Source organism: Oncorhynchus mykiss, chromosome 15 (genome assembly GCF_013265735.2).
Source record: "Oncorhynchus mykiss isolate Arlee chromosome 15, USDA_OmykA_1.1, whole genome shotgun sequence".
Classification (NCBI taxonomy): Eukaryota; Metazoa; Chordata; class Actinopteri; order Salmoniformes; family Salmonidae; genus Oncorhynchus; species Oncorhynchus mykiss.
Genome location: NC_048579.1, coordinates 48,215,424 through 48,286,494, shown reverse-complemented (window position 1 = coordinate 48,286,494; position 71,071 = coordinate 48,215,424). Strand labels below are relative to the sequence as shown.

Sequence of the window (71,071 nt, the reverse complement as noted above, 5' to 3'; positions counted from 1 at the left end):
ACTTGTTAAAGGAAAAAAAGGATTCTGCCAGTCTGTGGTGAGTAATCATAGTCCTGATGTCCAGAAGTTATTTTTGGTCATAAGAGACGTTAGCGGCAAAATTATGTACAAAATACTTTTTACATTTTTTTTTACAAACAACGCAAAGAAGCGAACAAAAAAATGTGGGGGCATGGGGACATTAAAACGTTCGCCCTCTTATCTGCACTGCTATTTTAGTTATCAGTTAATCTGACTATTCTCACCATTAATGAATGTTTTTCTGTATAGTTGTCTAATGTTGGTGCGGCATACAGTATTATTCTCTTTCGATGTTATTCCTGAAATATAATGGGTTTCTTGAGAGTATTTTTACCAAACGCTGATATATAAGTCCAAAGTGCAGGAATACAGGTGAAATCAGTCATTGACACAGATCTGGTGGCATAGCAGAAATATTGGAATGCTGTGAACCAAGAGGTTATGAGTTCAAATCCCATGTGAGGACATGTTGAATAATAATTACTGTGTAAAAAACATACACAATTAAGTCATATGTAAAATGAAACACTATGTTAAAAGCACTATGTGTATCATAATACTTATTTTAGTTTTTACATGTGAAATTTCATATATGAAATTGTGTTTTTTCCATAAGGGAAAGTAAAAAATGTGGGTGAAATCATCAATGAACAGTAGGCTATAGGGGAAAAATCCTTAGAATGGAACTTTTACTCTCCTTCTGTCTAAGTCCCTTGAAATGTTTTTCTTGGCCCTGGAATCAATCACAGAGTTCAGAAAGAAAGAAAGATTTCATCACCAATCAGGCGTCATACTCTTATGAGTGTGCCTATGTGTCAATTAGTGCTACTAATCAGAGTTAAACAGACTTCCATGTCTACATCCAGACAGAGTAGAATCAAATTAATGCACCCAGCATGTTAATTACCCTGTGACAAGGGACTGTAACCTCTGACCCTTCTGATATGGAATTATGTAGACACTCACGTCAGTGTGAGAGATATATAACGGTGTGCTAGATACAATAGCCAACCAGATATCCATGACTGCTGCTACATGTTCTATTAAAGGGTAATAATCTCTGTTGGTGGCTGTGGTGTTGTTTAATATGCTGGGACTATTAAGAGAGAAGTGATCTGACAGAGGTGAAAACACATTTCTGTTAGCTGTATGGTATAATTACACTGTGGGAGTATATCACAGGTGAAATGCTACTGATGTGACTCACATTAGAATGAATGGGCCGCTTTGCTCTGCTCCATCCAAACTATTTGTTCATAACAAAGGTTTGTAGCATTAGTAAAGATATGATCAATACGCTTGGATGATATAGTTCCTGTAGTCTTTGTAAACACTCTGGTGGATTGATAATTGCTATATCCAGCTATTTGAGTAATAGGCTACACTATCAACAGTATTGATGGAATTAGCGCAAACACTCCATAGAGATAAATATATTATCAACCTACCAGAGTTTTTATAAAATGTACAGGAACTACATCATCCAACTGATATTGATCATATCTTCACTAATACTGCAAAACTTTGTTCTAAAGCGGTATCCACTACCATTGGAAGTAGTTTTTATTTTTTATTTTTTTATTTCACCTTTATTTAACCAGGTAGGCAAGTTGAGAACAAGTTCTTATTTACAACTGCAACCTGGCCAAGATAAAGCAAAGCAGTTCGACACATACAACGACACAGAGTTACACATGGAGTAAAACAAACATACAGTCAATAATACAGTAGAAACAAGTCTATATACGATGTGAGCAAATGAGGTGAGATAAGGGAGGTAAAGGCAACAAAAAAAAGCCATGGTGGCAAAGTAAATACAATATAGCAAGTAAAACACTGGAATGGTAGATTTGCAGTGGAAGAATGTGCAAAGTAGAAATAAAAATAATGGGGTGCAAAGGAGCAAAATAAATAAATAAAATAAATACAGTAGGGAAAGAAGTAGTTGTTTGGGCTAAATTATAGGTGGGCTATGTACAGGTGCAGTAATCTGTGAGCTGCTCTGACAGCTGGTGCTTAAAGCTAGTGAGGGAAATAAGTGTTTCCAGTTTCAGAGATTTTTGTAGTTCGTTCCAGTCATTAGCAGCTGAGAACTGGAAGGAGAGGCGGCCAAAGAAATAATTGGTTTTGGGGGTGACCAGAGAGATATACCTGCTGGAGTGCGTGCTACAGGTGGGTGATGCTATGGTGACCAGCGAGCTGAGATAAGGGGGGACTTTACCTAGCAGGGTCTTGTAGATGACATGGAGCCAGTGGGTTTGGCGACGAGTATGAAGCGAGGGCCAGCCAACGAGAGCGTACAGGTCGCAATGGTGGGTAGTATATGGGGCTTTGGTGACAAAACGGATGGCACTGTGATAGACTACATCCAATTTGTTGAGTAGGGTATTGGACGCTATTTTGTAAATTACATCGCCGAAGGATTGGTAGGATGGTCAGTTTTACAAGGGTATGTTTGGCAGCATGAGTGAAGGATGCTTTGTTGCGAAATAGGAAGCCAATTCTAGATTTAACTTTGGATTGGAGATGTTTGATGTGGGTCTGGAAGGAGAGTTTACAGTCTAACCAGACACCTAGGTATTTGTAGTTGTCCACGTATTCTAAGTGAGAGCCGTCCAGAGTAGTGATGTTGGACAGGCAGGCAGGTGCAGGCAGCGATCGGTTGAAGAGCATGCATTTAGTTTTACTTGTATTTAAGAGCAATTGGAGGCCACGGAAGGAGATTTGTATGGCATTGAAGCTTGCCTGGAGGGTTGTTAACACAGTGTCCAAAGAAGGGCCAGAAGTATACAGAATGGTGTCGTCTGTGTAGAGGTGGATCAGAGACTCAACAGCAGCAAGAGCAACATCATTGATGTATACAGAGAAGAGAGTCAGTCCAAGAATTGAACCATGTGGCACCCCCATAGAGACTGCCAGGAGTCCGGACAGCAGACCCTCCGATTTGACACACTGAACTCTATCATTGAAGTAGTTGGTGAACCAGGCGAGGCAATCATTTGAGAAACCAAGGCTGTCGAGTCTGCCGATGAGGATGTGGGGATTGACAGAGTTGAATGCCTTAGCCAGATCAATAAATACGGCTGCACAGTAATGTTTTTTTATTGATGGCGGTTAAGATATAATTTAGGACCTTGAGCGTGGCTGAGGTGCACCCATGACCAGCTCTGAAACCAGATTGCATAGCAGAGAAGGTATGGTGAGATTCGAAATGGTCGGTAATCTGTTTGTTGACTTGGCTTTCGAAGACCTTAGAAAGGCAGGGTAGGATAGATATAGGTCTGTAGCTGTTTGTAGTGACCATAATATAGTGGCTATATCCAGAAAAGCCAAGGTTCCAAAGGCTGAGCCTAAAATATTGTATAAGAGATCATAAAAAAAAGGTTTTATAATGATTCCTATGTTGAAGATTTGGTAGCCTGATGTGTGCAATGAGGAGCATCCAGACGATGCATTTATGAAATTGTTACTTCCAGTTATCAATAAGCATGCACCTATTAGGAAACTGACTTAAATCTGTCAAGGCCCTCTGGATTGATAAGGAATTTAAAAACGAAATGGTTTTGAGAGAAATCAAGCAGAGTGGCAAATTCATCTGGCTGCACATCTGATTGGAAGACATATTGTAAAATTGAGAAATTATGTGACTAAACTAAAATTCTATTATGAAACTAATATAAATGATATAAAGTATGATGGACAAAAGCTTTGGAGTACTTTAAATGAAATTATGGGCAGAAAGACTAAATCAACTTCATCTGTATTGAATCAGAACGCTTATTCATCACAAAACCTTTTGATATTGCCACATTTGTTATGACTATTTCATTGGAAAAGTGGGACAACTTAGGCATGAAATGTGAACAACAAACTGTGGTCATCATATTAATGCATAACATACCTAATAATTAAATACATTTTTTATTTTATTTTGTAAAGTTAGTGTGGAGAGTTGGATAAATAATTGCTGTCCATCAATCATGACAAACCACCTGGTAATGACAACCTATATGGAAAGCTACTGAGTGTGACAGTGGACTGTATTGCCACTCCTATTTGCCACATATTTCATCTGAGCCTGGGGAAAAGTTTGTCCACAGACCTTTAGGGAAGCTAAAGTCATTCTGCTACCCAAAAATGTGTAAAGCTCCCTTTGCTGGCTTTAACAGCCAACCAGTCAACTTGCCAGTTCTTAGCAAACTTGTGTTGTGTTGTGTTTGACCAGATACAATGCTATCTCTGTGAACAATTGAACAACTGACTTTCAGCATGCTTATATGGAAGGTCACTCAACATGTAAGGGAATACCCCCCTGATTTGGACAAAAACAAATGGCGGTATATTGGCATTGGACAAACCATATACACGATGGTCAATACCACCCAATTTGGCGTTGATTCATGCAAAGTATATTGCAAATGCCATATGGCAATTGCCAATTGTAACACTTCAAAATTCCAATAGGGGGCGTGTGCGTTCCACCGGGGCATTTCATATTGCAAATGGCACCCAAGTCAACATCCAAAAGCCAAATTTTGAAAAATGAAATTTTAAAAAAAAAACTTAAAACCCCTTAAAAAAGTGCTTTCTGGACCTTTTTTCGAAATTCTTTCGAGTTTTTTGTCAATTACACATGTGTAAGTACTGTATGAGTATACTTTTGTCATCATATATATATATTTTTTAAGTACATGCGCATAAGGCATATGTTTTGTCCATTTGCAATATGATTTCATAGGAAGTCAAAAGTCAAAAGTCAAAAATGTCAAAATTTGGTAAAAAACTTCACACATCCTTAAAAAAGTGCTTTCTGGACCTTTTTTCAAAATTCTTTCGATTTTTGTGTCAATTACACATGTATAAGAACTTTATCAACATACTTTAGTCATACTTTATTATCATATATATATTTTTTTTTTTACTTGTGCATAAGGCATATGTTTTCTCCATTTGGAATATGATTTCATAGGAAGTCAAAAGTCAAAAGTCAAAAATGTCAAAATTTGGTAAAAAACTTCATACATCCTTAAAAAAGTGCTTTCTTGACCTTTTTTCAAAATTCTTTCGATTTTTGTGTCAATAACACATGTATAAGAACTTTATCAACATACTTTAGTCATGCTTTATTATCATATTTTTTTTACTTGTGCATAAGGCATATGTTTTCTCCATTTGCAATATGATGTCATAGGAAGTCAAAAGTCAAAGTCAAAAGTAACGATTTTCCTCCGTGCAACTGATGATCTAAAATGTGCAACAACATTTTTTTGATTTTTTTTGTTTATGTTTCCTTACTTTTTCAAAGTCACTGTGCATTTGCAATATGTTTTAATGGGCAGATACCATCACGAATTTGTCATGCTCAAAATTCAAACTTTACTTTGCTCAAACTATACCTTGGTCAACTTGTATTACATATTTCTTTTTGTTTTACTTGTGCATAAGGCATATGTTTTCTCCATTTGCAATATGATGTCATAGGAAGTCAAAAGTCAAAGTCAAAAGTAAATATTTTCCTCCGTGCACCTGGTGATCTGAAATGTGCACCTGGTGACCTGGAATGTGCACCTGGTGATCTAAAATATGCAACTGGTAACCCCAAAAAAAATTTTTGGGATGTTTTTTTGTTTATGTTTCCTTACTTTTTCAAAGTCACTGTGCATTTGCAATATGTTTTAATGGGCAGGTACCATCACGAATTTGTCATGCTCAAAATTCAAACTTTACTTTGCTCAAACTATACCTTGGTCAACTTGTATTACATATTTCTTTTTGTTTTACTTGTGCATAAGGCATATGTTTTCTCCATTTGCAATATGATGTCATAGGAAGTCAAAAGTCAAAGTCAAAAGTAAATATTTTCCTCCGTGCACCTGGTGATCTGAAATGTGCACCTGGTGACCTGAAATGTGCACCTGGTGATCTAAAATATGCAACTGGTAACCCCCCCAAAAAAATTTGGGATGTTTTTTTGTTTATGTTTCCTTACTTTTTCAAAGTCACTGTGCATTTGCAATATGTTTTAATGGGCAGGTACCATCACGAATTTGTCATGCTCAAAATTCAAGCTTGTGATCTAAAATATGCAGCTGGTTACCCAACATTTTTTGGGATGTTTTTTTGTTTATGTTTCCTTACTTTTTCAAAGTCTCTGTGCATTTGCAATATGTTTTAATGGGCAGGTACCATCACGAATTTGTCATGCTCAAAATTTTTTAGATGTATTTTTTTTTGTTTCTTACTTTTTCAAAGTCACTGTGCATTTCGAATATGTTTTAATGGGCAGGTACCATCACGAATTTGTTTATCGAATTTGTTTATGTTTCCTTACTTTTTCAAAGTCACTGTGCATTTGCAATATGTTTCAATGGGCAGGTACCATCACGAATTTGTCATGCTCAAAAAATTTTAGATGTATTTTTTTTTGTTTCTTACTTTTTCAAAGTCACTGTGCATTTGGAATATGTTTTAATGGGCAGGTACCATCACGAATTTGTTTATCGAATTTGTTTATGTTTCCTTACTTTTTCAAAGTCACTGTGCATTTGCAATATGTTTCAATGGGCAGGTACCATCACGAATTTGTCATGCTCAAAATTTTTTAGATGTATTTTTTTTTGTTTCCTTACTTTTTCAAAGTCACTGTGCATTTGGAATATGTTTTAATGGGCAGGTACCATCACGAATTTGTTTATCGAATTTGTTTATGTTTCCTTACTTTTTCAAAGTCACTGTGCATTTGCAATATGTTTCAATGGGCAGGTACCATCACAAATTTGTTTATCGAATTTGTTTATGTTTCCTTACTTTTTCAAAGTCACTGTGCATTTGCAATATGTTTCAATGGGCAGGTACCATCACGAATTTGTCATGCTCAAAATTTTTTAGATGTATTTTTTTTTGTTTCTTACTTTTTCAAAGTCACTGTGCATTTGGAATATGTTTTAATGGGCAGGTACCATCACGAATTTGTTTATCGAATTTGTTTATGTTTCCTTACTTTTTCAAAGTCACTGTGCATTTGCAATATGTTTCAATGGGCAGGTACCATCACGAATTTGTCATGCTCAAAATTTTTTAGATGTATTTTTTTTTGTTTCCTTACTTTTTCAAAGTCACTGTGCATTTGGAATACGTTTTAATGGGCAGGTACCATCACGAATTTGTTTATCGAATTTGTTTATGTTTCCTTACTTTTTCAAAGTCACTGTGCATTTGCAATATGTTTCAATGGGCAGGTACCATCACGAATTTGTTTATCGAATTTGTTTATGTTTCCTTACTTTTTCAAAGTCACTGTGCATTTGCAATATGTTTCAATGGGCAGGTACCATCACGAATTTGTCATGCTCAAAATTTTTTAGATGTATTTTTTTTTGTTTCCTTACTTTTTCAAAGTCACTGTGCATTTGGAATATGTTTTAATGGGCAGGTACCATCACGAATTTGTTTATCGAATTTGTTTATGTTTCCTTACTTTTTCAAAGTCACTGTGCATTTGCAATATGTTTCAATGGGCAGGTACCATCACGAATTTGTTTATCGAATTTGTTTATGTTTCCTTACTTTTTCAAAGTCACTGTGCATTTGCAATATGTTTCAATGGGCAGGTACCATCACGAATTTGTCATGCTCAAAATTTTTTAGATGTATTTTTTTTTGTTTCTTACTTTTTCAAAGTCACTGTGCATTTGGAATATGTTTTAATGGGCAGGTACCATCACGAATTTGTTTATCGAATTTGTTTATGTTTCCTTACTTTTTCAAAGTCACTGTGCATTTGCAATATGTTTCAATGGGCAGGTACCATCACGAATTTGTCATGCTCAAAAAATTTTAGATGTATTTTTTTTTGTTTCTTACTTTTTCAAAGTCACTGTGCATTTGGAATATGTTTTAATGGGCAGGTACCATCACGAATTTGTTTATCGAATTTGTTTATGTTTCCTTACTTTTTCAAAGTCACTGTGCATTTGCAATATGTTTTAATGGGCAGGTACCATCACGAATTTGTTTATCGAATTTGTTTATGTTTCCTTACTTTTTGAAAGTCACTGTGCATTTGCAATATGTTTCAATGGGCAGGTACCATCACGAATTTGTCATGCTCAAAATTTTTTAGATGTATTTTTTTTTGTTTCTTACTTTTTCAAAGTCACTGTGCATTTGGAATATGTTTTAATGGGCAGGTACCATCACGAATTTGTTTATCGAATTTGTTTATGTTTCCTTACTTTTTCAAAGTCACTGTGCATTTGCAATATGTTTCAATGGGCAGGTACCATCACGAATTTGTCATGCTATAAAAATCTTGCAGGAATGTGAAATTGACTGGCCCGATGAACTCGGGATGGCTTTGCAGTGATTCTGGGTCATCTCAATCGCTCGTTTGGGTTGATTTCAGAATGTCGCTTTTGGTGATGTTTTTTCACTATAGGATCATATTGCAAATGTACAAGAGTCAAGTGGACAAGAGTCCATCAGTCAATTAGATATCATTCTGACCACCAAACTGATACAAACTGACACCAAACCCACTTTTTCCAACTCGTTTAGTAGCCAACTATTACATACTTCAGAGCTGGCCCAAAATTCACAACGCCTTCGGTTCAAACCATAAAAAAACCATAAAACACGTAGTTACGTTCTAGCTGCGGGTCCATTTCTTATGTTATGTGTTGGCCTAGCTGAGGCGACCCCGAATCCCAAGTTTCGGCTCGATAGGTCATTTGGTGTCCGAGAAAAACCCTAATTGGTGCTGAAAATCCACTATTTTCCATGACTTGCTACGGGGTCCTTGAATGAGCTATCGGACAGAAACGTTGGGGTCTGTCTATATGGGCCGAGACGTGCAATTTTTTTTCCTTTGATTTTTTTTGGGAAAAATGACTGATTTACAGTTCATGGGGGTTGCCTAATCACACATATGAAGTTTTGGAAAGATCAGACTTTTTTAACCCTTCGAAACAGCCCCTGAGACACCAATTATGGCACTTCCGGTTGGCACAGGAAGTTATAAATCAACACATATCCTCATTGGGGTATGCTGTTACAGAATCCTGAGTTTTAAGTCCTTACGTTAAGAATTGACTGATCTACACAGGGTTGAATGCACTATGTCTATCAAACTGCATGCAGTGTATGGGTAAACACTTTTAGGGGCATTTTAACCACTTCCGGTTGGTCCAGGAAGCTTAGAATCAACACAGGTAGACCTCATAGTGGCCTGATGGACTGGTACCGAAGACAGGTTCATACGGCATTCATAACCCACATAGGCCTCAGGTTGAAATTAGGGGTGCAGGCAATGTATTCCTATGGGGAGAGATGACACTGTAATCTGTGAGATCAAAAAACACTGTTTTACTGTGAAGGGTTAATGCCACACGGTCAAGGTTAGGCTTGTTGAGATCGGGAGGACCTTAGGAACATTCAAGTGGTGGAATTTTTCTTCTCACCCTAACGGTTCTCTCACTGTCACTCAAAAGCAAATGACATTGTGGTGCAGGCTTCATTTTGGGCCTTCTATTCTAATGGTTGCTGCGCCTAGACCGAGCGAGCTACGGTCAAGCGGGATAGCTCGTTGAACTCAGAACAGTCTGGAGACTATGGTGATGCCATTTTTTGTGTTGATTTCAGAATGCCATTTTGGTGATGGTCCCTCTCCGTTTAAACATATTGCAAATGTACAAAAGTCAACTAGCAAGTCAGTGTCCATCAGTCAATTAGATGTCATTATGACACCAAATGGATATCAATTGACACCAAACCCACTTTTTCCTACTCATTTAGTAGCCAACTATCACATATGTCAGAGCAGGCCCATAATTCACAGCGCCTCTAGTTGAAAACATAATAAAAAGGTAAAACACATAGTTACGTTCTAGCTGCGGGTCCAGTTCGGACATTATGTGAAGTCCTATGTGAGGCGACCCCGAATCCCGAGTTTTGGCTCGATAGGTCATTTGGTGTCCGAGAAAAACCCTAATTGGTGCTGAAAATCCACTATTTTCCATGACTTGCTACGGGGTCCTTGAATGAGCTATCGGACAGAAACTTTGGGGTCTGTCTATATGGGCCGAGACGTTCGCAATGCACCTAGTCTTGCGACTCTGGGACATTTCTAAATGTCGTCATTTTCGTGATGCAAAAATGAATTGAAGTTATTTCAAATGTACGAGGCTGTTTCTCGGTCCGAGAACCGTCTAGAGCCACGTAACTCGCCACGCACCATGGCCCGGAGGTCTAGAACAGGTTTCTAAAGTTTCGGAACTCTTGGTCCGACGGTTCTTTTTTAGCTCCAACAAAGCTAACTATTGGAGCCACTGTCTGTCTCTACGCACCCCAATACGTCCCTCCATCCAAGTTGTGTTTTAGTGCAATTTTTTTTTCCTTTGATTTTTTTTGGGAAAAATGACTGATTTACAGTTCATGGGGGTTGCCTAATCACATATATGAAGTTTTGGACAGATCTGACTTTTTTAACCCTTCGAAACAGCCCCTGAGACACCAATTATGGCACTTCCGGTTGGCACAGGAAGCTATAAATCACCACATGTCTTGATTGACATGGCCACTTACAGAATCCCGAGTTTTAAGTCTTTACGTTAAGAATTGACTGATCTACACAGGGTTGAATGCACTATGTCTATCAAACTGCATGCAATGTATGGGTAAACACTTTTAGGGTGATTTGAACCACTTCCGGTTGGTCCAGGAAGCTTAGAATCAACACAGGTAGACCTCATAGTGGCCTGATGGACTGGTACCGAAGACAGGTTCATACGGCATTCATAACCCACATAGGCCTCAGGTTGAATTTTGTGGTGCAGGCTATGTATTCCTATGGGGAGAGATGACACTGTAATCTGTGAGATCAAAAAACACTGTTTTACTGTTAAGGGTTAATGCCACACGGTCAAGGTTAGGCTTGTTCAGATCGGGAGGACCTTAGGAACATTCCTATGGTGGAATTTTTCTTCTCACCCTAACGGTTCTCTCACTGTCACTCAAAAGCAAATGACATTGTGGGGCAGGCTTCATTTTGGGCCTAATATTCTAATGGTTGCTGCGCCTAGACCGAGCGAGCTACGGTCAAGCGGGATAGCTCGTTGAACTCAGCACAGTCTGGAGACTATGGTGATGCCATTTTTTGTGTTGATTTCAGAATGCCATTTTGGTGATGGTCCCTCTCTGTTTAAACATATTGCAAATGTACAAAAGTCAACTAGCAAGTCAGTGTCCATCAGTCAATTAGATGTCATTATGACACCAAACCCACTGTTTCCTACTCATTTAGATGCCAACTATCATATATGTCAGAGCAGTCCCATAATTCACAGCGCCTCTAGTTTAAAACATAATAAAAAGGTAAAACACATAGTTACGTTCTAGCTGCGGGTCCAGTTCGGACATTATGCGAAGTCCTATGTGAGGCGACCCCGAATCCCGAGTTTCGGCTCGATAGGTCATTTGGTGTCCGAGAAAAACCCTAATTGGTGCTGAAAATCCACTTATTTCCATGCCTTGCTACGGGGTCCTTGAACGAGCTATCGGACAGAAACTTTGGGGTCCGTCTCTATGGGCCGAGCCGGTTTCAACGCACCTAGCCTTGCGTCTCTGAGACTTTTCTAAACGTCGTCATTTTCGTGATGCAAAAATGAATTGAAGTTATTGCGAATGTACGAGGCTGTTTCTCGGTCCGAGAACCATCTAGAGCCACGTAACTCGCCACGCACCATGGCCCGGAGGTCTAGAACAGGTTTCTAAAGTTTCGGAACTCTAGGTCCGACCGTTCTTTTTTAGCTCGAACAAAGCTAACTATTGCGGCCACTGTCTGTCTCTACGCACCCCAATACGTCCCTCCATCCAAGTTGTGTTTTAGTGCAATTTTTTTTTCCTTTGATTTTTTTTGGGAAAAATGACTGATTTACAGTTCATGGGGGTTGCCTAATCACATATATGAAGTTTTGGACAGAGCTGAATTTTTTAACCCTTCGAAACAGCCCCTGAGACACCAATTATGGCACTTCCGGTTGGCACAGGAAGCTATAAGTCACCACATATCCTCATTGGGGTATGCTGTTACAGAATCCTGAGTTTTAAGTCCTTACGTTAAGAATTGACTGATCTACACAGGGTTGAATGCACTATGTCTATCAAACTGCATGCAGTGTATGGGTAAACACTTTTAGGGGCATTTTAACCACTTCCGGTTGGTCCAGGAAGCTTAGAATCGACACAGGTAGACCTCATAGTGGCCTGATGGACTGGTACCGAAGACAGGTTCATACGGCATTCATAACCCACATAGGCCTCAGGTTGAAATTAGGGGTGCAGGCAATGTATTCCTATGGGGAGAGATGACACTGTAATCTGTGAGATCAAAAAACCCTGTTTTACTGTGAAGGGTTAATGCCACACGGTCAAGGTTAGGCTTGTTGAGATCGGGAGGACCTTAGGAACATTCATGTGGTGGAATTTTTCTTCTCACCCTAACGGTTCTCTCACTGTCACTCAAAAGCAAATGACACTGTGGGGCAGGCTTCATTTTGGGCCTACTATTCTAATGGTCGGTTATTGTGTTATTTCAGAAAATCATAGAAAATCACAGAAATGTCGCAGAGCTCCGCAGCACACTTTAAAAAGATTCGTATGAACACCCTGCAACTGGATCTGTAACCGTTGAAAAAAAAAAACGCCTATTTGTGACCATCACCAATTTGTCATTGTTCCGTTTCTCTTAAATGACGATAGATAAATGGCTGGTTCTTTTTTTATTGACACCGGAGGCTCCTTGGCTTTGACCTGAAGTGGAAAAATAATTTCTCTACTTCCATTTTAAGCCTTTAATCCCAGAAAAATGGCCGTAGCTCAAAAACCGTCGAGGCCTAGACGCCATCCCGTTCGGGGCCAACTGCCCCTTGAGCCAAACCTACGCTCGCCAAGTTTCGGCTTCGAAATATTTTCAGTTTTTGAAATAAGGCCCCGTCGCGATTCGTGATGTTTTGCCAAATTGCCATATGATTCCGTATGCCATCTGGTGGGAGTGTCCGGGACGGCGGAAAAACGGTCCGAAACTTGTTTTTTTTTTTAAACGGAAACCGAAAGTCCGACAAAGTTCATTCGATGACTTCCCGGTAGGTCTGGCCCTACCGCACGGCCCGACGCCGACCGCGAATTTTACAAACGATTTCGGACGTCGGGTAAGGGACCGTACATTTGCAATATGGACTTTCTCACTGATCATACACGAAATGCCGAAATGTTCCCTTAAGGTATGCAACATGTAATGCACTCGCTCAAATGACTGATGATTGGCTGAAAGATGTCGATAATGAGATATTATTGACCATCATTTTTTTTTTTTTTTTGCCATTTAATGGCTAGATAGCTATCTACCTAATAGAACACGGAGGGTATTCTTTAATGATAGCTTCTCTATAGTAAACCATGTAAAGTGTGGTATTCCACAAGGGAGCTGTCTTGGCCCTTTACTGCTCTCTATTTTAGTTTTTTTTTTACAAATGATCTACCATTAGCATTAAACAAAACCTGTGTGTCTATGTACACAGATGATTCAACATGATACATGTCAGCATCCACAGCTAGTGAAAAACATAAACAAATAGTTGCAGTCAGTTTTAGAATGGGTGGCTAGGAATCAACTTGTCCTGAACATACAGTATTTAAAACCAAAAGCCATGTATTTGTCACAAATCACTCTCTAGGTACTAGACCTCAGCTGAATCTGGTTATGAATAATGTGGCTGTAGAGCAAGTAGAAGAGACTAAACTTCTTGGTCTTACCTTAGATTGCAAACTGTCAGGGTCAAGGCATATTGGTTATATTGTTGTAAAGATGGGGAGAGGTTTGTCTGTGATGAAGAGATGATCTTATTTTTTAACATCACATGCAACCAAACAAGTCCCGTAAGCTCTGATTTTGTCGCATCTTGACTATTGCCCAGTTGTTTGAGCAAGTGTGGCAAAAAAGGACCTAGAAAAGCTGCAGCTACCCAGAACAGAGCAGCATGTCTGGCCTTCACATGTACATGGAGGGCAAATGTCAATTATGTCAGTCCTTCCTGATTCAGATTGGGGGGGAGATTGACTGCATCACTCAATGTCGGTCTTTGTAAGAACTATTGACGTGCTGAAAGAACAGAATTGTCTGTTCAGCCAGTTAACACATAGCTCAAAAACCAATACATACCTCACGAGACACAGTCTCTTCACAGTCCCCAAGTCCAGAACAGAGGCTGGGAGATGCACACAGCTGTATAGAGCAATGACTACATGGAATTCTTTTTTTCACCTCAGGTAACTCGTGCAAGCAATAAAAAAAACAGTTTAAAAAAAACAGATAAAACAACACCTCAAGAAACAATGAGGAATGTGAAGACACACACACACACACACACACACACACACACTCTACACACACCCACCCACACACACACACACACACACACACACACACACACACACACACACACACACTCTACACACACACACACACACACACACACACACACACACACACACACACACTACACTCACACACACACACACACACACACACACACACACACACATTATTCTTAGTAGTACTATTTATTTTTTTTATTTTTTTTATTTTTTTGAGTAAATAGTCGCATTGTTCTTTAGTCGTGGTGTTCTTAGTTTAAATGTCTGTTGCTGTTCCTGTCCACTAGTGCTCTGTATTTTGTCATGTTCTATGTTTTGTGTGGACCCCAGGAAGAACATCTGCTGCTTCTTCAACAGCTCATGGGGATCTGAATAAAAATCTTAAATCTGCATTGTTTACAGGGTTGAAGGCCTGGACGCTTTCATTATATTACGAACCCTTAAAAAACAGAGTTTTCTGTTTCAATATAATAATAGAACATATCCAGAAGTATTCCAGGGTAATAGTTCTCTCCTCAGTCAAAGGCAATTCTCAACTTAAATTGCCTGTATTAAATAGCCATTGAGGCAAATGACCAAAGGTGGCCTGAAAAGTAAAGGTTGTACTTGGCATCTGAAGGTGCTATACCCACAATGAATGTGTTATTTCTCTCATACATACTCTATCCCTCCCTGCTGTGATATTGATGTATTTGATTCATTTCTGGACCTCATACCTATTTCGAACATTTCTATGAGCTGTTCGGAAGGGCTTTTTCTTTTTCTTCTGGAGCGCTGTTCAAAGACATGTCCAACTAGCTATTAGCAGCAAGCAATGATCTCCAAATGGAAGGAATATGGTGATGTGGTGTGAGTGATAGATGGCAGCCTGCATGACTTTCTAGCTGGTTGGATGGATGGATGGAGAGAGAGAGAGAGAGTGTGTGTAATGGAGTAGGTCATTGTATCGCCGGTGATATTGTCACTGATAGACAACTCTCATCAGCAATCAGTTTTGCAATGCATCAACAACATCTCCGTCGATGTGAATGACCCCTGTCTAATTGACTACTCTTGACGTACATTATCCTAGAGGTAGGCTATGTGCGTGTTATTCATTTGGAGAGCTTGACACACCGTCATTTGAAGAGCTTGACCCCCATCACACAGTGGCAGCCATGTTTGGGGGCTTAATGGTTGGTCTGTGCATGGCATCATCAGCTTAATTAACCTCTGTGCTATTTTTTTTATATCCTCTCATGTCTGGGTTAAAAAGCAGTGGAATACAGGTGTCATTTTCTGCTGGCATTGAGGAATGGTATTAATCAAACACAGGTTAATGTAGTGCGTCACACCCTCCCGATCCAATACCTGAAATGACATGTATCTGTTGAGTAACTCCTGTATTATAGTGTATGTCTGCGTGTATAATATGTATGCCTCATTGAGTCTACATGTTGTCTTACAGTTATGAGCATACAATTTAATTATAATTTGTAAAGCATTTAGAAGTATTCATAAGCGTACTGGCTTGTTCATGATAAGTTAATTTTATTTAAGATATAAAAGAGCTCAGCATTGTCTCTGCATGTCTGAAACTATTAATGATGTGGAGTGTTTGTATTTGTATTCATTATGGATCTCCATTAGCTGTTTCCAAGGCAGAAGCTACTCTTCCTGGGGTCCAGCACAATTAAGGCAGTTTATACCATTTTAAAAACATGACATTACATTCATTACAGAATTCACAACACACTAAGTGTGTGCCCTCAGGTCCATACTCCACTACCACATATCTGCTAACGCAAAATCCATGTGTACGCGTGTGTATAGTGCCGATGTTATCATGTGTGTGTGTGCATGGGACTGTGCCTATGTTTGTGTTGCTTCAGTCCCCGCTGTTCCATAAGGTGTATTTTTACCTACTTTTTAAATCTGATTCTACTGCTTGTATCAGTTACCTGTTGTGGAATAGAATTCCATGTAGTCATGGCTCTATGTAGTACTGTGCGCCTCCCATAGTCTGTTCTGGACTTGGGGACTGTGAAGAGACCTCTGGTGCCATGTCTTGTGGGGTATACATGGGTGTCCGAGCTGTGTGCTAGTATTTTAAACAGACAGCTCGGTATCTTCAGCTTGTCAACACCTCTTACAAAAACAAGTAATGAGGAAGTTAATCTCTCTTCCACTGAGCCATGAGAGATTGACATGCATGTCATTAATGTTAGCTCTACATGTACTTTTAAGGGCCAGCCGTGCTGCCCTGTCCTTAACCAACTGCAATTTTCCCAAGTCCCTCTTACTGCAACAAAACCAGGGCCTGCAGGACCCGCCTTGTTGACAGTGTTGTTAAGAAGGTAGAGCTGCGCTTTATTGTGGACTTCTCCCCATTTTAGCTACTGTTGTATCAATATGTTTTGACCATCACAGTTTACAATCCAGGGTTACTCCAAGCAGTTTAGTCAACCTAACTTGCTCAATTTCCACATTATTCATTACGAGATGTAGTTGAGGTTTAAGTCGTGAATGATTCGTCTCCCAAAGACAATGCTTTTAGGTTTGGAAATATTTAGGACTAACTTATTCCTTGCTACCCATTCCGAAACTAATTGCAGTTCTTTGTTAAGTGTTGCAGTCGTTTCAGTCACTGTAGTAGCTGATGCATATAGTGTTGAGTCATCCGCATACATAGACACACTGGCCTTACTCAAAGTGGCATGTCGTTAGTAAAGATTGAAAAAAGCAAGGGGCCTATCAACAGCTACCCTGGGGAATTCCTGCTTCTAGCTGGATTATGTTTGAGAGGCTTCCATTAAAGAACACCCTCTGTGTTCTGTTAGACAAGTAACTCTTTATCCACATTATAGCAGGGGGTGTAAAGCCATAACACATACGTTTTTCCAGCAGCATACTATGATCGATAATGTCAAAAGTTGCACTGTCAATCAAGTCAATCAATTTCTCTCAGCCAATCATCAGTCATTTGTGTAAGTGCCGTGCTTGTTGAGTGTGCTTCCCTATATGAGTGCTGAAAGTCTGTTACCAATTTGTTTACTGTGAAATAGCCTGGTATCTGGTCAAACACAATTTTTTTCCAGAAGTTTACTAAGGGTTGGTAACAGGCTGATTGTCAGCTATTTGAGCAAGTAAGGAGTGCTAGCAGAATGACCTTGGCTTCCCTCCAGGCCTGAGGGCACACACTTTCTAGTAGGCTTAAATTGAAGATGTGGCAAATAGGAGTGGTGATATTTCCCTCAGTAATTTTCCATCCAGATTGTCAGACCCCGGTGGCTTGTCATTGTTGATAGACAACAATAATTTTTTCACCTCTTCCGCACTGACTTTACGGAATTCAAAAGTACAATTCTTGTCTTTCATAATTTGATCAGATATACTTAGATGTGTAGTGTCAACGTTTGTTTCTGGCATGTCATCCCTAAGTTTGTTTATCCAGCCAATGAAACATTAATTAAAGTAGATGACAATATCAGTGGGTTTTTTGATGAATGAGCCATCTGATTCAATGAATGATGGAGCCGAGATGACTTTCTTTCCCAGAATGTCATTTAAAGTGCTCCAACACGTTTTTACTATCATTCTATATATCATTTATCTTTGTTTCATAGTATACTTTATTTTTTATTTTTATTTAGCTTAGTCACATGATTTCTTAATTTGCAGTACGTTTGCCAATCAGTTGGGCTGCCAGACTTAATTGCCATACCTTGTGCCTCATCCCTCTCAACCATACAATTTTTCAATTCCTCATCAATCCAAGGGGATTTAACAGTTTTTACAGTAATTTTCTTAATGGGTGCGTGCTTATTAGTAACTGGAATAAGCAATTTCATAAACGTGTCAAGATTAGCGTCCAGTTCCTCCTCATTACACACCACAGACCAGCAAATATTCTTTACATCATCAACATATGAATCACTACAAAACTTATTGTATGACTTGTTATACACTATATTAGGCCCAGCCTCTGGAACTTTGGTTTTCCTAGATATGGCTACTATATTGTGATCACTACATCCGACGGGTCTGGATACTGCTTTAAAGCACATTTCTGCAGCATTAGTAAAGATGTGATCAATACACGTTGATGGTTTCATTCCTATGCTGTTTGTAACTACCCTGGTAGGTTGACTGATACCCGTGAACCAGGTCGCAGGCACTGGTTACAGTTTGAAGTGTTTTCTTGAGTGGGAAGGTGGATGAGAGTCAGTCAATATTTAAATCACCCAGAAAGTATACTTCTCTGTTGATATTACATACATGATCAAGCATTTCCCACATATTATCCAGATACTGACTGTTAGCACTTGGTGGTCTATAGTAGATTCCCACAAGAATGGGCTTTTGGTGAGGCAGATGAACCTGTAGCCATATTACTTCAATAGTATTAGATCTTCTCTAAGCTTTACAGGAATGTGGTTCTGAATATAGACCGCAACACCGACTCTGTTGGAATTTCTGTCTTTTCTGTAGATGTTATAACCATGTATTGCTGCCACTGTATCATCAAAGGTATTATCTAAATGGGTTTCAGAGATAGTCAGAATATGAATGTCATCTGTTACAAGCAAGTTATTGACTTCATGGACCTTGTTTCTCAGGCTGCATTGTTAATATGGGCTATTTTTTTTTAGCACTTTTCTTGGTTGCTTGAATGTTTTTAATGCTTTGTAAACAATACTGGGAAGCTTCTCAGAAGTAGACTTGATAATGCAGGGTGAGCAGCACAAAGTGGTCTTCCTACTACACAGCACACCGCCTCATTGTTAACAGTGTAACTCTGGTTCAAGGAAGTGCAAACCTGTGTGACCCAGCAGTTTCACCCAGCAGTGTAACCAATGACTTTCAAAAAAATCTATCAACTTTATTACAAAAAAAATAAAAAATAATAACCTACACAACAGACAAACAGAAGGACAAAACGTGTATTTTATATGCCTTATGCACCTGTTTACTTTTTTTTCTTTTTTTACATGACATTTTATTCACATGCAATTGTGGGGTCGAACCTGTTGGGGTCACAGAACAGAGACAAGTATCTCATCCGCCTCTAGTCTGATTTGTGTAACAAATACTTCTTTGTTATTATTCCACACCAAAAGGCACTGCTTTTTTTTTTCTTCTGAAGTTTATAAAATAACCCCAAAAACTCGAGTTAATGATTCATAACCATCGTTGTTGTTTTGAAACGTATACATCAGCCTATACAAGGTGGTGTGGTCATTTCAGCTGAGCATATCCTACATCTGTGGGCTTCCACCCATGCATGACTAGAGAGGCAGATAGCCCGGCGGCTGCACTAGATCCCGTTTCCCGTAGGTGCTGGAGCCTACGTTGGTGGGGGCGTACACCGTGCCGATGGTGTTGCTGGAGCGGGTCAGGAAGTCGGCCAGTCGCTGGGTCACACAGGTAGCTGTGTTGCACTTCCTTTTCTCTATGTGGTGGCTGATGGGATATGGGAGGACAGCAATCAATTCATCTAATATGTCAAGCAAATGATGCATTACTTATCTAAACGTTTATAGAGTGATGAAGATCAGGAAAATGTAGCAAAGTTATTGGCCTACCAGACATACAGTCGGTAAGTGGATAAAAATAACCACCATAACAATAGCCTACTAGATGATACTAATATGATAATATCACTACTGCAGCTACTAGTAACAATGCTAGTAATAGCAATAAACTATTATTATTATTATTAAGATCACTATTATTTTATTTTATTAATTTAATTTAATTAATTTAACTATTATCACTATAAATTGAAATATTCGGTGATTTCCCCCCCACGAATTTCAGCTTAGTTCAATTCTGATCCACATGAATCTTCACTGTAAATTGTTTTATTATTTAGTGACTGGTTTCCACAGCCTTTTGTTTTGTTTACTCAACTTCCAGTCAAAGTGTTACCTGAACTTACAAGTTGGCCCAAATTGAGTTTTTAACCTACATATTTCACACGTGTTCACATACATGATGGCATTGTGCATGTTCATTTATACATGGTGGGGTAGCACATAGATAGGGATGCTGGGAACCAAGAGATCGTAAGTTCAAATCCCAGGTGAGGACATGTTGAATATAAATGACTGTATAAAATTATCATGCACAATGTAATCATGTTTATGTCAATGTGTCAAATATGTAGGTTGAAAACATTGTATGTTAAAAGCACTATTTGAATGTGTGGGTGTCCCTAACCTAGATTTTTCTTAAATTGGAGAAAATTCTGATCCAACTAAAAATGTTCAGATAACATTTCTGATAAAACTTTTGACTGACGAGTTGAGTATATTAAAAACAGGCTGTGGATCCATTTACTAAATAATACTTTTCTTACAGTGTTGTGTCTGCAAAATTATCAACATTTGCACTCAATCAGCAAATCAATAAAATAGGTGCAACCTTACCTGTTGACAGATGTGAGCCCTCTCTGTAGTCGTGCGGCAATGAGGCCGAGGAAGGGGTTGGAGACGATCCCGGGCACGAGCCAGCCTTCTCTGTCCGGGAGCGCGCTTTCCTGCTCACTAGATGAGGTGAAGTACCTGAATCAGGATGAGGAAAGAGCCAAACCGTCACTCCGACCGGTGACTGATGCCCACTTCAAAACATCAGCTCAATTCTCGAGGGCGCAATGGAGTGGCCACTAGTCCCCCTCTTTTACGCACTTGATCACATTTACGCGACCACATATTCCTGTCTCTGCCTTGGTAAGACAAAACCCGAACTTTTGGATGTCACGATTGCAATGGATATCCATCTCAATGATCTCATCAATGTCATTAGCCGATTTTAGAGTTAGACTACCCACGTCGTTCATTGATTTGTTACGGTTCAAGATGGATGTGCCAAGTTACTGGATGTGCCAGCTTAACACCAGTGCTATACCAGTTGAGTGATTCATTCACTTGCCAAATTAAACCCGCTTCCTAATGACAATTGAACTTTCGGCAACACGGAACGACACTTGTAATTGTACATCACAGAAGTGACACTCAGAAATAACGGAAATAACTGAGGCAGCTTTGCACTCTCACCTGTTGCTAGGGGCGGTGGCGACACAGCGCAGCAGCACGAGAGGCACGAGAAGGAACACGGGCTTCTTCAGGTGACACATCGTGCACGCGAGATCCCTGCATGAAAACAAAAGATTAATCAAGTAAGTAAGTAAGTAATCACACACGCCATTGAATTGCACATGCCTGGGAATAGGGATGCACATGCCTGTGAATAGTGTAACCTACACCCATCCAATATGTCCAGTGTATGCTACTAGAATACTTTATAATAGAATGACAGCGGAAACAGTCAAAGTTCTGTGGTCTAGAGAACCGTGGAAATCAAAGACCACCAAACAGACACACCACACAACAGCCTACTCTCAACCCCACAGGGAAAACAGAAAAAAAATACTTTGGATAGTATGGTGTATAAGTGTCCTGGCCTCCAACTCTCTCAGTTCAAATACGAATCCTAATCGTCTGGTCAACTCACCCTCAGTAGTTAAACCCAATCGCCAGTGGATCCTAAGACAGACACAGGCTACTGTCAGTGGTTTCTCACACTGTCACACACAGGCTCTCCCACAGATATAGGCTTCACCGTCAACCACTTGTGACATCACCCCCTCCAAATATAGTCCTGCTTTTCCATTAGCAGGGATGAGGTTCACTTCAAGAAACTTGAATCCAGAGCAAGAGTCACCTACTCCACACACACGCGCACACACACACGTCATCGTATTCGGCATTCTCATCATCAGCATCATTGGCGGCTGTGATTGGTCTGGCCTGGTAAGCTCACACTCGGGGAGGCAACACATGTGCGGAAACCACACATTCATTTTACATCAAAAATATTGAATTAAGTTCTTTGGGCACAAAGTTAGACGGTGTGTTTTTAGGTGGCTTATATAATGGAGGTAACCTCTTGGCAAAATGTTGGGATAACAACTTCAATATTGCAGATAAGGAGATAACATCTACAATATTGTGGATAATTGGAAAGGTAAAGGGGGATACCTAGTCAGTTGTACAACTGAATGCATTCAACTGAAATGTGTCTTCCACATTTAACCCAACCCCTCTGAATCAGAGAGGTGCAGGGGGGCTGCCTTAATCGACATCCCTGTTTTTGGGCACCCGGGGAACAGCGGGTTAACTGCCTTGCTCAGGGGCGGGTTCAGGAACTAGGTTTAACTCCCAGTTCATTTTCAAATGTAGTTACTGCACTATCAATAACACATCATGTCACCCACTTCTCCTCCATCCCACTACCTAGTCTCCGGTACCTAGTCCACACGCTCCACAACCCACTCGTCTGGTGAAAAGAGGTGAAATGAAGGTAGTAGGAAAAGGGAATTCCACAGTAGCTACGCTGAACAAAAATGTAAACGCAACATGTGAAGTGTTGGTCCCATGTTTCATGAGCTGAATTGAAAGATCCCAGAAGTTTTCCATACGCACAAAAAGCTTATTTTTCTCGACTGTTTTATGCCGAAATTTGTTTACATCCTTGTTAGCATTTCTCCTTTGCCAAGATAATCCATCTACCTGACAGGTGTGGCATATCAAGAAGATGATTAAACAGCATGATCATTACACAGGTGCACCTTGTGCTTCAGACAAAAAAAAGCCACTCTAAAATATGCAGTTTTGTCACACAACACAATGCCACAGATGCCTCAAGTTTTGAGGGAATGTGCAATTGGCATGCTGACTGCAGGAATGTCTACCAGAGCTGTTACCAGAGAATTTAATGTTAATTTCTCGAACATAAACCTCCTACAACGTTTGACAGTACATGCAACCGGCCTCACAACCGGAGACCAAGTGTAACCACTCCAGCCGATGACCTCCACATCTGGCTTCTTCACCAGCAGGGTCGTCTGAGACCAGCCACCCGGACAGCTGATGAAACTGAGGAGTATTTCTGTCTGTAATAAAACCCTTTTGTGGGGAAAAACTCATTCTGATTGGCTGGGCCTGGCTCCCCAGTGTGTGCGCCTATGCCCTCCCAGGCCCACCTGTGGCTGCACCCCTGCCCAATCATGTGAAATCCATAGATTAGGGCCTATTGAATTTATTTAATTGACTCATTTCCTTATTTGAACTGTAACTCAGTAAAACCATTGAAATTGTTGAATGTTGCATTTATATTTTTGTTCAGTATAGTTCAAGTCAAACTCCATGGAAGTTGCTAGCATGACTGGCTCTGAGGTCGTTTGCGCTCAGATACACCCTGATTACCGAGAGTCCTCTCCTTAGAGACTCTGCCTACACCACCACCGACAGGCCCCATAGGGGGCCTGCAGACAGAGACTTACAAAGAAAGGCTCCTACAGTCGTTAAGTGAAGAGTTTTACCCATAGGCCTGAGTTAGGGGAGACGTGACTGACACCCACCTGTGGTTTAGCTAGGCCTGCTGGATGCAGGATTCTCCCCCAGCCTCCCCAGTGATCCTCAACACACACTCACCCCATTTATGGAAGCGATTGACCCAAATGAGTTCTACCATGATATACTTCATATAATTCTAAAGTTGCATGAGATAATTTGATTCCTCTCTCAGACAATTTTACATTAGATACAGTACCAGTGTTTGGACACACCTACTAATTCCAGGGTTTTTCTTTATGCCAAGAGCATTCAAAGCTATCATCAAGGCAAAGGGTGGCTACTTTGAAGAATCTAAAATCTAAAATATATTTGGATTTGTTTAAAACTTTTTTGGTTACTACATGATTCCATGTGTTATTTCATCATTTTAATGTCTTCACTATTATTCTACAATGTAGAAAATAGTAAAAATAAAGAAAAACCCTTTAAACTTTTGGCTGGTACTGTATGTTTTATTATAAGATAATACATCATGGTTATAGTGTTTCTTATGCCTCATAGATTAAAATGAGACTGTTGAGTGTTACTGACGATCTGGGGAATTGAGAGACAGTGAAAGGGTGGGTTAAGGAGATTGGATAAGGAGAGAAAATGGAGATGAAGGAGTCTGGGATGTGAACGAGTGGGAGGTGGAGAGACAACGATGACAGAGCAAAGAGGAAAAATGCTTGTATTGTATCATTTCATGAGTCTATCAAAAGTTGTGATGAGCTAACAATATGGCGTTCATACTTAGTTCTTGAAACAAGAACTGAGGAAAGAGACAGGCTTGCAAACATGAAAAAGGACACCAGGCACATTCTGAATGTCTCATGTAACAATTAGTCTTTTGCCAAATAAAGATGTGTGAGGCTCTTTTTGATAAAATCGCTTGACAGACATGACCACATCAGCTCTGTGCTGTCACCAAGTGGGGACTAATGTTCATTACAATAATAGAATCGTCATCACAATAATAATGCCAATACAGGAAAACAACAACACCAACTCCTTAAAACAACAGTTGTTGAGACAAATAACCTTTCACTTAGCAGATGGTTATTGTTAAAAGTAGTGCTGCACTCGACAAATGTCATTTGAGATGCCCCTATAATTTGAGATGCCCCTAAAATGGATAGAGCTGGGTCGACGAACTCGGAACGCACCACAGGAACCACCGCAAGCCAATCACTATGGAGATGACCATGGAACTCTACAGCAGTGTCCTCTTAGATGGAACATCTCCTGGGAATCTTGAGTAGTTCTTAAGTTCTAAACAGAGTGCAGCTGCAACCAAACTCACCAAGTCTGTTTTACCCTACTTATAGAGCCCCATGGCTGGGTGTTTTTTAAGCTCCACACCCTCAGCTGCCTCCTGGTCTCCCTGAAGCTTCCTCTTGATCAGCAGGACGACAAGGCCCAGTAGCACGTAGGCACCTGCATCCAGAGCCAGCACAACACCTAAGAGTGAAAGAGAGACTCCAATTGGACTCCAGACTCCAGCCTGGTCTCATTGACTAGATGTAACATAGAAAATGTAAATCTGAGGACCGAGACACTACGATTTCGTATTATATGTTACGTTTGGTATGGATATATAAGACAGATAGTTACTTAAGACAAAAATGAAAGAAGGGTGTTTCGTCAGGGTGGATGGGCTGGCATATAACACGAATGTCTAGCAACCCAAAGGTTGCGGGTTCCAATCTCATCACGGCCAATTTGAGAATTTTAGCTAACTAGAAACTTTTTAACTGCTTACTAATTTTTAGCTATTTTTTCAAATACTTAGCATGTTAGCTAATCCCTTCCCCTAACACTAACCTTAACCCTTTTAGCTAATCCTTCCCCTAACCCTAACCTTTACCCTGTAACCTAACTCCTAAACGTAACCCTACACCCTAACCTAACTAATGTTAGCTAACTAGCTAGGCCTGCTGAGCATCGTTTTTCAGACCAAATCTCCTTTCTGGCTTAAACAAAGCAATCTGATCATGCTCCAGTCAAATTCACGCTACAGGGAATGCCACAAAATGGCTTCTGTAAAGCACCTATACATTGTCCAATCAACATCCACACATTGATTTAATTCTTCGCATCTTTATTAAAACAAACACACTTGTGCAATGTTCAAAAGTGTGTGAGAGATTACCATTAACGTGTGTGTATGTGTGGGGTCAAGTTTGGCTGGTCATACATTTGCAAATAGCCGAGATTGCATATTTCAGCACCAAGGGACAGCAGCGAAATCGGACTAGCGAGATCTGTCATTCAGCACCACATGGGCAGTAGACAGCGGCCATCTCATGTGAAGTTGGCACTGGGGAAATCCCATCTAATGAGAAACGAGGCCTAGGAGGCAAAAAGACTGAAGGAAAAGACTCCCACAGAAATTCTATGCTAAACTGTTTCTGCCACATTCATTTCAAATGTTACATCTTTCGATTTGTAAATAATAGGGAATACATTTGCAGATAAGTTAAACTGATTTATCAAACTACACTGTACAGCTTTAGTGTGTCTGTGCATCATAGGTACAACTGTAAGCAATTCCGTTCTCAAATGTCTGTTTAATGTGAGAAACAAAATGAAAAACAACTGTTAGACTATTACAATACGGACTGTCATGCATTTTTATATTACCAACAAGACAACGAAGTGATGGTCTATACGCACATGGAGACATTTATAGTATACTTCCCCCACACCAGCAAAAGTTCCCACGCTGAGCGATACTTTTTTACTAAACTATTATGCATATAATCCAAGTCATACGTTTAGTGTCATTGATACTCTTATTTTTAACCAATTAGCGTTGCAAGTGTACCTTATCTCAGTTCAGAGCTAGGAAATATTGGAATAACGTGCTTAAGAGGACTGACACAACAGGATAACACAACAACCACATTTTCAATTGACAATCATTGCTTTAAATAGTTACAGTTAATAGATTTGTATAGGCATTGGTAAACAATTAATTTCACTTGTAAACCAAGGTTGGATAAGTAGGTCTAAGCAACATGTAGCTGGATACTCGCGTCATGAATCGAAATAGGTTCCAATCCTCATATATACACATTATGACAAAATAAAGAGCTTAATCTATTTATAAAGGTTCTACACATTCCATTTCTCCATAGCAATAGAATGTAAACATTCTATTTCGTGCCAAACATTGCCTACAACTCAATTCTAAGTGCAGGATATTGGACGACTCCACAGTAATTGATCATTCGTGACTTTAACTTATCCCTGTTATCTCTAGAGCATCTCGTATATCTATAGCGCTGCGTTTCTACCCCATTTTACCATGGATAGGGTTTGGTGCATTCCGGAGTTCAATTATGGTCCCACAAAGGTAATCTTTGGAGATATTCATTTTAGCATACTGTAAATACCTGTGCACAATATGCATAACAAAGCATCATTATTGTCATTCTCTTCAAAGCAATTCTGCAGAAGCAGCCTTTATTTCCAGACTCTGCAGGCCTGCTGGGAGGAAACATATTACAATAAACAGGTAAGATTCATCCCCCAAAAAACATAAACAACAGAAAGAGAGTTGTATTTCAAGACAGTTTAGAGAAGATGGTCATACGAGTTCTTAATAACACTCGCAAATTGTGATGCATGAACAGTTGTGAAATGTTGTGAGAGGCCCTTCAGAATGCACATGATATGGTATTTCATGGCACTGTCTCACACCTTACCTCATCTTGCAGAAGAAGCTCATGGTCCACTATCTGCTGCTCCAGAGTCAAGGCCAGGTGCCACACCATGTCACCACGGAGCACATGAGCGGCTGGCTGGTGTCTCAGGGCAAAAAATCCCTTAGGGAGAGGTGAGTACCACGTCATCACTCACCTTCACTGCCATTCCCTGCCACCAGCAGCACTCCAAGAGGTGTGGGTAAAATAAACAACAGAAAAATCGGAAGCCAGGAAAGTTGAATTGCTCTGTGTTTTATTTTAAGGGTGTGGAAGGAAACCCTGGAGGAGGGGAATGACCGCGCTCGGCTGGTAAGACAATGAGAGTTAGACACATATTACAAGTCAGTGAGCTCTTTACTAGCATTTCAACAACTAGTTAGTACAGCAGAATAGATATGTTGTGAAATTTCACTAATCGGACTTCCTGTTTCCTACGGCAGACCTGGGAAGTCAACACTTGCCTAAAAATGATAGACATAGAGCACGAGGCTGTCTGCAAGCTCCGCCGCTCCTTGCACTCCACCTCGCCAGCTGACATGTGAGTTCCATGTACTGCCCTGCATATGACTTGATCCATTTATCTACACATCTGTAACTATGCAGAAACAGACTAAGACAGTGTTCTCTGTGAGCACATTGCGCATCGTTTAGCTTTGTCTTCTCCTTTTTGTTGATTTCAGCGACCCTAAGGTCCACAGCATTGTGGAAAGAGCTGTAAGGAGCATTATGGGCGAGCTGTCCAATGAGCCCCGTAGCAACCTGCTCAGCCCATCCCAGGTGGTTGTGGAGGTGGTGCCCAGGCTCCTCCTGGCCCTGTGGCTTCAGCCAAAGGAAGGCCATTCAGGGCACCCAATCCTAATAAGCGGGATGGCCGTGGGCATGGTGGCGGCCGTAGTGGAGAAGCTCTCCAGCATGTTAAAGGCCCCTTCTCCTCAAATCCCTTTCTCCCGCGCTGCGGCTTTTGAATCTGTCTGGTCAATCCTCGGGAGAATCAGTCAGTCCTTCTCCACGGATGACCTCCAGAGCCCATTTTATGTGAGATCTGTCTGTGCCTTTGTGGCTGACGAGGTACAGAGCTGCTTCCAGCCCCCTGCAGCCACCTTACCAGTCCTCCCTGTCGTCGCCGCGGCCATCTCCACCACACCTCCAGACATCCTAGCAGGTGAGTAGCAATGATAGAGAGCACTCTGACAGATGCCTGTTGTGATGACATCTCGGTGACTTGTAGTAGTAGAGCTCATCAGGATTGTTGTTGTCACTCCTAACACAGAGGCAGACCCGGCTTCTTCCGACATGGAGGTTGTGAATATCAACGCTAACACAGAGGCAGACCAGGATTCAGCCCACTTGGAGGTTGTGGACATCACCGCTAACATAGAGGCAGACCAGGCGTCTTCCCACCTGGAGGTTGTGGACATCACCGCTAACATAGAGGCAGACTCTGCTTCTTCCCACCTTGAGGTTGTGGACATCACCCATAACACACAGGCAGACTCTGCTTCTTCCCACCTTGAGGTTGTGGACATCACCCATAACACACAGGCAGACACGGCATCTTCCCACTTGGAGGTTGTGGACATAACACGTAAGGCAGAGGCAGACCCGGCCTGTTCCTATCTGGAAGTTGCGGACATCGGCCCTAAAACAGAGGCAGACAGAGCTTGTTCCCACTTGGAGGTTGTGGAAATCACCCCTAAGACAGAGGCAGACCCAGCTAATTCACACCTGGAGGTTCAGGACATCACCCCTAAGACACAGCAAGATCCAGCTTCTTCCCACCTTGAGGTTGTGAACATCACCCGTAACAAAGAGGCAGATCCGGCTTCTTTCCACCTAAATGTTGTGGACATCACCCCTAATAGAGAGGCAGAGCCCATCTCTTCCCTCTTGGAGGTTGTGGATATCACACCTGAAGAAAGGACTCTCAAGATGGCCGTCTTCACCACTCTGCCAACTGACATCCAAGCAGGTGAGTAACACTGACAGGTGCCGTTTGTCATGACATCTTAGTAGAACCTTTCAACTGGCCAGTGTTTAGAACCTACGGTTTGCATTTGTTTACATTCTGTCCCTCTTTTCTCCCTTTCCAGAGGATGTTGCTGTGGTCATCCCAGATGTCACCCCACATGTCACCAAGGATGTGACACTGGATGTTCCATGCAGAGCTGCATGCAAAGGGAAAGTCCGCCAATTTTTTTTCAGGCTTTGGAGGGCAGTGTGCTGCTGCGCCTGCCACAAGGAAGAGGAGGAACAATATTAGTTATTCATCAGACCTTCAGAAATGGGATTGAACCATAGACCATTAAATTATTCACATTATAATAATTGGATTCAATTCTGCTTTTCCTGTTTACTACTTAATTTCAGAACATTTCTATAAACTTTAACTTTGCAAGTGTGGAGTAGGTTGTGTAAATAAGTGGGAAACATCCCAATTTTAATGCTTTTAATCATTTACTTACTACATGTAAACAAAACAAAAAAAGTAGTATTTGACAACAACAAAAAACGGAGGGAGCTCAACCAACGTTGAGTTGAGGTGCAACCAAAACCTTTAATCATCATAGAAAAGGAAAAAGCGCAACTCTTGCGCACTATAAAAAATGCATTGTTTTATTCAAGCAAGGTTAAAAGATGAACATTTTGACCTAATCTATGACAATATGCAAGTTGAGTTAGCCCAGGAAAAGGGTGACCCAGACTCACCCTGGTTCTTGAGGGTTGCAGACAGTGAAAAGATATCATTAAGTAAATGGGACTTTTCAAATCTTGAATAAAAATCTTTAATGAACATGAATTTAAATACAACTGACTTGAAGATCAGAGCAGGCTGTTTGACTGGCTAGCCCTGAAAGCCCTCTGCCCCTACCACTGTGTGGTTCATCTCAGCCAAGAGGTTGTGTGGGTTGTCTTTCTCTCTGTGGGTGTGAATCACTATGACCTCTCCCTCAGCCTGCCAGTTGGCCTGATCAGAAGGCTTGTCATCTCTTTCCTTGCTCACATGAGCAGGAAGAATGGCATCTGGGGTAACCTCCTCCTCTCCCACCTCTCCCTACTGTCTGTGTTCGACTGAGGTCACTCGTTCTCTCTCCCTGGGTGTTGGATAATTCCTCCTCCACTGTGTCGGATAGTTCCTCCTCCACTGTGTCTTTGTGAGCTTGAAGGGAGTTATCCTGTTCTGGTTACCTCTTTAGGGGTGTGCACCTTAAATCTCTTTCGGTTTGTTGGGGGGTTCAGTTGTTTTGGGGAGAGTCTGAAGTTCGATCTCTAGCAATGAGTGTGGGGGCTGTCCTGTGGGGGTGTCCCCCTCCCTCCTAAACTGTAATGACTGCGATGATGAAAAAGTAGGAGGTGCCACCGAGACATGTGATGAGGGCAAGGAAGATCACTCTGCAAGGACAGGATAGGACACATCACAACACTGCTGCTCATTCATATTCAAACCAACTATAGACTATGCATGCACTCATTGGCGCGCTCCCCCCCACACACACACAATGAACTTACCTGTACATATCAGAATCATACATTCAACGGCCACCTCTTCCACAACATTTCTTGATCCCCCACCTCAAACATGTTGAGTCAATACCAGATGCTGGAAAGGTGCTGGAATGCAGGTGCAGAAGGGCCTAGTATGTAATGATGTGATACCATGCGTACCCCATATCCTGTGTTTGTGTTGATGTTTTTGTATTGAACCTTTATTTAAACAGGGAGTCACATTGAGATTAAACATCTATTTTACAAGAGTATCATATTGTCATATTGAACTACCAGAGAGACCCTTCTCTACATAGGAATTGTGTACAAAAATTTCCATACATCAAAAATAATACTTTGCCAATCAGATAAGGCCCCAACAAGGCCCACGTTAATGGTTGAAAGTAACTTATGTCAGTGCGAATGAGTAACACTGAGTGTATAAAACATTAAGAACACCTGCTCTTTCCATGACGACCAGGTGAATCCAGATGAAAGCTATAATCCCTTAGAGACGTCACTAGTTAAATCAGTGTAGATAGAGATAGTTTAAAAAATAAATACTGTAAGGCTTGAGACAATTGAGACATGGATTGTGTATGTGTGCCATTCAGAGGGTGAATAAGAAAGAGAAAATATTTACGTGCCTTTCAACAGGGCATGGTAGTAGGTGCCAGGGGCACCAATTTGTGTCAAGAACTGACTGCAAAGCTGCTGATTTTTTATGCTCAACAGTTTCCAGTCTGTATTAAGAATGTGCACCACTCAAAAGACACAGCCAACTTGACACAACTGTGGGAAGCATTGGAGTCAACATGGGCCAGCATCCCTGTGAATGTTTTGTACACTCAGGACATTATTAATAATACGGTGTTCGTTCCGTATCCTGTAAAGCTGCAGCAGACTGCGAGGCAGGGGAAGGTGTAGGTGATGCCGTTGTCTGAGCACACAGGGTCCCACTCCCAAGCCAAGCAGGGGCAGTCTCGTTAAATTCCAGGGATCCTGGAGGACAGAGAAAATGGCTGGCAATAATGTTTAAATGATTGTTGCTGAACTATCATTGACATAGGCACAGTGACAAAACAGCCAGGAATCCTGGCTCAGTAACAACCATACTGTATATTCCCACAAGAGGCACAGTGACAATGGTAGGCACAATCCCATGTGTGTTTTGGTCTAACTCTAACTCAACCTCTTCAGTAGACCTCCCAGGAATATCTCCACCGCACCCACAGGCAGGTTCAATACACCAGGAGAAGTGTATTGGAGAGAGAACATCTAGTGTTACCAGTGTGCTGGAGTTTCATTTCCACTCATGTTCAACAAACCTACAGGGAATGGGAGATAACCAAAAAGTTGTATTTAATGTAATTCAACATCAATGCTGACAGGAGGAAACATTTCAGTTGGAGCATGTCCAGGTTTCTATGGCTGTGTTTAGACAGCCCAATTCAGATATTTTTTTGAGTAATTCAGGGATGCAAACTGGTGAGGGCCCAAAAAGGTGAAACATTCTAAAGTATCCACAATAGGGGGAAGGCAGGTTTTAACTAATTAAACAACAAAGACTATGATCTACATTATCAGTGTGTTATCAGTGTGTCTCTGTGTGTAAAATAAAACCTGGTTAATGTGAATGTAAGTCTTGACGCCTCATTTTCACCCAATTCTCTCATTCTGAAAATGAACCACAACGTTACTGTAGAGGGAAACATTAGTTCATAGATGGTAAGTTCGTTAACATTTCACACAGATTGCCAGGGTCCAGTAAGCAACTACGTTAACAATATAACTTGAGGAACGGCAAGAAGTCGTATACCAGTTAATACTATAGCGAGTTGGTTCGTTTACTAACGTTAGCTTATACGATGTTGTAACGTTCCTGTTAGCTAGTTGTCTGACTTCATTACCCAGCTAATTCTCACACCATAAACTCAATTATTTGATCAGCTAAGTTGGATAATGTTGTTCAACATTTCTCTGGCTAGCTAACGCGGAGAATTCGATCCAACTAGCAAGATACTTGGTGCTGAAATACTTGGATATTTCAGCACCATGGACAACAGCGAAATCGGTAAAGCGAAATCTGTCATTCAGCACCACATGACAGTAGACAGCGGCCATCTCATGTGAAGTTGGCACTGGGGAAATCCCATCTAATGAGAAACGAGGCCTAGGAGGCAAAAAGACTGAAGGAAAAGACTCCCACAGGAATTCTATGCTAAACTGTTCTGCCACATTCATTTAAAATGTTACATCTTTCGATTTGTAAATAATAGGGAATCCATTTGCAAATAATTTTAACTGATTTATCAAACTACACTGTACAGCTTTAGTGTGTCTGTGCATCATACGTACAACTGTAAGCAATTCCGTTCTCAAATGTCTGTTTAATGTGAGAAACAAAATGAAAAACAACTGTTAGACTATTACAATGCGGACTGTCATGCATTTGTATATTACCAACAAGACAACGAAGTGATGGTCTTTACGCGCCATGGAGACATAACGGAGACTTCCCCCACACCAAAAGTTCCCCCGCTGAGCGATATTATTTACTACACTATTATGCATATAATCCAAGTCATACGTTTAGTGTCATTCCTACTCTTATTTTTAACCAATTAGCGTTGCAAGTGTACCTTATCTCAATTCAGAGCTCGGAAATATTGGAATAACGTGCTTGAGGACAAACACAACAGGATAACCCAACAACCACATTTTCAATTGACAATCATTGCTTTAAATAGTTACGGTTAATAGATTTGTATAGGCATATATAAACAATTAATTTCACTTGTAAACCAAGGTTGGATAAGTAGGTCTAAGCAACATGCAGCTGGATACTCCCGTCATGAATCGACACAGGTTCCAATCCTCATATATACACATTATGACTAAATAAAGAGCTTAATCTTTCAAGACATAAAGACATAGAAGCATACCCATTTATAAAAGGTTCTACACATTCCATTTCTCCATAGCAATATAATGTAAACATTCTATTTCGTGCCAAACATTGCCTACAACTCAACTCTAAGTGCAGCATATTGGACGACTCCACAGTAATTGATCATTCGCGACTTTAACGTATCCCTGTTATCTCTAGAGCATCCCGTATATCTATAGCGCTGCGTTTCTACCCCATTTTACCATGGATATGATTTGGTGCATTCCGGAGTTCACTTATGGTCCCACAAAGGTAATCTTTGGAGATATTCATTTTAGCATACTGTAAAAGCCTGTGCACAATGTGCATAACAAAGCATCATTATTGTCATTCTCTTCAAAGCAATTCTGCAGAAGCAGCCTTTATTTCCAGACTCTGCAGGCCTGCTGGGAGGAAACATATTACAATAAACAGGTAAGATTCATCCCCCAAAAAACATAAACAACAGAAAGAGAGTTGTATTTCAAGACAGTTTAGAGAAGATGGTCATACGAGTTCTTAATAACACTCGCAAATTGTGATGCATGAACAGTTGTGAAATGTTGTGAGAGGCCCTTCAGAATGCACATGATATGGTATTTCATGGCACTGTCTCACACCTTACCTCATCTTGCAGAAGAAGCTCATGGTCCACTATCTGCTGCTCCAGAGTCAAGGCCAGGTGCCACACCATGTCACCACGGAGCACATGAGCGGCTGGCTGGTGTCTCAGGGCAAAAAATCCCTTAGGGAGAGGTGAGTACCACGTCATCACTCACCTTCACTGCCATTCCCTGCCACCAGCAGCACTCCAAGAGGTGTGGGTAAAATAAACAACAGAAAAATCGGAAGCCAGGAAAGTTGAATTGCTCTGTGTTTTATTTGAAGGGTGTGGAAGGAAACCCTGGAGGAGGGGAATGACCTCGCTCGGCTGGTAAGACAATGAGAGTTAGACACATATTACAAGTCAGTGAGCTCTTTACTAGTATTTCAACAACTAGTTAGTACAGCAGAATAGATATGTTGTGAAATTTCACTAATCGGACTTCCTGTTTCCTACGGCAGACCTGGGAAGTCAACACTTGCCTAAAAATGATAGACATAGAGCACGAGGCTGTCTGCAAGCTCCGCCGCTCCTTGCACTCCACCTCGCCAGCTGACATGTGAGTTCCATGTACTGCCCTGCATATGACTTGATCCATTTATCTACACATCTGTAACTATGCAGAAACAGACTAAGACAGTGTTCTCTGTGAGCACATTGCGCATCGTTTAGCTTTGTCTTCTCCTTTTTGTTGATTTCAGCGACCCTAAGGTCCACAGCATTGTGGAAAGAGCAGTAAGGAGCATTATGGGCGAGCTGTCCAATGAGCCCCGTAGCAACCTGCTCAGCCCATCCCAGGTGGTTGTGGAGGTGGTGCCCAGGCTCCTCCTGGCCCTGTGGCTTCAGCCAAAGGAAGGCCATTCAGGGCACCCAATCCTAATAAGCGGGATGGCCGTGGGCATGGTGGCGGCCGTAGTGGAGAAGCTCTCCAGCATGTTAAAGGCCCCTTCTCCTCAAATCCCTTTCTCCCGCGCTGCGGCTTTTGAATCTGTCTGGTCAATCCTCGGGAGAATCAGTCAGTCCTTCTCCACGGATGACCTCCAGAGCCCATTTTATGTGAGATCTGTCTGTGCCTTTGTGGCTGACGAGGTACAGAGCTGCTTCCAGCCCCCTGCAGCCACCTTACCAGTCCTCCCTGTCGTCGCCGCGGCCATCTCCACCACACCTCCAGACATCCTAGCAGGTGAGTAGCAATGATAGAGAGCACTCTGACAGATACCTGTTGTGATGACATCTCGGTGACTTGTAGTAGTAGAGCTCATCAGGATTGTTGTTGCCACTCCTAACAGAGGCAGACCCGGCTTCTTCCCACATGGAGGTTGTGGACATCACCGCTAACACAGAGGCAGACCCGGCTTCTTCCCACCTGGAGGTTGTGGACATCACCATTAACACAGATGCAGACTCGGCGTCTTCCCACCTTGAGGTTGTGGACATCACCTCTAGCATAGAGGCAGACCCGGCTTCTTCCCACCTGGAGGTTGTGGACATCACCCATAACACACAGGCAGACACGGCATATTCCAACCTGGAGGTTGTGGACATAACATGTAAGACAGATGCAGACCCGGCCTGTTCCCACCTGGAAGTTGCGGACATCGGCCCTAAAACAGAGGCAGACAGAGCTTGTTCCAAATTGGAGGTTGTGGAAATCCCCCCTAATTCACACCTGGAGGTTCAGGACATCACCCCTAAGACACAGCAAGATCCGGCTTCTTCCCACCTTGAGGTTGCGAACATCACCCGTAACAAAGAGGCAGATCCGGCTTCTTTCCACCTAAATGTTGTGGACATCACCCCTAATAGAGAGGCAGAGCCCATCTCTTCTCTCTTGGAGGTTGTGGATGTCACACCTGAAGAAAGGACTCTCAAGATGGCCGTCTTCGCCACTCTGCCAACTGACATCCAAGCAGGTGAGTAACACTGACAGGTGCCGTTTGTCATGACATCTTAGTAGAACCTTTCAACTGGCCAGTGTTTAGAACCTACGGTTTGCATTTGTTTACATTTTGTCCCTCTTTTCTCCCTTTCCAGAGGATGTTGCTGTGGTCATCCCAGATGTCACCCCACACGTCACCAAGGATGTGACACTGGATGTTCCATGCAGAGCTGCATGCAAAGGGAAAGTCCGCCGATTTTTTTTCAGGCTTTGGAGGGCAGTGTGCTGCTGCGCCTGCCACAAGGAAGAGGAGGAACAATATTAGTTATTCATCAGACCTTCAGAAATGGGATTGAACCATAGACCATTAAATTATTTGCATTATAATAATTGGATTCAATTCTGCTTTTCCTGTTTAGAATTCGATCCAGCTAGCAAGATACAATGCTAACAATTATTGTTCTACCACACTTGCTCCCTCACCTCAAGCTTTCCAAAAAGGCCATTGTTTTTCGGTTACAGGTCATGAAGTACGCTTCAACACCCTCTCACCCCAGTCTCCGTGGTCAGGCAGCCATCTCATGTGAAGTTGGCACTGGGAAAATCCCATGTGATGAGAAACGAGGCCGAGGCTGCAAAAGGACTGATGGAGAAGACTCCCACAGGAATTCTGTGCTAAACTGTTCTGCCACATTCAATTCAAATGTTACATCTTTTGATGTGTAAATAATAGGGAATACATCTGCAAACAATTTAAACTGATTTATCAAACTACACCGTACAGCTTTAGTGTGTGTGCAGCATAGGTACAACTGTAGGCAATTACGTTCTCAAATGTCTGTTACAAATCCATTCGGCCCTGCAGTCTAGGGGGGTGGAAACGAGACCCGTAACATATCTCATGCACATTATAACAGTGAGAACTAATAACCACAGACAAATTAAATCAACCGCCAAACAGTATTGGTTTATTTGTAAACACACGGTAAAGGGGGGTGGGAAAAGGGGCTGAGCTGGACCCAAGGAAAGAAACAAATATCCAAAAACACCCCGAAACTAGACTAGCCTGCTTCAATACAACTACCTAACCAATGAAATACAGCGGATGGTCCACCCAGTTATAACTAGGGTATTTAGACAAAGTATTCCTACGTGTAATGTAGGCCAATGGGCGACTTGTCTTGGTACCCCCTTTTCCCACCATCAAACTAACAGTCAAACGCCATTACAGAACAATACTCATAGGATAACGGACACAGTGACATGTAGTTGCAAAAACAAACGGCAGCTCTCTGCATACAAAGAGAGAGAGACCTGGGGGAAAACAACAGAATGGGGTTTTAAACCAAGGGAAAGGGGATGTGATTGGGTAATGGAAACAGGAGGTGTGTCTTCAGATTGATGACTGATTGGCGGCACCTGTGAATTTATTTTTTATTTTTTTTTATTTCACCTTTATTTAACCAGGTAGGCTAGTTGAGAACAAGTTCTCATTTACAACTGCGACCTGGCCAAGATAAAGTATAGCAGTGTGAATAGACAACACAGAGTTACACATGGAGTAAACAATTATCAAGTCAATAACACAGTAGAAATAAAAAGAGTCTATATACATTGTGTGCAAAAGGCATGAGGTAGGCGAATAATTACAATTTTGCAGATTAAGACTGGAGTGATAAATGATCAGATGGTCATGTACAGGTAGAGATACTGGTGTGCAAAAGAGCAGAAAAGTAAATAAATATAAACAGTATGGGGATGAGGTAGGTAAAATTGGGTGGGCTATTTACCGATAGACTATGTACAGCTGCAGCGATCGGTTAACTGCTCAGATAGCAGATGTTTGAAGTTGGTGAGGGAGATAAAAGTCTCCAACTTCAGCGATTTTTGCAATTCGTTCAAGTCACAGGCAGCAGAGAACTGGAACGAAAGGCGGCCAAATGAGGTGTTGGCTTTAGGGATGATCAGTGAGATACACCTGCTGGAGCGCGTGCTACGGGTGGGTGTTGCCATCGTGACCAGTGAACTGAGATAAGGTGGAGCTTTACCTAGCATGGACTTGTAGATGACCTGGAGCCAGTGGGTCTGGCGACTAGAGCATACAGGTCGCAGTGGTGGGTGGTATAAGGTGCTTTAGTAACAAAACGGATGGCACTGTGATAAACTGCATCCAGTTTGCTGAGTAGAGTATTGGAAGCTATTTTGTAGATGACATTGAATAGGGTCGAAGGAAAGAAAATACACACGCAGAGGATACACACAGGATACCTGTATCCGTAATAGTCTGTTTAATGTGAGAAACAAAATGAAAAGCAACTGTTAGACTATTACAATGCGGACTGTCATGCATTTTTATATTACCAACAAGACAACGAAGTGATGGTCTTTACGCGACATGGAGACATAACAGAGACTTCCCCCACACCAAGAGTTCCCACGCTGAGCGATATTGTTTACTACACTATTATGGATACAATCCAAGACATACGTTTATTGGCATTCATACTCTTATTTTTAACCGATTAGCTTTGCAAAAGTGTACCTTATGTGTCCCGGTGACTTGTAGTTGTAGATCTCATCAGGATTGTTGTTGTCACCCCTAACACAGAGGCAGACCCGGCTTCTTCCCACATGGAAGTTGTGAATATCACAGCTAACACAGAGGCAGACCAGGCTTCTTCTCACCTGGAGGTTGTGGACATCACCGCTAACACAGATGCAGACTCGGCTTCTTCCATCTTGGAGATTGTTGACATCACCACTAACACAGAGGCAGACACGTCTTCGTCCCACCTGGAGGTAGTGGACATCACCTCTAACACACAGGCAGACATGGCATCTTCCCACCTGGTGGTTGTGGACATAACACGTAAGACAGAGGCAGACCCGACCTGTTCCCACCTGGAAGTTGCGGACATCGGCCCTAAAACAGAGGCAGACAGAGCTTGTTCCCACTTGAAGGTTGTGGAAATCACCTCTAAGACAGAGGCAGACCCGGCTAATTCCCACCTGGAGGTTCAGGACATCACCCCGAAGACACAAGATCCAGCTTCTTCCCACTTTGAGGCTGTGAACATAACCCTTAACAGAGAAGCAGATCCGGCTTCTTTCCACCTAAATGTTGTGGACATCACCCCTAATAGAGAGGGAGAGCCCATCTCTTCCCTCTTAGAGGTTGTCGATGTCACACCTGAAGAAAGGACTCTCAAGATGGCCGTCTTCGCCACTCTGCCAACTGACATCCAAGCAGGTGAGTAACACTGACAGGTGCCGTTTGTCATGACATCTTAGTAGAACCTTTCAACTGGCCAGTGTTTAGAACCTACGGTTTGCATTTGTTTACATTCTGTCCCTCTTTTCTCCCTTTCCAGAGGGTGTTGCTGTGGTCATCCCAAATGTCACCCCACACGTCACCAAGGATGTGACACTGGATGTTCCATGCAGAGCTGCATGCAAAGGGAAAGTCCGGTTTTTCAGGCTTTGGAGGGCAGTGTGCTGCTGCGCCTGCCACAAGGAAGAGGAGAAACAATATTAGTTATTCATCAGACCTTCAGAAATGGGATTGAACCATAGACCATTAAATTATTCACATTATAATAATTGGATTCAATTCTGCTTTTCCTGTTTGCTACATAATTTCAGAACATTTCTATAAACTTTCACTTTGCAAGTGTGGAGTAGGTTGTGTAAATAAGTGGGAAACATCCCAATTTTAATGCTTTTAATCATTTACTTACTACATGTAAACAAAAAAGTAGTATTTGACAACAACAAAAAACGGAGGGAGCTCAACCAACGTTGAGTTGAGGTGCAACCAAAACCTTTAATCATCATAGAAAAGGAAAAAGCGCAACTCTTGCGCACTATAAAAAATGCATTGTTTTATTCAAGCAAGTTTAAAAGATGAACATTTTGACCTAATCTATGATAATATGCATGTTGAGTTTTCCCAGGAAAAGGGTGACCCAGACTCACCCTGGTTCTTGAGGGTTGCAGACAGTGAAAATATATCATTAAGTAAATGGGCTTGTCATCTCTTTCCTTGCTCACATGAGCAGGAGGAATGGCATCTGGGGTAACCTCCTCCTCTCCCACCTCTCCCTACTGTCTGTGTTCGACTGAGGTCACTCGTTCTCTCTCCCTGGGTGTTGGATAATTCCTCCTCCACTGTGTCGGATAGTTCCTCCTCCACTGTGTCTTTGTGAGCTTGAAGGGAGTTATCCTGTTCTGGTTACCTCTTTAGGGGTGTGCACCTTAAATCTCTTTCGGTTTGTTGGGGGGTTCAGTTGTTTTGGGGAGAGTCTGAAGTTCGATCTCTAGCAATGAGTGTGGGGGCTGTCCTGTGGGGGTGTCCCCCTCCCTCCTAAACTGTAATGACTGCGATGATGAAAAAGTAGGAGGTGCCACCGAGACATGTGATGAGGGCAAGGAAGATCACTCTGCAAGGACAGGATAGGACACATCACAACACTGCTGCTCATTCATATTCAAACCAACTATAGACTATGCATGCACTCATTGGCGCGCTCCCCCCCACACACACACAATGAACTTACCTGTACATATCAGAATCATACATTCAACGGCCACCTCTTCCACAACATTTCTTGATCCCCCACCTCAAACATGTTGAGTCAATACCAGATGCTGGAAAGGTGCTGGAATGCAGGTGCAGAAGGGCCTAGTATGTAATGATGTGATACCATGCGTACCCCATATCCTGTGTTTGTGTTGATGTTTTTGTATTGAACCTTTATTTAAACAGGGAGTCACATTGAGATTAAACATCTATTTTACAAGAGTATCATATTGTCATATTGAACTACCAGAGAGACCCTTCTCTACATAGGAATTGTGTACAAAAATTTCCATACATCAAAAATAATACTTTGCCAATCAGATAAGGCCCCAACAAGGCCCACGTTAATGGTTGAAAGTAACTTATGTCAGTGCGAATGAGTAACACTGAGTGTATAAAACATTAAGAACACCTGCTCTTTCCATGACGACCAGGTGAATCCAGATGAAAGCTATAATCCCTTAGAGACGTCACTAGTTAAATCAGTGTAGATAGAGATAGTTTAAAAAATAAATACTGTAAGGCTTGAGACAATTGAGACATGGATTGTGTATGTGTGCCATTCAGAGGGTGAATAAGAAAGAGAAAATATTTACGTGCCTTTCAACAGGGCATGGTAGTAGGTGCCAGGGGCACCAATTTGTGTCAAGAACTGACTGCAAAGCTGCTGATTTTTTATGCTCAACAGTTTCCAGTCTGTATTAAGAATGTGCACCACTCAAAAGACACAGCCAACTTGACACAACTGTGGGAAGCATTGGAGTCAACATGGGCCAGCATCCCTGTGAATGTTTTGTACACTCAGGACATTATTAATAATACAGTGTTCGTTCCGTATCCTGTAAAGCTGCAGCAGACTGCGAGGCAGGGGAAGGTGTAGGTGATGCCGTTGTCTGAGCACACAGGGTCCCACTCCCAAGCCAAGCAGGGGCAGTCTCGTTAAATTCCAGGGATCCTGGAGGACAGAGAAAATGGCTGGCAATAATGTTTAAATGATTGTTGCTGAACTATCATTGACATAGGCACAGTGACAAAACAGCCAGGAATCCTGGCTCAGTAACAACCATACTGTATATTCCCACAAGAGGCACAGTGACAATGGTAGGCACAATCCCATGTGTGTTTTGGTCTAACTCTAACTCAACCTCTTCAGTAGACCTCCCAGGAATATCTCCACCGCACCCACAGGCAGGTTCAATACACCAGGAGAAGTTATAATCACATCTAGTGTTACCAGTGTGCTGGAGTTTCATTTCCACTCATGTTCAACAAACCTACAGGGAATGGGAGAGAACCAAAAAGTTGTATTTAATGTAATTCAACATCAATGCTGACAGGAGGGAACATTTCAGTTGGAGCATGTCCAGGTTTCTATGGCTGTGTTTAGACAGCCCAATTCAGATATTTTTTTGAGTAATTCAGGGATGCAAACTGGTGAGGGCCCAAAAAGGTGAAACATTCTAAAGTATCCACAATAGGGGGAAGGCAGGTTTTAACTAATTAAACAACAAAGACTATGATCTACATTATCAGTGTGTTATCAGTGTGTCTCTGTGTGTAAAATAAAACCTGGTTAATGTGAATGTAAGTCTTGACGCCTCATTTTCACCCAATTCTCTCATTCTGAAAATGAACCACAACGTTACTGTAGAGGGAAAACATTAGTTCATAGATGGTAAGTTCGTTAACATTTCACACAGATTGCCAGGGTCCAGTAAGCAACTACGTTAACAATATAACTTGAGGAACGGCAAGAAGTCGTATACCAGTTAATACTATAGCGAGTTGGTTCGTTTACTAACGTTAGCTTATACGATGTTGTAACGTTCCTGTTAGCTAGTTGTCTGACTTCATTACCCAGCTAATTCTCACACCATAAACTCAATTATTTGATCAGCTAAGTTGGATAATGTTGTTCAACATTTCTCTGGCTAGCTAACGCGGAGAATTCGATCCAACTAGCAAGATACTTGGTGCTGAAATTCTTGGATATTTCAGCACCATGGACAACAGCGAAATCGGTAAAGCGAAATCTGTCATTCAGCACCACATGACAGTAGACAGCGGCCATCTCATGTGAAGTTGGCACTGGGGAAATCCCATCTAATGAGAAACGAGGCCTAGGAGGCAAAAAGACTGAAGGAAAAGACTCCCACAGGAATTCTATGCTAAACTGTTCTGCCACATTCATTTAAAATGTTACATCTTTCGATTTGTAAATAATAGGGAATCCATTTGCAAATAATTTAAACTGATTTATCAAACTACACTGTACAGCTTTAGTGTGTCTGTGCATCATACGTACAACTGTAAGCAATTCCGTTCTCAAATGTCTGTTTAATGTGAGAAACAAAATGAAAAACAACTGTTAGACTATTACAATGCGGACTGTCATGCATTTGTATATTACCAACAAGACAACGAAGTGATGGTCTTTACGCGCCATGGAGACATAACGGAGACTTCCCCCACACCAAAAGTTCCCCCGCTGAGCGATATTATTTACTACACTATTATGCATATAATCCAAGTCATACGTTTAGTGTCATTCCTACTCTTATTTTTAACCAATTAGCGTTGCAAGTGTACCTTATCTCAATTCAGAGCTCGGAAATATTGGAATAACGTGCTTGAGGACTGACACAACAGGATAAGACAACAACCACATTTTCAATTGACAATCATTGCTTTAAATATATATGGTTAATAGATTTGTATAGGCATATATAAACAATTAATTTCACTTGTAAACCAAGGTTGGATAAGTAGGTCTAAGCAACATGCAGCTGGATACTCCCGTCATGAATCGACACAGGTTCCAATCCTCATATATACACATTATGACTAAATAAAGAGATTAATCTTTCAAGACATAAAGACATAGAAGCATACCCATTTATAAAAGGTTCTACACATTCCATTTCTCCATAGCAATAGAATGTAAACATTCTATTTCGTGCCAAACATTGCCTACAACTCAACTCTAAGTGCAGCATATTGGACGACTCCACAGTAATTGATCATTCGCGACTTTAACGTATCCCTGTTATCTCTAGAGCATCCCGTATATCTATAGCGCTGCGTTTCTACCCCATTTTACCATGGATATGATTTGGTGCATTCCGGAGTTCACTTATGGTCCCACAAAGGTAATCTTTGGAGATATTCATTTTAGCATACTGTAAAAGCCTGTGCACAATGTGCATAACAAAGCATCATTATTGTCATTCTCTTCAAAGCAATTCTGCAGAAGCAGCCTTTATTTCCAGACTCTGCAGGCCTGCTGGGAGGAAACATATTACAATAAACAGGTAAGATTCATCCCCCAAAAAACATAAACAACAGAAAGAGAGTTGTATTTCAAGACAGTTTAGAGAAGATGGTCATAAGAGTTCTTAATAACACTCGCAAATTGTGATGCATGAACAGTTGTGAAATGTTGTGAGAGGCCCTTCAGAATGCACATGATATGGTCTCACACCTTACCTCATCTTGCAGAAGAAGCTCATGGTCCACTATCTGCTGCTCCAGAGTCAAGGCCAGGTGCCACACCATGTCACCACGGAGCACATGAGCGGCTGGCTGGTGTCTCAGGGCAAAAAATCCCTTAGGGAGAGGTGAGTACCACGTCATCACTCACCTTCACTGCCATTCCCTGCCACCAGCAGCACTCCAAGAGGTGTGGGTAAAATAAACAACAGAAAAATCGGACGCCAGGAAAGTTGAATTGCTCTGTGTTTTATTTGAAGGGTGTGGAAGGAAACCCTGGAGGAGGGGAATGACCTCGCTCGGCTGGTAAGACAATGAGAGTTAGACACATATTACAAGTCAGTGAGCTCTTTACTAGCATTTCAACAACTAGTTAGTACAGCAGAATAGATATGTTGTGAAATTTCACTAATCGGACTTCCTGTTTCCTACGGCAGACCTGGGAAGTCAACACTTGCCTAAAAATGATAGACATAGAGCACGAGGCTGTCTGCAAGCTCCGCCGCTCCTTGCACTCCACCTCGCCAGCTGACATGTGAGTTCCATGTACTGCCCTGCATATGACTTGATCCATTTATCTACACATCTGTAACTATGCAGAAACAGACTGAGACAGTGTTCTCTGTGAGCACATTGCGCATCGTTTAGCTTTGTCTTCTCCTTTTTGTTGATTTCAGCGACCCTAAGGTCCACAGCCTCGTGGAAAGAGCTGTAAGGAGCATTATGGGCGAGCTGTCCAATGAGCCCCGTAGCAACCTGCTCAGCCCATCCCAGGTGGTTGTGGAGGTGGTGCCCAGGCTCCTCCTGGCCCTGTGGCTTCAGCCAAAGGAAGGCCATTCAGGGCACCCAATCCTAATAAGCGGGATGGCCGTGGGCATGGTGGCGGCCGTAGTGGAGAAGCTCTCCAGCATGTTAAAGGCCCCTTCTCCTCAAATCCCTTTCTCCCGCACTGCGGCTTTTGAATCTGTCTGGTCAATCCTCGGGAGAATCAGTCAGTCCTTCTCAACGGATGACCTCCAGAGCCCATTTTATGTCAGATCTGTCTGTGCCTTTGTGGCTGACGAGGTACAGAGCTGCTTCCAGCCCCCTGCAGCCACCTTACCAGTCCTCCCTGTCGTCGCCGCAGCCATCTCCACCACACCTCCAGACATCCTAGCAGGTGAGTAGCAATGATAGAGAGCACTCTGACAGATGCCTGTTGTGATGACATCTCGGTGACTTGTAGTAGTAGAGCTCATCAGGATTGTTGTTGTCACTCCTAACACAGAGGCAGACCCGGCTTCTTCCGACATGGAGGTTGTGAATATCAACGCTAACACAGAGGCAGACCAGGATTCAGCCCACCTGGAGGTTGTGGACATCACCGCTAACATAGAGGCAGACCAGGCGTCTTCCCACTTGGAGGTTGTGGACATCACCTCTAGCATAGAGGCAGACCAGGCGTCTTCCCACCTGGAGGTTGTGGACATCACCACTAACATAGAGGCAGACTCTGCTTCTTCCCACCTTGAGGTTGTGGACATCACCCATAACACACAGGCAGACTCTGCTTCTTCCCACCTTGAGGTTGTGGACATCACCCATAACACACAGGCAGACACGGCATCTTCCAACCTGGTGGTTGTGGACATAACACGTAAGGCAGAGGCAGACCCGGACAGTTCCCATCTGGAAGTTGCGGACATCGGCCCTAAAACAGAGGCAGACAGAGCTTGTTCCCACTTGAAGGTTGTGGAAATCACCCCTAACACAGAGGCAGACCCAGCTAATTCACACCTGGAAGTTGCGGACATCGGCCCAAAGACACAGCAAGATCCAGCTTCTTCCCACCTTGAGGTTGTGAACATCACCCTTAACAGAGAGGCAGATCCGGCATCTTTCCACCTGAATGTTGTGAACATCACCCGTAACAAAGAGGCAGATCCGGCTTCTTTCCACCTAAATGTTGTGGACATCACCCCTAATAGGGAGGCAGAGCCCATCTCTTCCCTCTTGGAGGTTGTGGATGTCACACCTGAAGAAAGGACTCTCAAGATGGCCGTCTTCGCCACTCTGCCAACTGACATCCAAGCAGGTGAGTAACACTGACAGGTGCCGTTTGTCATGACATCTTAGTAGAACCTTTCAACTGGCCAGTGTTTAGAACCTACGGTTTGCATTTGTTTACATTCTGTCCCTCTTTTCTCCCTTTCCAGAGGATGTTGCTGTGGTCATCCCAGATGTCACCCTACATGTCACCAAGGATGTGACACTGGATGTTCCATGCAGAGCTGCATGCAAAGGGAAAGTCCGGCGATTTTTCTTCAGGCTTTGGAGGGCAGTGTGCTGCTGCGCCTGTCACAAGGAAGAGGAGGAACAATATTAGTTATTCATCAGACCTTCAGAAATGGGATTGAACCATAGACCATTAAATTATTTGCATTATAATAATTGGATTCAATTCTGCTTTTCCTGTTTACTACTTAATTTCAGAACATTTCTATAAACTTTCACTTTGAAAGTGTGGAGTAGGTTGTGTAAATAAGTGGGAAACATCCCAATTTTAATGCTTTTAATCATTTACTTACTACATGTAAACAAAACAAAAAAAGTAGTATTTGACTACAACAAAAAACGGAGGGAGCTCAACCAACGTTGAGTTGAGGTGCAACCAAAACCTTTAATCATCATAGAAAAAGCGCAACTCTTGTGCACTACAAAAAATGCATTGTTTCATTCAACAAGGTTAAAAGATGAACATTTTGACCTAATCTATGACAATATGCAAGTTGTGTTTGCCCAGGAAAAGGGTGACCCAGACTCACCCTGGTTCTTGAGGGTTGCAGACAGTGAAAAGATATCATTAAGTAAATGGGACTTTTCAAATCTTGAATAAAAATCTTTAATGAACATGAATTTAAATACAACTGACTTGAGGATCAGAGCAGGCAGGCTGACTGGCTAGCCCTGAAGGCCCTCTGCCTCTACCTCTGTGTGGTTCATCTCAGCCAAGAGTTTGTGTGGGTTGTCTTTCTCTGTGGGTGTGAATCACCATGACCTCTCCCTCAGCCTGCCCGTTGGCCTGATCAGAAGGCTTGTCATCTCTTTCCTTGCTCACATGAGCAGGAGGAATTGTATCTGGGGTAACCTCCTCTATCTAACGCCTCTTCTTTCTGTCTGTGTTTGACTGAGGTCACTCGTTCGCTCTCCCTGGGTGTTGGATAGTTCCTCCTCCTGTGTCTTTGTGAGCTTGGAGGGAGATATCCTGTTCTGGCTACCTCTTTAGGGGTGTGCACCTTAAATCTCTTTCAGTTTGTTTTGGGGAGAGTGAAGTTCGATCTTTAGCAATGAGCGTGGGGGCTGTCCCCCTCCCTCCTAAAGTGTAATGACTGCGATTATTAAAAAGTAGGAGGAGCCACCGAGATATGTGATGAGGGCAAGGAAGATCACTCTGCAAGTGTTACGCCCCTGAAAACAGGGGAGAAATAATCACGAGAGCGATACGGTGTTGTTTTCTTCGCAACGGCTTCAGTTATAGGCATGAACCAGTTTGTTCAGAGACTCCTTCCAATTTGACTTTTGTGTCTTTAACATTTGCAACAATGTTCTGTTCATGTGTTCCACTTGACCGTTTCCCATCGGGTGATAGGGTGTTGTCCTGGACCCCGCCATGCCACTGAGTTTCTTTAACTGATGGAACAACTGATTTTCAAATTCTCCCCCTTGGTCATGGTGGATGCGGGACGGGAACCCAAACTTCAGGGCAAAGTCATTGAAGATGAGATTTGCAGCAGTTTTACCTGACTTTGATGTGGTGGCGTAGGCTTGAGTGAAACGTGTAAAATGATCAACAATCACGAGGATGTACTCATATCCCCCTTTGCATCTGTCGAGATGAAGGAAGTCTATACATAGCAGTTCAAATGGCTGTGTTGTCACAATGTTTGTCAGAGGAGCTCTTGTTTCATGGGCTGGCTTTTTCTGCTTGACACAGCTACAAGTTTTAGTCACATAGTGCTCGATGTCAGATTGCATATACGGCCAGAAGAAGCGGTCACGTACTAGTGATACAGTGCGGTCAGTACCTTGGTGTCCCATGTTATTGTGCAACTCTTCCATCACTTTACCTTTGTACTGCTCTGGTAGAACTAACTGCTTGCGGGCTGTAGTGATTCTGTACAGAATGCCATCACTGTCTATTGTCAATTTGTCTCATTCTCTGAATAGGCATTTTGTCTTGGGACTGAATTTCTTTTGCTCTTTAACTGGCGGTTTGGAACCAGACAGTTTGAAATTGAGCACAGGACGAATGACCGGATCAGATTCTTGTGCTTCTCTTATCCCATCTTTTGGGATCGAGCTGGTTGTTGCAGTGGTTGTCTCACCTTCAGCTGATACTGACATAGATGCAGCTGAAAGTGACCAAGGTACAACAGCCTCTTTCTGTACCTCAACTGCTTGTATCGTGGCGGCAATGGTGTCTGGTGGAAGCTCCTCAGAACATTCTCTCATCAGTGACTCTACATCCAGTGGTATCCTTGACAAAGCATCTGCATCACCGTTCTCTCTGCCTGGCCTGTACTTTATTGTAAAGTGGAAATCAGCCAAGTCTGCAACCCACCTGGAAGTGGTTGCGTTCAGTTTTGCAGTAGACAGAATGTAGCAGAGCGGGTTATTACCGCTGTATACAGTGAAGGTTGGAGCATAGTACAAATAATCATGGAACTTATCGGTGATTGCCCATTTTAGAGCTAGAAATTCTAGCTTGCTCGAGTGGTAGTGATAGTTCTTCTCCGCTGCTGTCAAGGTTCGAGAGCCATAAGCAATGACCCTAAGCTTCCCATCTTGCTTTTGATAAAGAACTGCTCCCAAGCCTTGGTGTGACGCATCAGTGTGTACAACAAATGGCTGAGTGAAATCAGGGAAACCTAAAACTGGTGGGTGAAGCAAACAATCAGCTGTTCCAGTGCCTGTTGATGCTGGTCAGTCCACAGGATTGGCTTGTTTGAGGGCACCACATGGCTTACTTTCTTTGTTTTTGTTTTCCGTGGGTGGTCAGGTATTTTCTCTGAATCTGCTTTCAGGAGGTCATACAGGCAGCTGGCACTCCTAGAAAAGTATTCGATGTACTGTCTGTAGTGAGTAAACCAAGCATCTTTCTGAGCTGGCCTACAGTCTCTGGTCTGATTTCTTTCAATGCTCTTACTGCTTCAAAATCGGCTGGGTCAACTCGGCTGCCCTCTGCAGACACTATTCTGCCCAAATAACGGACCTGGGGTTTAAAGAGATCACACTTACTTGGTTTGAGTTTAATGCCATACTCTCTGAGACGCTGCAAAACTTTTCGCACATCATTCACATGGCTGTCGAATGTTTTACTGAAAACTAGCGTGTCGTCCAGATAAGGAATGCAGATGTTATCCCGGAGCCCTTCCAAACACTCCTCCATACACCGCTGAAAAGCTGCAGGAGCGTTCATGAGGCCGAATGGCATACGTATCCACTCATAGAGTCCCCACGGTGTCACAAATGCTGTCAGTGGTCTGCTTTCTTCAGAGATGAACCCCTGGTGATACGCTTTTCCCTGATCTAAGAGGGAGAACCAGGAATTACCACATAAACTGTCCATGATGTCTTGGACCCGAAGGATGGGCTGGCGGTCGGGATGTGTCTTTCTGTTCAGATCTCTGTAATCTATACACAACCGGAGGGTCCCGTCCTTCTTACGAATGCACACGACAGGTGAAGAATATGAAGAGTTTGACTTCCTAACCCAGCCCTGGACTATGAGGTCATAAATGTAACCCTTCATCTCCTGATACAGTGGCCTGGGCACTGACATGTATGTGCGCTTTACTGGTTCAGAGTCCTTTAGAGAAATAGTCATTTTCAATCATTCAATGCAGCCAATGTCATTGATCTGGAGAAGGAGTGACACTCTTCTCTAAGCATTTGCCTAACAACCTCTCTCTGCTCTTCGGTTAGGTGAGTTAAACCTACTGGTGGATCCCACTGTTCAGTAGCAGTACATGGGGTTCGAAACGCTGGTGTGATTCACTGTGGCTGGGGTGACAGTTTTTTCAAAGACTTGGGCAGGTAACACAGTCATAATGGTTTGTACTGTACCGATTATTGTGCGTCCTAGCAGGGCAATGTCGTGGTCAGTGGGGTTAGAGACATCAAGCAGGATAACTGGAAAAACACATTTCCTGACTCTGACTAGTGTGTCAAAGAACTCAAGGTCATCTGGCCACTGCGGGTTCAGATCTGTCTGGAAAAGCATTGTCATGTCATCTTTGAAAGGCTGGGAAGCTACACGGCACTCAATCTGAATGCTACTGTGTTTTGGTACAGCAACCTTCTCTTTCTTGGTTTTCACTGCGTATTCATCTGTCTGTTCTGCGCTAACAGCCTGTATAAAAGCTCTTACCTTGTTTCTTTTGAGGCTTGAGAAAGCTGTTTTTACTGTACTGTATCGTTTAGTCTTTTTGGTCATTGTCAGGATGTGCTCGACAACATTGAAACCAATGATGGGATGAGATAGGTGACAGCCTTTCATTACCAGCACCGGGATGATCAGTTCCTTTGTTTGGTCAGTTTCAGAGGCGAGCCGAAAAGTTGTTTCAATCCATCCCAGGTACGGCATTTCAGTCCCATTTGCTGCAGTCAACCTTAGATCATCAGGTGAGTCCAAGATTTCTGAAACATCTCTCAGCCTTGCGTTTGGGAGAGATTCCTCTTTCCATTGTTCATCAATGACCGATACCTGAGATCCTGTGTCCCATAGAGCTTAGAGGTGGTGGCGATTCAGGTGACACTCAATAAGGCACTGTCGGCCGACTAGCGAAGTGACCTTACGGGGGTGGCAACCTTGAGCTATGGATAGTAAGGAGTGGGCATTTTCCTCTGTGCAGGAAAAACTTTCACTGGTAGAGTCAATTTTCAGGTGAGTGCATTTTTCCTTATGTTTAGTCCAATGTTGGTTTTGACATACTTTGGAACAGTACAGTGTCTCTTTACATGATGAACATCGTTTCAGGTTCTCAAATGAATCTTCTCTGGCACAATTTGCACATTTCTGGGACTTTTTGGTAGCTACGGTTAACACTCGTCCCTCAGCGGTAACCCGTTTCCATTTAAAGAGGCCTCCCTTGATGGTCTTGCTCCCCGGATTTTACATCCAGCTTGAAAATGTTCTCCACTCCCACATCTCCACTCCACTCCCACACATGCTCTGGACTAGAGCAGGGTCATACTTAAGCCCTGATTCTGACTCCTGGGATGCAAACAGTACTTTTTGCCTCAAATCTAAAACGCGCATCAGGAAGCTTTGAGGGGTCTCCTTGCTATGCTGTGCTTCTGAAGCCAGCTGTTTATAAAGCTCTGTTGCACTCTTCTCTTGGAAGTGGGAATGCAGGATACATCTAAGTGTGGGAAGAGTTAGCTGGGGTTTACCTTCCAAGTAGCTGCCTAGCTGTGAGCCTGGAGAAATAGCCTTGACTATTGCGTCTACTATTTCTACCTCAGGATAGCCTCTGTTAAGTCCATTTTCGATCTGATGGGCAAGGCTGGAAAAAATCAGTTTTTCTTTCTGGCCCGGTTCACCTATCTGACCAGAAATTTTAAACTCTTTGCGCCAGTATGAGCTGGGCTGTGCATTTGGTGAGAGCGGCACGCTCCCCTGAAGATTGGCATGGGGTTGGGGCTGACGCAGAGAATCACTGGCTTTGGCTGCAGTAATCTGCTCAGTTCCCACCCCTTGTTGTGGGGTTACAGTTCTCAGTTCCTCTATTCTGTGATGTGTTCTGGCTGGTTCAATATCATGGTCAATTTGCCCTGTTTTGTTATCTATGCCACTGATCATCTCTGTCATTTTGTCTTTAAGTAGCAACAATTCCGACATGCCGCCATCTTCCAACTCTGCAACTTCCTCTCTTTCAAGGAACATCATAATGTGAGTCATCAATGATATGCGGGATTTGTTTTGAACATCTCTTCTCTGTTCGCCTGATATTTCAAGGAAATCACATATCTCTAGTAATTTGTCTTTAGTCAGGGTGTGCAATTCTCCTACTACCTCTTCCTGTAGTTCTTCCAAGGCGGTTGTCATGTTGACAGAACAGGAGGAACTTTTACTGTGCAGGAGTTGACTCTGAATTAGATGGTCCTTACTGTCTCTGATGGTCGATCAATGGCCTCAGTTGACACGTACTTAACCACTAACTTCCAGCTTCCCTCGAACAGCAACACTTTCCTCACTGCAGCCTGCCTGAGTTGTTATGTGGAGATTTAGCTGGCTCGGAATTCAGCGACCAGGATGTGGAAACTGGACATCTGAGCAGCAATCTCAGCGGAGCCTCCGAAAATGTTACGCCCCTGAAAACAGGGGAGAAATAATCACGAGAGTGATGCGGTGTTGTTTTCTCAATTCAACTTTTAGTTCAATCATTTCACAGAAGTAACACATTCCAAAACAACAGAAAATCCATTATACAAATAACACAGCAAAATATCTTATTAACAACGCACATGTTCATTCACAATCTAAATAAAATGGCAGCTACTCTCAGTACGATGCTATTCTCTGCTACAACCGAGCAGGGCTAATATTACTCTCTGCAAACTTAACTCTAACTTCCTCAAGATGTTACTAAGACACACCTTAAACACTCTTGACATGTTAGCGAGTTATAACATTTAAGCATTTTTAAACAATTTTATCATCAATAAAGTACCTGAAAACAGGGGAGAAATAATCACGAGAGTGATAAGGTGTTGTTTTCTCAATTCAATTTTTAGTTCAATGAGAAAAGACCGCGATTTCCCCAGGAATATGGGTGGAGACCAGAGCAATCGATCTCAGGCTCATAGATTAAGAGCATTTCGTAGATCACATATTAACACTTTTAGGCGTCACAAAATAAAGTAATCAATATAACGTTTACACATTACTCACAATTCGTACCCTTTGTATGCTTGACGGATTTTTAACTTTAACACAATTATATGAATGTTATCAATCTCTATCAACTAATACTGAATGCATCTTTTTAAACTTAGATGTTTTAAGATCCTCACATTCTATTAACTTATTAATACCTTTTAATGTATAACAGGCTGTGGATATTTCCTTTAACCTGTCACACAAGGACATGATAGTACACATCACAACACTGCTGCTCATTCATATTCCACTGATCAAAACTTTTGTTTTTATCGACCCACCAACCAATCAGATGTCATATTTACCCGTTGTAGTAACATTGTCACACTACAGATGTAGGAGGAGGTAGGCCATGAAGGAGGAGACGAAAGACAGCTGGGCTCCAGAAACAACGCCAACCTCATACTTCATCAGTAGACCTCCCAGGAATATCCCCACCGCACCCACAGGCAGGTTCAATACACCAGGAGAAGTTATAATCACATCTAGTGTTACCAGTGTGCTGGAGTTTCATTTCCACTCATGTTCAACAAACCTACAGGGAATGGGAGAGAACCAAAAAGTTGTATTTAATGTAATTCAACATCAATGCTGACAGGAGGGAACATTTCAGTTGGAGCATGTCCAGGTTTCTATGGCTGTGTTTAGACAGCCCAATTCAGATCTTTTTTTTGAGTAATTCAAGGATGCAAACTGGTGAGGGCCCAAAAAGGTGAAACATTCTAAAGTATCCACAATAGGGAGAAGGCATGTTTTAACTAATTAAACAACAAAGACTATGATGTACATTATCAGTCTCTGTGTGTAAAATAAAACGTGGTTAATGTGAACCGATCTCACTGCTAAAAAATGTGAAGAAAGCAATCCAATGTTATTTGTTGCCAAGACTTGACACTCAAGTCTTGACGCCTCATTTTCACCCAATTCTCTCATTCTGAAAATTAACCACAACGTTACTGTAGAGGGAAAACATTAGTTCATAGATAGATAGTTCGTTAACATTTCACACAGATTGCCAGGGTCCAGTAAGCAACTACGTTAACATTTCTTGAGGAACGGCAAGAAGTCGTATACCAGTTAATACTATAGCGAGTTGGTTCGTTTACTAACGTTAGCTTATCCGATGTTGTAAGGTTCCTGTTAGCTAGTTGTCTGACTTCATTACCCAGCTAATTCTCACACCATAAACTCAATTATTTGATCAGCTAAATTGGATAGTGTTGCTCAACATTTCTCTGGCTAGCTAACGCGGAGAATTCTATCCAACTAGCAAGATACTTGGTGCTGAAATACTTGGTTATTTCAGCACCATGGACAACAGCGAAATCGGCTAAGCGAGATCTGTCATTCAGCACCACATGACAGTAGACAGCGGCAATCTCAAATCAATCAAATCAAATTTTATTTGTCACATACACATGGTTAGCAGATGTTAATGCGAGTGTAGCGAAATGCTTGTGCTTCTAGTTCCGACAATGCAGTAATAACCAACAAGTAATGTCTTATGTGAAGTTGGCACTGGGGAAATCCCATGTAATGAGAAACGAGGCCTAGGAGGCAAAAAGACTGAAGGAAAAGACTCCCACAGGAATTCTATGCTAAACTGTTGTGCCACATTCATTTCAAATGTTACATCTTTCGATTTGTAAATAATAGGGAATACATTTGCAAATAATTTAAACTGATTCAATAACTGTTGGACTATTACAATGCGGACTGTCATGCATTTTTATATTACCAACAAGACAACGAAGTGATGGTCTTTACGCGCCATGGAGACAGTTATAGTATACTTCCCAGCCAGCAAAATTTCCCACGCTGAGCGATATATTTTTACTAAACTATTATGCATATAATCCAAGTCATACGTTTAATGTCATTGATACTCTTATTTTTAACCAATTAGCGTTGCAAGTGTACCTTATCTCAATTCAGAGCTAGGAAATATAGGAATAACGTGCTTAAGAGGACTGACACAACAGGATAACACAACAACCACACTTTCAATTGACAATCATTTCTTTAAATAGTTACGGTTACTAGATTTGTATAGGCATTGGTAAACAATTCATTTCACTTGTAAACCAAGGTTGGATTAATAGGTCTAAGCAACATGTAAGTGGATACCCCCGTCATGAATCGAAACAGGTTCCAATCCTCATATATACACATTATGACTAAATAAAGAGCTTAATCTTCACGACATAAAGACATAGAAGCATACCCATTTATAAAGGTTCTACACATTCCATTTCTCCATAGCAATAGAATGTAAACATTCTATTTCGTGCCAAACATGGCCAATAACTCAATTCTAAGTGCAGCATATTGAACGACTCCACAGTAATTGATAATTCGCGACTTTAACTTATCCCTGTTATCTCTACAGCATCTCGTATATCTATAGCGCTGCGTTTCTACCCCATTTTACCATGGATAGGGTTTGGTGCATTCCGGAGTTCACTTATGGTCCCACAAAGGTAATCTTTGGAGATATTCATTTTAGCATACTGTAAATACCTGTGCACAATGTGCATAACAAAGCATCATTATTGTCATTCTCTTCAAAGCAATTCTGCAGAAGCAGCCTTTATTTCCAGACTCTGCAGGCCTGCTGGGAGGAAACATATTACAATAAACAGGTAAGATTCATCCCAAAAAACATAAACAACAGAAAGAGAGTTGTATTTCAAGACAGTTTAGAGAAGATGGTCATAAGAGTTCTTAATAACACTTGCAAATTGTGATGCATGAACAGTTGTGAAATGTTGTGAGAGGCCCTTCAGAATGCACATGATATGGTATTTCGTGGCACTGTCTCACACCTTACCTCATCTTGCAGAAGAAGATCATGGTCCACTATCTGCTGCTCCAGAGTCAAGGCCAGGTGCCGCACCATGTCACCACGGCGCACATGAGCGGCTGGCTGGTGTCTCAGGGCAAAAAATCCCTTAGGGAGAGGTGAGTACCACGTCATCACTCACCTTCACTGCCATTCCCTGCCACCAGCAGCACTCCAAGAGGTGTGGGTAAAATAAACAACAGAAAAATCGGAAGCCAGGAAAGTTGAATTGCTCTGTGTTTTATTTTAAGGGTGTGGAAGGAAACCCTGGAGGAGGGGAATGACCTCGCTCGGCAATGGGAGTTAGATGAGAGTTAGACACATATGAGAGTTAGACACATATTACAAGTCAGTGAGCTCTTTACTAGCCTTTCAACAACTAGTTAGTACAGCAGAATAGATATGTTGTGAAATTTCACTAATCGGACTTCCTGTTTCCTACGGCAGACCTGGGAAGTCAACACTTGCCTAAAAATGATAGACATAGAGCACGAGGCTGTCTGCAAGCTCCGCCGCTCCTTGCACTCTACCTCGCCAGCTGACATGTGAGTTCCATGTACTGCCCTGCATATGACTTGATCCATTTATCTACACATCTGTAACTATGCAGGAACAGACTAAGACAGTGTTCTCTGTGAGCACATTGCGCATCGTTTAGCTTTGTCTTCTCCTTTTTGTTGATTTCAGCGACCCTAAGGCCCACAGCATTGTGGAAAGAGCTGTAAGGAGCATTATGGGCGAGCTGTCCAATGAGCCCCGTAGCAACCTGCTCAGCCCATCCCAGGTGGTTGTGGAGGTGGTGCCCAGGCTCCTCCTGGCCCTGTGGCTTCAGCCAAAGGAAGGCAATTCAGGGCACCCAATCCTAATAAGCGGGATGGCCGTGGGCATGGTGGCGGCCGTAGTGGAAAAGCTCTCCAGCATGTTAAAGGCCCCTTCCCCTCAAATCCCTTTCTCTCGCGCTGCGGCTTTTGAATCTGTGTGGTCAATCCTCGGGAGAATCAGTCAGTCCTTCTCCACGGATGACCTCCAGAGCCCATTTTATGTGAGATCTGTCTGTGCCTTCGTGGCTGACGAGGTACAGAGCTGCTTCCAGCCCCCTGCAGCCACCTTACCAGTCCTCCCTGTCGTCGCTGCGGCCGTCTCCACCGCACCTCCAGACATCCTAGCAGGTGAGTAGCAATGATAGAGAGCCCTTTGACAGATGCCTGTTGTGATGACATCTCGGTGACTTGTAGTAGTAGAGCTCATCAGGATTGCTGTTGTCACTCCTAACACAGAGACAGACCCGGCTTCTTCCTACATGGAGGTTGAGAATATCAACACTAACACAGAGGCAGACCAGGATTCTTCCCACCTGGAGGTTGCGGACATCACCGCTAACACAGAGGCAGACCCGGCTTCTTCCTACATGGAGGTTGTGATTATCAACGCTAACACAGAGGCAGACCAGGCGTCTTCCCACCTGGAGGTTGTGGACATCACCGCTAACATAGAGGCAGACCAGGCGTCTTCCCACCTAGAGGTTGTGGACATCACCGCTAACATAGAGGCAGACCAGGCGTCTTCCCACTTGGAGGTTGTGGACATCACCGCTAGCATAGAGGCAGACCAGGCGTCTTCCCACCTGGAGGTTGTGGACATCACCGCTAACATAGAGGTAGACTCTGCTTCTTCCCATCTTGAGGTTGTGGACATCACCCATAACACACAGGCAGACACGGCATCTTCCAACCTGGAGGATGTGGACATAACACGTAAGACAGAGGCAGACCCGGCCTGTTCCCACTTGGAGGTTGTGGAAATCACTCCTAAGACAGAGGCAGACCCGGCTAATTCACACCTGGAGGTTGTGGACATCACCCCTAAGACACAGCAAGATCCAGCTTCTTCCCACCTTGAGGTTGTGAACATCACCCGTAACAAAGAGGCAGATCCGGCTTCTTTCCACCTGAATGTTGTGGAAATCACCCTTAACAGAGAGGCAGATCCGGCTTCTTTCCACCTAAATGTTGTGGACATCACCCCTAATAGGGAGGCAGAGCCCATCTCTTCCCTCTTGGAGGTTGTGGATGTCACACCTGAAGAAAGGACTCTCAAGATGGCCGTCTTAGCCACTCTGCCAACTGACATCCAAGCAGGTGAGTAACACTGACAGGTGACGTTTGTCATGACATCTTAGTAGAACCTTTCAACTGGCCAGTGTTTAGAACCTACGGTTTGCATTTGTTTACATTCTGTCCCTCTTTTCTCCCTTTCCAGAGGATGTTGCTGTGGTCATCCCAGATGTCACCCCACACGTCACCAAGGATGTGACACTGGATGTTCCATGCAGAGCTGCATGCAAAGGGAAAGTCCGCCAATTTTTTTTCAGGCTTTGGAGGGCAGTGTGCTGCTGCGCCTGCCACGAGGAAGAGGAGGAACAATACTAGTTATTCATCAGACCTTCAGAAATGGGATTGAACCATAGACCATTAAATTATTTGGATTCAATTCTGCTTTTCCTGTTTACTACTTAATTTCAGAACATTTCTATGAACTTTCACTTTGCAAGTGTGGAGTAGGTTGTGTAAATAATTTGGAAACATCCCAATTTTAATGCTTCTAATAATTTACTTACTACATGTAAACAAAACAAAAAAAGTAGTATTTGACAACAAAAAAAACAGAGGGAGCTCAACCAACGTTGAGTTGAGGTGCAACCAAAACCTTTAATCATCATAGAAAAGGAAAAAGCGCAACTCTTGCGCACTATAAAAAATGCATTTTTTATTCAACAAGGTTAAAAGATGAACATTTTGACCTAATCTATGACAATATGCATGTTGAGTTTTCCCAGGAAAAGGGTGACCCAGACTCACCCTGGTTCTTGAGGTTTGCAGACAGTGAAAAGATATCATTAAGTAAATGGGACTTTTCAAATCTTGAATAAAAATCTTTAATGAACATGAATTTAAATACAACTGACTTGAGGATCAGAGCAGGCTGGCTGACTGGCTATCCCTGAAAGCCTTCTGCCTCTACCTCTGTGTGGTTCATCTCAGCCAAGAGGTTGTGTGGGTTGTCTTTCTCTCTGTGGGTGTGAATCACTATGACCTCTCCCTCAGCCTGCCAGTTGGCCTGATCAGAAGGCTTGTCATCTCTTTCCTTGCTCACATGAGCAGGAAGAATGGCATCTGGGGTAACCTCCTCCTCTCCCACCTCTCCCTACTGTCTGTGTTCGACTGAGGTCACTCGTTCTCTCTCCCTGGGTGTCGGATAGTTCCTCCTCCACTGTGTCTTTGTGAGCTTGAAGGGAGTTATCCTGTTCTGGCTACCTCTTTAGGGGTGTGTACCTTAAATCTTTTTCGGTTTGTTGGGGGGGTTCAGTTGTTTTGGGGAGAGTCTGAAATTCGATCTCTAGCAATGAGTGTGGGGGCTGTCCTGTGGGGGTGTCCCAATCACTCCTAAACTGTAATGACTGCGATGATGAAAAAGTAGGAGGAGCCACCGATACATGTGATGAGGGCAAGGAAGATCACTCTGCAACGACAGGATAGGACACATCACAACACTGCTGCTCATTCATATTCAAACCCACTATAGACTATGCATGGACTCATTGGCGCGCTCCCCCCCCCACACACACAATGAACTTACCTGTACATATCAGAATCATACATTCAACGGCCACCTCTTCCACAACATTTCTTGATCCCCCACCTCAAACATGTTGAGTCAATACCAGATGCTGGAAAGGTGCTGGAATGCAGGTGCAGAAGGGCCTAGTATGTAATGATGTGATACCATGCGTACCCCATATCCTGTGTTTGTGTTGATGTTTTTGTATTGAACCTTTATTTAAACAGGGAGTCACATTGAGATTAAACATCTATTTTACAAGAGTATCATATTGTCATATTGAACTACCAGAGAGACCCTTCTCTACATAGGAATTGTGTACAAAAATGTCCATACATCAAAAATAATACTTTGCCAATCAGATAAGGCCCCAACAAGGCCCACGTTAATGGTTGAAAGTAACTTATGTCAGTGCGAATGAGTAACACTGAGTGTATAAAACATTAAGAACACCTGCTCTTTCCATGACGACCAGGTGAATCCAGATGAAAGCTATAATCCCTTATAGACATCACTAGTTAAATCAGTGTAGATAGAGATAGTTTAAAAAATAAATATTGTAAGGCTTGAGACAATTGAGACATGGATTGTGTATGCGTGCCATTCAGAGGGTGAATAAGAAAGATAAAATATTTACGTGCCTTTCAACAGGGCATGGTAGTAGGTGCCAGGGGCACCAATTTGTGTCAAGAACTGACTGCAAAGCTGCTGATTTTTTATGCTCAACAGTTTCCAGTCTGTATTAAGAATGTGCACCACTCAAAAGACACAGCCAACTTGACACAACTGTGGGAAGCATTGGAGTCAACATGGGCCAGCATCCCTGTGAATGTTTTGTACACTCAGGACATTATTAATAATACGGTGTTCGTTCCGTATCCTGTAAAGCTGCAGCAGACTGCGAGGCAGGGGGTGGTGTAGGTGATGCCGTTGTCTGAGCACACAGGGTCCCACTCCCAAGCCAAGCAGGGGCAGTCTCGTTAAATTCCAGGGATCCTGGAGGACAGAGAAAATGGCTGGCAATAATGTTTAAATGATTGTTGCTGAACTATCATTGACATAGGCACAGTGACAAAACAGCCAGGAATCCTGGCTCAGTAACAACCATACTGTATATTCCCACAAGAGGCACAGTGACAATGGTAGGCACAATCCCATGTGTGTTTTGGTCTAACTCTAACTCAACCTCTTCAGTAGACCTCCCAGGAATATCTCCACCGCACCCACAGGCAGGTTCAATACACCAGGAGAAGTTATAATCACATCTAGTGTTACCAGTGTGCTGGAGTTTCATTTCCACTCATGTTCAACAAACCTACAGGGAATGGGAGAGAACCAAAAAGTTGTATTTAATGTAATTCAACATCAATGCTGACAGGAGGGAACATTTCAGTTGGAGCATGTCCAGGTTTCTATGGCTGTGTTTAGACAGCCCAATTCAGATCTTTTTTTGAGTAATTCAGGGATGCAAACTGGTGAGGGCCCAAAAAGGTGAAACATTCTAAAGTATCCACAATAGGGGGAAGGCAGGTTTTAACTAATTAAACAACAAAGACTATGATCTACATTATCAGTGTGTTATCAGTGTGTCTCTGTGTGTAAAATAAAACCTGGTTAATGTGAATGTAAGTCTTGACGCCTCATTTTCACCCAATTCTCTCATTCTGAAAATGAACCACAACGTTACTGTATTTGATCAGCTAAGTTGGATAATGTTGTTCAACATTTCTCTGGCTAGCTAACGCGGAGAATTCGATCCAACTAGCAAGATACTTGGTGCTGAAATTCTTGGATATTTCAGCACCATGGACAACAGCGAAATCGGTAAAGCGAAATCTGTCATTCAGCACCACATGACAGTAGACAGCGGCCATCTCATGTGAAGTTGGCACTGGGGAAATCCCATCTAATGAGAAACGAGGCCTAGGAGGCAAAAAGATTGAAGGAAAAGACTCCCACAGGAATTCTATGCTAAACTGTTCTGCCACATTCAATTCAAATGTTACATCTTTTGATGTGTAAATAATAGGGAATACATCTGCAAACAATTTAAACTGATTAATCAAACTACACTGTACAGCTTTAGTGTGTGTGCAGCATACGTACAACTGTAAGCAATTCCGTTCTCAAATGTCTGTTTAATGTGAGAAACAAAATGAAAAACAACTGTTAGACTATTACAATGCGGACTGTCATGCATTTGTATATTACCAACAAGACAACGAAGTGATGGTCTTTACGCGCCATGGAGACATAACGGAGACTTCCCCCACACCAAAAGTTCCCCCGCTGAGCGATATTATTTACTACACTATTATGCATATAATCCAAGTCATACGTTTAGTGTCATTCCTACTCTTATTTTTAACCAATTAGCGTTGCAAGTGTACCTTATCTCAATTCAGAGCTCGGAAATATTGGAATAACGTGCTTGAGGACTGACACAACAGGATAAGACAACAACCACATTTTCAATTGACAATCATTGCTTTAAATATATATGGTTAATAGATTTGTATAGGCATATATAAACAATTAATTTCACTTGTAAACCAAGGTTGGATAAGTAGGTCTAAGCAACATGCAGCTGGATACTCCCGTCATGAATCGACACAGGTTCCAATCCTCATATATACACATTATGACTAAATAAAGAGCTTAATCTTTCAAGACATAAAGACATAGAAGCATACCCATTTATAAAAGGTTCTACACATTCCATTTCTCCATAGCAATAGAATGTAAACATTCTATTTCGTGCCAAACATTGCCTACAACTCAACTCTAAGTGCAGCATATTGGACGACTCCACAGTAATTGATCATTCGCGACTTTAACGTATCCCTGTTATCTCTAGAGCATCCCGTATATCTATAGCGCTGCGTTTCTACCCCATTTTACCATGGATATGATTTGGTGCATTCCGGAGTTCACTTATGGTCCCACAAAGGTAATCTTTGGAGATATTCATTTTAGCATACTGTAAAAGCCTGTGCACAATGTGCATAACAAAGCATCATTATTGTCATTCTCTTCAAAGCAATTCTGCAGAAGCAGCCTTTATTTCCAGACTCTGCAGGCCTGCTGGGAGGAAACATATTACAATAAACAGGTAAGATTCATCCCCCAAAAAACATAAACAACAGAAAGAGAGTTGTATTTCAAGACAGTTTAGAGAAGATGGTCATAAGAGTTCTTAATAACACTCGCAAATTGTGATGCATGAACAGTTGTGAAATGTTGTGAGAGGCCCTTCAGAATGCACATGATATGGTCTCACACCTTACCTCATCTTGCAGAAGAAGCTCATGGTCCACTATCTGCTGCTCCAGAGTCAAGGCCAGGTGCCACACCATGTCACCACGGAGCACATGAGCGGCTGGCTGGTGTCTCAGGGCAAAAAATCCCTTAGGGAGAGGTGAGTACCACGTCATCACTCACCTTCACTGCCATTCCCTGCCACCAGCAGCACTCCAAGAGGTGTGGGTAAAATAAACAACAGAAAAATCGGAAGCCAGGAAAGTTGAATTGCTCTGTGTTTTATTTGAAGGGTGTGGAAGGAAACCCTGGAGGAGGGGAATGACCTCGCTCGGCTGGTAAGACAATGAGAGTTAGACACATATTACAAGTCAGTGAGCTCTTTACTAGTATTTCAACAACTAGTTAGTACAGCAGAATAGATATGTTGTGAAATTTCACTAATCGGACTTCCTGTTTCCTACGGCAGACCTGGGAAGTCAACACTTGCCTAAAAATGATAGACATAGAGCACGAGGCTGTCTGCAAGCTCCGCCGCTCCTTGCACTCCACCTCGCCAGCTGACATGTGAGTTCCATGTACTGCCCTGCATATGACTTGATCCATTTATCTACACATCTGTAACTATGCAGAAACAGACTAAGACAGTGTTCTCTGTGAGCACATTGCGCATCGTTTAGCTTTGTCTTCTCCTTTTTGTTGATTTCAGCGACCCTAAGGTCCACAGCATTGTGGAAAGAGCAGTAAGGAGCATTATGGGCGAGCTGTCCAATGAGCCCCGTAGCAACCTGCTCAGCCCATCCCAGGTGGTTGTGGAGGTGGTGCCCAGGCTCCTCCTGGCCCTGTGGCTTCAGCCAAAGGAAGGCCATTCAGGGCACCCAATCCTAATAAGCGGGATGGCCGTGGGCATGGTGGCGGCCGTAGTGGAGAAGCTCTCCAGCATGTTAAAGGCCCCTTCTCCTCAAATCCCTTTCTCCCGCGCTGCGGCTTTTGAATCTGTCTGGTCAATCCTCGGGAGAATCAGTCAGTCCTTCTCCACGGATGACCTCCAGAGCCCATTTTATGTGAGATCTGTCTGTGCCTTTGTGGCTGACGAGGTACAGAGCTGCTTCCAGCCCCCTGCAGCCACCTTACCAGTCCTCCCTGTCGTCGCCGCGGCCATCTCCACCACACCTCCAGACATCCTAGCAGGTGAGTAGCAATGATAGAGAGCACTCTGACAGATACCTGTTGTGATGACATCTCGGTGACTTGTAGTAGTAGAGCTCATCAGGATTGTTGTTGCCACTCCTAACAGAGGCAGACCCGGCTTCTTCCCACATGGAGGTTGTGGACATCACCGCTAACACAGAGGCAGACCCGGCTTCTTCCCACCTGGAGGTTGTGGACATCACCATTAACACAGATGCAGACTCGGCGTCTTCCCACCTTGAGGTTGTGGACATCACCTCTAGCATAGAGGCAGACCCGGCTTCTTCCCACCTGGAGGTTGTGGACATCACCCATAACACACAGGCAGACACGGCATATTCCAACCTGGAGGTTGCGGACATCGGCCCTAAAACAGAGGCAGACAGAGCTTGTTCCAAATTGGAGGTTGTGGAAATCCCCCCTAATTCACACCTGGAGGTTCAGGACATCACCCCTAAGACACAGCAAGATCCGGCTTCTTCCCACCTTGAGATTGCGAACATCACCCGTAACAAAGAGGCAGATCCGGCTTCTTTCCACCTAAATGTTGTGGACATCACCCCTAATAGAGAGGCAGAGCCCATCTCTTCCCTCTTGGAGGTTGTGGATGTCACACCTGAAGAAAGGACTCTCAAGATGGCCGTCTTCGCCACTCTGCCAACTGACATCCAAGCAGGTGAGTAACACTGACAGGTGCCGTTTGTCATGACATCTTAGTAGAACCTTTCAACTGGCCAGTGTTTAGAACCTACGGTTTGCATTTGTTTACATTTTGTCCCTCTTTTCTCCCTTTCCAGAGGATGTTGCTGTGGTCATCCCAGATGTCACCCCACACGTCACCAAGGATGTGACACTGGATGTTCCATGCAGAGCTGCATGCAAAGGGAAAGTCCGCCGATTTTTTTTCAGGCTTTGGAGGGCAGTGTGCTGCTGCGCCTGCCACAAGGAAGAGGAGGAACAATATTAGTTATTCATCAGACCTTCAGAAATGGGATTGAACCATAGACCATTAAATTATTTGCATTATAATAATTGGATTCAATTCTGCTTTTCCTGTTTACTACTTAATTTCAGAACATTTCTATGAACTTTCACTTTGAAAGTGTGGAGTAGGTTGTGTAAATAAGTGGGAAACATCCCAATTTTAATGCTTTTAATCATTTACTTACTACATGTAAACAAAACAAAAAAAGTAGTGTTTGACAACAACAAAAAACGGAGGGAGCTCAACCAACGTTGAGTTGAGGTGCAACCAAAACCTTTAATCATCATAGAAAAAGCGCAACTCTTGTGCACTACAAAAAATGCATTGTTTTATTCAAGCAAGGTTAAAAGATGAACATTTTGGCCTAGTCTATGACGATATGCAAGTTGTGTTTGCCCAGGAAAAGGGTGACCCAGACTCACCCTGGTTCTTGAGGGTTGCAGACAGTGAAAATATATCATTAAGTAAATGGGACTTTTCAAATCTTGAATAAAAATCTTTAATGAACATGAATTTAAATACAACTGACTTGAGGATCAGAGCAGGCTGTTTGACTGGCTAGCCCTGAAAGCCTTCTGCCTCTAACTCTGTGTGGTTCATCTCAGCCAAGAGGTTGTGTGGGTTGTCTTTCTCTCTGTGGGTGTGAATCACTATGACCTCTCCCTTGGCCTGCCTGTTGGCCTGATCAGAAGGCTTGTCATCTCTTTCCTTGCTCACATGAGCAGGAGGAATGGCATCTGGGGTAACCTCCTCCTCTCCCTACTGTCTGTGTTCGACTGAGGTCACTCGTTCTCTCTCCCTGGGTGTTGGATAATTCCTCCTCCACTGTGTTGGATAATTCCTCCTCCACTGTGTCTTTGTGAGCTTGAAGGGAGTTATCCTGTTCTGGCTACCTCTTTAGGGGTGTGTACCTTGAATCTCTTTCGGTTTGTTGGGGGGTTCAGTTGTTTTGGGGAGAGTCTGAAGTTCGATCTCTAGCAATGAGTGTGGGGGCTGTCCTGTGGGGGTGTCCCCCTCCCTTTTCAACCCTCACAGTAGTTCGTTCGTTAGCTAGTTAACATTTCACACAGATTGCCAGGGTCCAGTAAGCAACTACGTTAACAATATAACTTGAGGAACGGCAAGAAGTCGAATACCAGTTAATACTATAGCGAGCTGGTTCGTTTCCTAACGTTAGCTTATCCGATGTAACGTTCATGCTAGCTAGCCAGCCGGCTGACTTCATTATCCAGCTAATTTTCACACCATAACACAATTAGTTGATCAGCTAAGTTGGATAATGTTGCTCAACATTTCTCTGGCTAGCTAAAGCAGAGAATTCGATCCAGCTAGCAAGATACAATGCTAACAATTATTGTTCTACCACACTTGCTCCCTCACCTCAAGCTTTCCAAAAAGGCCATTGTTTTTCGGTTACAGGTCATGAAGTACGCTTCAACACCCTCTCACCCCAGTCTCCGTGGTCAGGCAGCCATCTCATGTGAAGTTGGCACTGGGAAAATCCCATGTGATGAGAAACGAGGCCGAGGCTGCAAAAGGACTGATGGAGAAGACTCCCACAGGAATTCTGTGCTAAACTGTTCTGCCACATTCAATTCAAATGTTACATCTTTTGATGTGTAAATAATAGGGAATACATCTGCAAACAATTTAAACTGATTTATCAAACTACACCGTACAGCTTTAGTGTGTGTGCAGCATAGGTACAACTGTAGGCAATTACGTTCTCAAATGTCTGTTACAAATCCCTTCGGCCCTGCAGTCTAGGGGGGTGGAAACGAGACCCGTAACATATCTCATGCACATTATAACAGTGAGAACTAATAACCACAGACAAATTAAATCAACCGCCAAACACTATTGGTTTATTTGTAAACACACGGTAAAGGGGGGTGGGAAAAGGGGCTGAGCTGGACCCAAGGAAAGAAACAAATATCCAAAAACACCTAGACTAGCCTGCTTCAATACAACTACCTAACCAATGAAATACAGCGGATGGTCCACCCAGTTATAACTAGGGTATTTAGACAAAGTATTCCTACGTGTAATGTAGGCCAATGGGCGACTTGTCTTGGTACCCCCTTTTCCCACCATCAAACTAACAGTCAAACGCCATTACAGAACAATACTCATAGGATAACGGACACAGTGACATGTAGTTGCAAAAACAAACGGCAGCTCTCTGCATACAAAGAGAGAGAGACCTGGGGGAAAACAACAGAATGGGGTTTTAAACCAAGGGAAAGGGGATGTGATTGGGTAATGGAAACAGGAGGTGTGTCTTCAGATTGATGACTGATTGGCGGCACCTGTGAATTTTTATTTTTATTTTTTTTATTTCACCTTTATTTAACCAGGTAGGCTAGTTGAGAACAAGTTCTCATTTACAACTGCGACCTGGCCAAGATAAAGTATAGCAGTGTGAATAGACAACACAGAGTTACACATGGAGTAAACAATTATCAAGTCAATAACACAGTAGAAATAAAAAGAGTCTATATACATTGTGTGCAAAAGGCATGAGGTAGGCGAATAATTACAATTTTGCAGATTAAGACTGGAGTGATAAATGATCAGATGGTCATGTACAGGTAGAGATACTGGTGTGCAAAAGAGCAGAAAAGTAAATAAATATAAACAGTATGGGGATGAGGTAGGTAAAATTGGGTGGGCTATTTACCGATAGACTATGTACAGCTGCAGCGATCGGTTAACTGCTCAGATAGCAGATGTTTGAAGTTGGTGAGGGAGATAAAAGTCTCCAACTTCAGCGATTTTTGCAATTCGTTCAAGTCACAGGCAGCAGAGAACTGGAACGAAAGGCGGCCAAATGAGGTGTTGGCTTTAGGGATGATCAGTGAGATACACCTGCTGGAGCGCGTGTTACGGGTGGGTGTTGCCATCGTGACCAGTGAACTGAGATAAGGTGGAGCTTTACCTAGCATGGACTTGTAGATGACCTGGAGCCAGTGGGTCTGGCGACTAGAGCATACAGGTCGCAGTGGTGGGTGGTATAAGGTGCTTTAGTAACAAAACGGATGGCACTGTGATAAACTGCATCCAGTTTGCTGAGTAGAGTATTGGAAGCTATTTTGTAGATGACATTGAATAGGGTCGAAGGAAAGAAAATACACACGCAGAGGATACACACAGGATACCTGTATCCGTAATAGTCTGTTTAATGTGAGAAACAAAATGAAAAGCAACTGTTAGACTATTACAATGCGGACTGTCATGCATTTTTATATTACCAACAAGACAACGAAGTGATGGTCTTTACGCGACATGGAGACATAACAGAGACTTCCCCCACACCAAGAGTTCCCACGCTGAGCGATATTGTTTACTACACTATTATGGATACAATCCAAGACATACGTTTATTGGCATTCATACTCTTATTTTTAACCGATTAGCTTTGCAAAAGTGTACCTTATGTGTCCCGGTGACTTGTAGTTGTAGATCTCATCAGGATTGTTGTTGTCACCCCTAACACAGAGGCAGACCCGGCTTCTTCCCACATGGAAGTTGTGAATATCACAGCTAACACAGAGGCAGACCAGGCTTCTTCTCACCTGGAGGTTGTGGACATCACAGCTAACACAGATGCAGACTCGGCTTCTTCCATCTTGGAGATTGTTGACATCACCACTAACACAGAGGCAGACACGTCTTCATCCCACCTGGAGGTAGTGGACATCACCTCTAACACACAGGCAGACATGGCATCTTCCCACCTGGTGGTTGTGGACATAACACGTAAGACAGAGGCAGACCCGACCTGTTCCCACCTGGAAGTTGCGGACATCGGCCCTAAAACAGAGGCAGACAGAGCTTGTTCCCACTTGAAGGTTGTGGAAATCACCCCTAAGACAGAGGCAGACCCGGCTAATTCCCACCTGGAGGTTCAGGACATCACCCCGAAGACACAAGATCCAGCTTCTTCCCACTTTGAGGCTGTGAACATCACCCTTAACAGAGAAGCAGATCCGGCTTCTTTCCACCTAAATGTTGTGGACATCACCCCTAATAGAGATGCAGAGCCCATCTCTTCCCTCTTAGAGGTTGTCGATGTCACACCTGAAGAAAGGACTCTCAAGATGGCCGTCTTCGCCACTCTGCCAACTGACATCCAAGCAGGTGAGTAACACTGACAGGTGACGTTTGTCATGAGGGCAGTGTGCTGCTGCGCCTGCCACAAGGAAGAGGAGGAACAATATTAGTTATTCATCAGACCTTCAGAAATGGGATTGAACCATAGACCATTAAATTATTGACATTATAATAATTGGATTCAATTCTGCGTTTCCTGTTTACTACTTAATTTCAGAACATTTCTATAAACTTTCACTTTGCAAGTGTGGAGTAGGTTGTGTAAATAAGTGGGAAACATCCCAATTTTAATGCTTTTAATCATTTACTTACTACATGTAAACAAAACAAAAAAAGTAGTATTTGACAACAACAAAAAACGGAGGGAGCTCAACCAACGTTGAGTTGAGGTGCAACCAAAACCTTTAATCATCATAGAAAAGGAAAAAGCGCAACTCTTGCGCACTATAAAAAATGCATTGTTTTATTCAAGCAAGGTTAAAAGATGAACATTTTGGCCTAGTCTATGACGATATGCAAGTTGTGTTTGCCCAGTAAAAGGGTGACCCAGACTCACCCTGGTTCTTGAGGGTTGCAGACAGTGAAAAGATATCATTAAGTAAATGGGACTTTTCAAATCTTGAATCATTTTTTAAAAGTAACATAAATGTAAATACAACTGACTTGAGGATCAGAGCAGGCTGGCTGACTGGCTAGCCCTGAAGGCCCTCTGCCTCTACCTCTGTGTGGTTCATCTCAGCCAATAGGTTGTGTGGGTTGTCTTTCTCTGTGGGTGTGAATCATTATGACCTCTCCTTAGTCCTGCCCGTTGGCCTGATCAGAAGTCTTGTCATCTCTTTCCTTGCTCACATGAGCAGGAGGAATGGCATCTGGGGTAACCTCCTCCTCTCCCTCCTCTCCCTACTGTCTGTGTTCGACTGAGGTCACTCGTTCTCTCTCCCTGGGTGTTGGATAATTCCTCCTCCACTGTGTCGGATAGTTCCTCCTCCACTGTGTCTTTGTGAGCTTGAAGGGAGTTATCCTGTTCTGGCTACCTCTTTAGGGGTGTGCACCTTAAATCTCTTTCGGTTTGTTTGGGGGTTCAGTTGTTTTGGGGAGAGTCTGAAGTTCGATCTCTAGCAATGAGTGTGGGGGCTACCTGTGGGGGTGTCCCCATCCCTCCTAAACTGCAATGACTGTGATGATGAAAAAGTAGGAAGAGCCACCGAGACATGCGATGAGGGCAAGGAAGATCACTCTGCAACGACAGGATAGGACACATCACAACACTGCTGCTCATTCATATTCAAACCCACTATAGACTATGCATGCACTCATTGGCGCGCTCCCCCCCACACACACACAATGAACTTACCTGTACATATCAGAATCATACATTCAACGGCCACCTCTTCCACAACATTTCTTGATCCCCCCCCTCAAACATGTTGAGTCAATACCAGATGCTGGAAAGGTGCTGGAATGCAGGTGCAGAAGGGCCTAGTATGTAATGATGTGATACCATGCGTACCCCATATCCTGTGTTTGTGTTGATGTTTTTGTATTGAACCTTTATTTAAACAGGGAGTCACATTGAGATTAAACATCTATTTTACAAGAGTATCATATTGTCATATTGAACTACCAGAGAGACCCTTCTC

The 71,071-nt window shown here is 42.6% G+C and overlaps 6 protein-coding genes and 1 long non-coding RNA gene across 7 annotated transcripts; 6 read left to right on the top strand and 1 right to left on the bottom strand.

Moving 5' to 3' along the window:
• Positions 1–19,319: 19,319 nt before the first annotated feature.
• LOC110490846 (calcitonin gene-related peptide-like) lies at positions 19,320–22,014 on the bottom strand. The gene is made up of 4 exons (XM_021564282.2): positions 21,946–22,014; positions 21,489–21,584; positions 20,862–20,996; positions 19,320–19,893 (listed from the first exon to the last, which is right to left on the bottom strand). The coding sequence occupies exons 2-4, from the start codon at positions 21,566–21,568 to the stop codon at positions 19,719–19,721; spliced, it is 390 nt and encodes a 129-aa protein (XP_021419957.1). The 5' UTR covers positions 21,569–21,584; positions 21,946–22,014; the 3' UTR covers positions 19,320–19,718.
• A 5,711-nt stretch (positions 22,015–27,725) lies between these two features.
• LOC110490182 (serine-rich adhesin for platelets-like) lies at positions 27,726–31,282 on the top strand. The gene is made up of 4 exons (XM_021563412.2): positions 27,726–28,076; positions 28,219–28,700; positions 28,809–29,507; positions 29,629–31,282. The coding sequence occupies exons 1-4, from the start codon at positions 28,006–28,008 to the stop codon at positions 29,796–29,798; spliced, it is 1,422 nt and encodes a 473-aa protein (XP_021419087.2). The 5' UTR covers positions 27,726–28,005; the 3' UTR covers positions 29,799–31,282.
• Positions 31,283–34,179: 2,897 nt separating this feature from the next.
• On the top strand, positions 34,180–36,817 carry LOC110516898. The gene is made up of 6 exons (XM_036945544.1): positions 34,180–34,706; positions 34,839–34,884; positions 35,016–35,113; positions 35,256–35,737; positions 35,844–36,467; positions 36,589–36,817. Exons 1-6 carry the CDS (start codon positions 34,597–34,599, stop codon positions 36,756–36,758), a joined length of 1,530 nt encoding a protein of 509 aa, XP_036801439.1. The 5' UTR covers positions 34,180–34,596; the 3' UTR covers positions 36,759–36,817.
• A 7,766-nt stretch (positions 36,818–44,583) lies between these two features.
• Positions 44,584–45,704, top strand: LOC110490179. The gene is made up of 4 exons (XM_036944469.1): positions 44,584–44,629; positions 44,762–44,807; positions 44,939–45,036; positions 45,179–45,704. The coding sequence occupies exons 3-4, from the start codon at positions 44,966–44,968 to the stop codon at positions 45,666–45,668; spliced, it is 561 nt and encodes a 186-aa protein (XP_036800364.1). The 5' UTR covers positions 44,584–44,629; positions 44,762–44,807; positions 44,939–44,965; the 3' UTR covers positions 45,669–45,704.
• Positions 45,705–45,740: 36 nt separating this feature from the next.
• LOC118938890 (pheromone-regulated protein PRM7-like) lies at positions 45,741–46,866 on the top strand. The gene is made up of 2 exons (XM_036945543.1): positions 45,741–46,575; positions 46,697–46,866. The coding sequence occupies exons 1-2, from the start codon at positions 45,792–45,794 to the stop codon at positions 46,864–46,866; spliced, it is 954 nt and encodes a 317-aa protein (XP_036801438.1). The 5' UTR covers positions 45,741–45,791.
• Positions 46,867–56,971: 10,105 nt separating this feature from the next.
• LOC118938921 (pheromone-regulated protein PRM7-like) lies at positions 56,972–58,861 on the top strand. The gene is made up of 3 exons (XM_036945586.1): positions 56,972–57,435; positions 57,544–58,404; positions 58,526–58,861. The coding sequence occupies exons 1-3, from the start codon at positions 57,000–57,002 to the stop codon at positions 58,693–58,695; spliced, it is 1,467 nt and encodes a 488-aa protein (XP_036801481.1). The 5' UTR covers positions 56,972–56,999; the 3' UTR covers positions 58,696–58,861.
• A 5,994-nt stretch (positions 58,862–64,855) lies between these two features.
• LOC110490181 lies at positions 64,856–65,359 on the top strand. The gene is made up of 2 exons (XR_005036102.1): positions 64,856–65,009; positions 65,131–65,359. It is a non-coding gene; the product is annotated as an uncharacterized LOC110490181 (long non-coding RNA).
• The last annotated feature ends 5,712 nt before the right edge of the window (positions 65,360–71,071 follow it).

Coding starts and splice junctions, on each gene's coding strand:
- LOC110490846 (XM_021564282.2), bottom strand. CDS start 21,568: ATGTGTCACCTGAAGAAGCCCGTGTTCCTTCTCGTGCCTCTCGTGCTG. Junction 20,997..21,488: donor GCCACCGCCCCTAGCAACAG/GTGAGAGTGCAA, acceptor ATCCTGATTCAG/GTACTTCACCTCATCTAGTG. Junction 19,894..20,861: donor GGGCTCACATCTGTCAACAG/GTAAGGTTGCAC, acceptor ATATCCCATCAG/CCACCACATAGAGAAAAGGA.
- LOC110490182 (XM_021563412.2), top strand. CDS start 28,006: ATGATAGACATAGAGCACGAGGCTGTCTGCAAGCTCCGCCGCTCCTTG. Junction 28,077..28,218: donor TCCACCTCGCCAGCTGACAT/GTGAGTTCCATG, acceptor TGTTGATTTCAG/CGACCCTAAGGTCCACAGCA. Junction 28,701..28,808: donor ACCTCCAGACATCCTAGCAG/GTGAGTAGCAAT, acceptor CTCCTAACACAG/AGGCAGACCCGGCTTCTTCC.
- LOC110516898 (XM_036945544.1), top strand. CDS start 34,597: ATGGTCCACTATCTGCTGCTCCAGAGTCAAGGCCAGGTGCCACACCAT. Junction 34,885..35,015: donor GGAATGACCTCGCTCGGCTG/GTAAGACAATGA, acceptor TTCCTACGGCAG/ACCTGGGAAGTCAACACTTG. Junction 35,114..35,255: donor TCCACCTCGCCAGCTGACAT/GTGAGTTCCATG, acceptor TGTTGATTTCAG/CGACCCTAAGGTCCACAGCA.
- LOC110490179 (XM_036944469.1), top strand. CDS start 44,966: ATGATAGACATAGAGCACGAGGCTGTCTGCAAGCTCCGCCGCTCCTTG. Junction 45,037..45,178: donor TCCACCTCGCCAGCTGACAT/GTGAGTTCCATG, acceptor TGTTGATTTCAG/CGACCCTAAGGTCCACAGCC.
- LOC118938890 (XM_036945543.1), top strand. CDS start 45,792: ATGGAGGTTGTGAATATCAACGCTAACACAGAGGCAGACCAGGATTCA. Junction 46,576..46,696: donor GCCAACTGACATCCAAGCAG/GTGAGTAACACT, acceptor CTCCCTTTCCAG/AGGATGTTGCTGTGGTCATC.
- LOC118938921 (XM_036945586.1), top strand. CDS start 57,000: ATGGGCGAGCTGTCCAATGAGCCCCGTAGCAACCTGCTCAGCCCATCC. Junction 57,436..57,543: donor ACCTCCAGACATCCTAGCAG/GTGAGTAGCAAT, acceptor CTCCTAACACAG/AGACAGACCCGGCTTCTTCC. Junction 58,405..58,525: donor GCCAACTGACATCCAAGCAG/GTGAGTAACACT, acceptor CTCCCTTTCCAG/AGGATGTTGCTGTGGTCATC.